Source organism: Polypterus senegalus, chromosome 1 (assembly GCF_016835505.1).
Source record: "Polypterus senegalus isolate Bchr_013 chromosome 1, ASM1683550v1, whole genome shotgun sequence".
In the NCBI taxonomy this organism is placed as follows: Eukaryota; Metazoa; Chordata; class Cladistia; order Polypteriformes; family Polypteridae; genus Polypterus; species Polypterus senegalus.
The window spans coordinates 67,912,964-67,985,052 of record NC_053154.1 but is presented as its reverse complement, the minus strand read 5'-3'; the positions used below and the strand labels follow the sequence as shown (position 1 = coordinate 67,985,052).

Sequence of the window (72,089 nt, the reverse complement as noted above, 5' to 3'; positions counted from 1 at the left end):
GTGATGATGTCACTTCCGGTCTCCCTTTGATGACGTCACCTCCCATTTGATCATTTCCTGCTGCCATTTTGTCTCATATATATAAAGCCACCATTACCCATCATTGTCTCTCTAATATTTGATTTATTCATTTACTTTGACCAGCAATATTGCATCGAAAGCAATATATGGGGCTATTCCCCAACTCTTTAAAGTTGTCTTGCAACGTTTCTTTATCACACCTGGTAGAAATAAACAAGTAAACATTTTAATAAATCAAGTGTACAGTTCATTTTTTATATATAAACGTTTTCACATAATTGTTTCCTCCGCAATCTAGTATCATGTGTCTGAATCGGTGCCTTCTCCCTGTGTCTGTGGGTAGTTCTGTTAGTTCTCCATGTGACAGTCCAGGATGGCTCCTGATGCCACAAATGTCTTTGAAACCGGAACTGTTGAAAACATGAGCAGGATAAGCCTGGGCAAATGAGAATGTATACAGTATAGCATAAGGTGCAAAACTGCTAATGCTTTTATTAGAAACAAATCAGATTTTCAAAACCCCAAAATGCAAAAGTGCAGCACTTTCATAAATAGTTCAACAAATATTTCATCCATCCATTATCCAACCTTCTATATCCTAACAACAGGATCACGGGGGTCTGCTGGAGCCAGCCAACACACGGCTCAAGGCAGGAAACAAACCCTGGGTAGGCCATCAGCCCACCGCAGTCAATAAATATTCTATAATAAAAATAAGTACTGTAGTGGAGGTTAAAAGTCAAATAAACAAACAAATCCAAAACAGGTTAAAACAGAGTTAGGACCTTTTCTTTAAAATTCATTAAGAGCCTTGGTGCTTCATCGTAAAACCCCTTCGGGTCTTCTCAGTCCAAAGAGATGACCACCGACAAATGCAGTCAAACATTTCATCGGCTTGCACCCCAACTACCTCAACTGGTCACTGCCAGGTTGTCCGTAGCCCAACTCATGTCCCTCACCACCATCCCTCAGCATCTGCAGTGACCCACGAGGCCTGCTCTATCTCCCATCCACCTCCAACACACGACCTTCAGGCAGAAATGCACTCAGAGAGACTGGCTGCTCCTGCTCTCTGATCGCTCAACAGAAGCAACCCTGCCCCTCAAACACCAGCTCCTCACTACTTTTGAGACCTCTTCCCGACCAATTGCTTCCATACTCTTGTACCTGCTCTCCACATCCTTTCTCTCCAGTTACTTTCGTTCTTGTTAAACTCCATTCTTTGCTTTCTTTTCCCATTAGTTTCTTTCAGTCTTTTCCTTTGTACTTCCATGGACGCGGTGTTCTAATTACCTGTTATCTGAGGAGTGCCGATGTGGAACACCTGAGAAATTAGGAGATCAGCTCGCCATTCACACCACACACACACCACAGCCACCCAACTCCACACAGTGCATGCACCCATGGATCCTAAGTGCACTGTTTTTATTTTAAAACTCCCAACACCATGGACCCCTCTCATGACACTCCCACATACAAAACATAAGTGTATTACTGGACGACACCTGGAGCTGAGAAACAGAGACACTAATCCCTGCAACACTATGCCACCCACGGGCTAAACCTGACACCAGTTATGCCTAGAAAATAGCCGCATCTGATTAGAGCAATTATAATTCTGAGAAATCGGTGAAATTGAGTCACTGATCCTGCGTAATAATTCATGTCAATTTGCTTGCTCTGCAATGACCCAAAACAGCCTGACTTAAAGAATACTGTAATATTCTCTGATCCACTTAGTTCGGTTCAGGGCTATATGGAGCTGGAAGCTACACCAGTTGCACTGGGTGCAACAAAAGAACAAAACCTGACCAAGCAGCCTTTCGATGACAGACTTACAGAATATTCATCTTGAAGACTGACTCTTCTGACACCCATCAATTTCACAAAAATGGAACAAGAGAATGAGCTCCAGTCGGAGGCGTGACTACGGGGGGCTGGGGTGGGCACTGCCCATACCCACCATCCAGAGACAAGCCGTGCTCACCCTGCAGGTGTCCAATGAAAACTCTGGAGAAGAATAACATTTGATTTTCACAGTTCACTTCGCCGCACATTTTGCAGCACGTTTTGCAGCACGTTTTGAACCTGTTGACCACATTCTTTAATTAAAACAGCATATACGTTCCATTCTTATTTTATTTTCTGGTTGGTAACACCAAAGGCTATGCATAGGTGGCTTATTAAAAAGCAGACATCTTCAACCTCTGTCCTTCCGTGACCTGCTGGCTCCACGGTTGAGCCCAGCACCGCTGCTACCAACACGGAGCACAGCGCACCCACGTCGGGAACTGAAACTCCAAAAGATGTAGATAAGCCTACACAATCCTCTACCTCTGCGCCCATGTCGGGTACTCCAAACCTCTGCCTTCAACAAAAAATACAGTCCGGTCTGCCTGACTTAAATAGGGATAACCCATCCCAGCCCATTTTAATTAATTATCCTAAGGGCGCATTCGGAAAGACACTCAGATGGTTTAGTGCAAGCTGGTATCAGTCTCGACCATGGCTTTAATATCCTGTTGTCCGTGATGCCAGCCTTTGCTTTGCCTGCCGCAAATCTAGTTTCCAATTCGGACCGCGAAGACATATTCACAAAACACGGCTACACTAATTGGAAAAAGCTCTAGAAAAAGACGGTGGCGGCTTCCACAAACACGCATCTAGTATTCCGCACGTCAGAGCCATGTCTGCATGGCAAGAGTATCGGCGCCGGGCAGAGACGGGTGAAAGCATAGTTCAACTACTGGGTCCAACCCAGATAGAAAAGAATAGATATTATGTGAAAAGCATTGGGGAGGCCGCTCAGTTCCTTGCAGTCAATGAACTGGCTTTGCGTGGTCACAATCACGAAGGTGGGGAGGAGGGAATTTTCCTTAAGTTTTTTGATTACACAATCAAAAAAGATGCCAAACTTGCAGAAATTGTAAAATACAACCCAGACAACGCAAAATACACATCCAATGTAATTCAAAATGAAATAATTGAGACTCTTGACAAAATGGTGGTAAAAGAACTTAGGACCAAATATGAAAAAGCTGACTCTCCTGGATTTTGCATTAAAAGTGATGGTACCAGGGATCGCTGTAACATTGAGAATTTGTCTGTAGTGATTAGATTTGTCCAGAACTCCATCCCTGAAGTACACCTGATTGGCTTAATTCAACTGAATCAGCTTGATGCTGAATATATTTGTAACCAAATTCTGTCACATCTCTCTGAGTTAGGTTACAGCCCAGACAATTTAGTGTGTCAGTGTTTTGATGGTACTTCTGTCATGTCTGGGGCAAGGGGTGGTGTCCAGGCTTTGTTACAAAACAAAGTTGGTAAGTACATTCCATATGTACACTGCTACAACCACCACATCCATTTACCAGTGATACATGCAATGGAATCAGAACCTCTGGCTAAGAAGTTCTTTGTCTGGTCAAATTCATTGAACACATTTTGTCACAGACATTATGTTTCACACACATACAATATACCCACACTGGCAAGACTTCTAGAAATATGATGGACCAGTCATTATGATGTCACAAAGTCCATTGTCAACAATGAGGAAGCTATAAGGGGGCTTCTCTCATACGTAGCAGAGGGTGACACTGCCCCTTTTGACATTTGCATAGAGGCATGTGGTCTTTTGACCCAATTAAAAAAGCAGAATTTCTTCAATACAGGAAAATTCCTCCTTCATGTGCTTGGTGTGCTGAAACGAGCCAATGCAATTCTACAGGCACATGCAGTGGATTTGTGCACTGCTGGGGAGGTGGTGACAGCTTCACTGGCCACACTGAAGGAGATGAGATGCGTCTCTTTCTGGGAGGAGCAACTCTCTCAGTGTGAAAGTAGGCCCACCAATTCACTCAAAAGGAAACAGAAAGTTAATTCACAGCTTGATGATAGTATTGTCGTGTCTACGCTTGGGCATGGTGACTCTGATGAATAAATTGCTCCTAATCAGACTTTTAAAAGGGATATGTTCAGCATTCTTGATAGAGCTATTGTGGAAATGGAGACAAGATTCTCTCAAAAAAATGATGAATTATTGAGGGCCACATCGCTTCTCCTGCCAAATCAGAATTATTTCTTCATCATTCTCTCCTGAAACCACTTCAGGCACTTGCAGGCATAGAGCAAAACAGCATGAGCTTGCAAAATGAAATTGCTGTGGCAAAAGCAATGTAGATTAATAAACTGCCATCTGATGCTAATCTCTCTGAAGCATGCAAATGCATTCAGCAGTACAAAGAGGCCTTCCCTGTGTTGCATTTGCTATATGTCACAGCACTCATCATTGGTGTGTCTTCAACTGCATGCGAAAGCTCTTTCTCTACTTTGAACTGCATTCTCACTCCACTCTGCCGAACAATGCTGCATTCAAGGAAAAGAAATTTAGTCATTCTGGCACATGAGAAAAACATCACAGAAAATCTAGACATGAATGAATTTATTTCAGAATTTGCCAAGAGTAACTGCAGACCGGTCCTGTAGATAATATCCAGGTTAAACACTGGAAACTGATATCCTATAGCCATCCTAATGACTACAATGAGCCACGTTTCTGTTCTTGCTCTCATATGTTGTATACATTTGACTTTATTGATATTTACCTTGTATATGTAATTCTATATTTGTTCACAAAAAATAATACAAGTTCCATTGCCTCTGTTAATTTTATTGAACAATAGGTTATGATTTATGCCACAATTTTTGCTTTTATATGTTATATAAAACTATGTTGTTATTATTATTTGAACACCCTACAAAAATGGGGATGGATGGATGGATATTTTTTGCCCCTCAAGACAAGCCAAATGCCCACCCACATATGATGTTCTGGTTACACCTCTGGCTCCAGTGCTTCTTAGCTTGGATATCTTGCTTAGAGTCTGAATGCTTTTAACACATACAGAATTTTAGTTATTTGTTGTTTAACCAAAGAGATTTAAAAACCAATCCTAATGAGGACTGAAATGTGGCCTTACAGCTAAGGCTTTGTAGTATAAAGTGTAAAGAAGCCAATTCAATCCTGTTCTCTAACTCACTGTGCTCCAGCAGGATTAATATGGAAATAATTGGGCTATTAATGTTCAGGAAATTTGTAAATCCATTTATCTATCCTTCATCAGGCTCGCTTAATCCAGATTAGAGTTATTCCTGTCTCAGAAGCATCAGGTGCCAACTTTGGGTAGGGTACTAGTCCATTGTGGAGATCACTCAGGCACATACAGGATCAGATTAGAGACAGTATATCTAACTTGCACAAACCTGGCTTAAGACCCCCAGTGGCTCCCGGGTGATGTATTCTTTAAAGCTTCTTAACACCCAGTCGCTTAATGGACTACAGCAATTCCCACTCTTGCTTTTGCCATGCGGATACTCCATTGTTTTATTGCACATGTGGTCCCCTTGGTGATTTCGTCATGCACCCAGAATGCCCTGATGGCAGCTATGCCCATGAACTTGCTTATCTTTGGGTTATGGGATGAAAGGAGGAGTCCCCAGAGAAAAAAAAACAACAAAGTCACCAAAAGAAAATTTCACATAGGCAGCGCCCAGGTCAAGGTTTCAGTCTAATAGTGCAAAATTAACTTCTTCATTATTATGTTACACCTTGAATTAAAGGATTCATGTAGTAAAGAAATAATTTCACATCAGTGACAAAGACAACAATCCACTTTTCTGATTCAGCTCCGACCAGCTGTTTATTGTTAAGCTGTTTATCAGATTTCTTATGTCGCTATCATAAATCATTTTCGAAGCATCCACAGTTAAATAGGTGACAATGGGAGGCAGTTCTACGTCAGCAAGTCTACCCTGCTGTCTCTGTGTATTTAATTCTTAGTGTTACAAAATTATAACTTTAGTGTTACAAAATTATAACTTGAAATTCTGAGGTCAAAAGCAAACGCAGCACGTTTTTCTAAAGAAATTACGTTATGGACATGTCCCTCACAGGAAACGTAATGGGTCTGAAGTTTAGCAACAACTAATTGAGTTTAATACTCTAATCTCTATTATCGCAGATCAGCTTTCAAGTCTGTGTCTTTTGGCAATTTTTATCAAACAGGGAGCTGAAAATGTATTATAAAGCAATTTCAAAAGCAACAAGATCACAAGTCACAATAAAACCAAAGTCCTCTAAAGGCAATGAATTATACATGAGCCTTTAAAACGGAGCTGGGCTGGCTGTTTTTCTTGCATGACTACACAAAAGGCATTACTTTTATGTATGCACAAAGGTGACAGACGTGTGTTAGAAAATTGTTCACTCTAATGGTTAAGGACATTTTAGTACCACTGCCACGTTTTCTCTGAAGGATTAAAAGACTGCCTCGCCAATTATTAAAAGTAGCAGTAAAATTGTCAGCATTGGGTATTTGTTTAGGACCTACAAAAACTTACATCAAAAGACATTCTGTATCTACAAGGAAGGAGCTTTTTCTTTGTGATCATTATCTTTTCATTCTTTCTCCCTTGTTTTGTTGATCCTCTTATAATGTCTGATAGCCTGAAAATGATGTGAAGCTCAGCAGATCCACAGGTGCTGAGAGCAAAGAATTTGAAGGCCTTAGTCACCAAAACTACTAAATGTCTACAAATGAAACCTTACTTTGCACATGATGCATATTGCTCTGTTAAGAGTCAAAGAATGTTCTGTCCTGTTTCTATAATTCAGACTAGGATTATTGCATATTTTTCAAACTATATACACAATATATGTAGGTCATTATCATAACGTTACTGGCAATGCAGTTTTTGAATTTGCCATCTCAGGTAGGGAGTGATGACTTTTTAAACTTATCATGTCAGTAACCAAAAGTTACAAACTTTGAGGATGCACCGCTAACAACTCAGGATGTTGTCCTAACAATGGAGAAGACAAAATGGCCCGTGATGTAAATAAACAAAATGGCATCAAATATTGCCCAAATAAATTAACAAAACCAAAATTAAGAAAATCAAGAAAAACTGATGTCAGATCAAGAATCTGGGGTTAAAAAAACACGAGTGCTCAAACTCACGAAAAGACATAACAAATCACACAAAAATTAAATAAAGAACCTATTAATGACATTAATGTAAGTTCAATACACCACAGCCATAAACATAAAAAGGCATCATTATGATGTTATTGAAACTACAATTAATAGTCATACCAAAAAGTAAATAATTGACCAAATCAAAACAAGCACAAAAAAATCCATGTATTCCAATCGTAATGCACAACAACAAGTGGTTATCAGGCGACAGTCCAGCATATCCTTTTCCCAAAGTGTTCAGGGCATACTGGCTTAAATTAGATGACAAAGCTATAAGGCTATCCATTGAATTTTAGTTCAAGATTCTGTGATACCAGTTACAGCAATAACCAGTTTGAGTGTGATGTTAATGTGGATGCTGTGGATATTCAGTGGCAAAGACAACGATCCACTATTCGGATTCAGCTTAGACAAGCTGTTTATTGCTAAGCTGGTTCTTATGTTTCTTCTGTTGCTATCATGGCCCTCTCAATTCACACATGTGCACCTCTATCTCCCAACAGAACTACGGACTTGGTGGGTAGGATTATTTTGAGTACAACACATAAAGCTTCTCTATAAATTCTGGATATTATTAAGTACACACAAGTAAACAGTGATTTTTTTCCTTGTTACCACTCAGATAAATGAATATCTCCATATCATAACTGGGTCCCTCTTACAGTTTCAGAGTGATACAGATTCCGGTGTCCATGAACACATCTGGTTCACAGTCAGCACCAAGTGAGTCTAACATATCTTTGTGACTATGAGTTCCAAGATAAGCGTATCCACACCAGTTTCAGTTGTCAATATATATATATATATATATATATATATATATACTAGGGGGTTCATCCCCAGCGTGCTTTGCTCGCCAACCCCCCCTCCCCCAGCCTGCACTACGCGCCAGCTACTTCGCGTCTCTGCCGCTCGTGTTGTAAAGAGGGGGGCTGAATACACTCCAAGGAGATGCAGTCGCTCCTCCAAAACCCCCTCTTAAACGGTGATACAATGGGAAACAAATACAAGTGTTTTTTACCTCCTCGTTGCTCGATCAGCTGCTGGGTTGCTGCTGCTAACATGCCATGTGATCTGCATCTTGTGCGGCACTTCGAACATTTAAAAGCCTGTACAGCAGCTGTCCTACTCTTTGTCATTGATTTCTAGCGCCGGGCGTGATTAAATCTTTTGGCACAAAGTCTCATCTCGTGGGACGTGAGTTTTTCATATTTTTTAGTTTATAATTTATAAACAGAATAAGAATCTGAAAATCTAACAACATCACATTAAAGTTCGATAAATTCTGAAAAGAATGATACCAAACATATATATGTAGGTTTTAAAATAAGCGTGACAAAAAAACGTGACATAAAAACATCACATACAATCATTGCAGTTTTTGGCTTAGGGTTTTATATATATATACAGTAGAGTAGATATGTATTTTTTTTAACATTTTATTGAATTTATTAAAAGCAAGTAACAATCCATACAAGCAAATCAAACTTGACTTTTAGTAGTCAATATTAACTGGTTTTGGATTTGTCCTGTATATAGCTGTTTACCATGCTAACATACTTGTCACCTCATTGGTTAGCTTTATATAATATACAACTTTTAAATAAAAGACATTGCCTGGATTGATATGGAAACTCTGACTTTGGTATCAAAAATGTCAGTACCGGTAGCAAAATGGTTCCAAAGTAAATAATGGATAACTCCTAAACCCCTTGTCTTGCTCAAGCTCTCTGGTGGGCCACAGCATCACACCACACTATGCATCACTTCCCTCTTGATAACCAGGAAGTAGTTTTTCCCCCGTGAAATCCAGAAGTCCAGTGTGAAGTCCAGATTGCACTGAAGCAATTTCACTGTGAAGGACTGAGCAAGTCAAACGATGTAGTTTCTTTTTGTGAAGTCGATGAATCAGAGGTTTTTTCACATCTGCAAAAGTAAATTTGGAGGTAAGGTGGGGGATAGAGAGTGCTGGCACTGAACTGTTTTAATATTTGTTTTTTTTTTCTGTACTTTTCTAGTAATGGCACACCACACAACTCCTTATGATCTACATTTACATTTGATGCATCCCATTCAGGAATGTGAGACCACCTACGTTTACCATTTCAGAGTTACAGGAAAACTCTGACTTGATTGATCTGTGGGAAGGACTTCACCAATCATACTTGTTACCAATGTGAGAAGTGGCCTTGGCCTAAAGCCATTTCCTGCAGGTGTGATGGATGGAATAAAGATTCAACAATTACTAAATGGATCTAACAATGTGACCAAGAATAGAAGCTTGTAATTAATAACCGCTCTGAGGTGTTTATGATCTAAATCTTTCCTGTCACTTCATTTAAATTCAAATTGAATTATCTCTCTCTAAAAATGTCTGTTGAATTTTCAAGACTGGAAATATTAGAACAGACGATTTTAATTTTACCTAAAGTATAGATGTAAATCCTGCTTAATCGAGAAAAACAGATTAAATGTCTTGAAAGTAAAATGAAAGTTATAAATCTCCTCAGAACATCAAACACAGAAGCAGTTGCCTTTCTGATATATCACGAATCTGAGCCGGTATACAGTTTTATTAAAATTTTATTAAAACTCCTGTATCTGCTCTGGATTTGTGACTGCTTTAGGCAACTCGGCAAAGGGAATTTTTGATGCCTCTGCACATTATGTGAAATTATGAGGTGCAGGCCTGCAAGTATAATGAAGGTAAACCTTAAATTATTGTTACAATGGGTGAGTTAATAATTTAATAACATTTTCTTACTCTATTCTGAAAATTTTACAGTCTGAAGACACACAGAAACTACAATGCGTCCACAACAAATCAAAATAAAAAAGATATAAAAAATAAAATCATTTAATATTTAAGCAAGAGAATAATATCAGAATTGAAATTACCGTATAAGATCATAAATATTTCAGCTAATGCTCAGGTTTTCAGTTTAAACCCTGCCTGTTTAGGTTTATTCCTTCTCTACCATAATAGTCAACTATTTGACTAATGACTTATTACACCTAAAAACATATCAGCTAACAAAAATAAATGAAGTGTTTTAATTTATGTTTTATGAAAATGACACTTATCCATGCTTGTCATGCCTAGAAGAACAGCAGTAGAAGATGTCAACACTCGTAACTTGATCACAGTAGTGTTCAGTGCATGTACAGCTTGTACTGCATGTAGAATCATTTTGTCTGATTTGTAACTTTATAAATAGTCTGGATTATTAGTTTTTATTTCTGATCTCAATCAAGCCTGAAGTAATCTAATGCGCACTTACAAGTCTGCATTCTAGACAAAATATGTCAGAAGAGCAGATTGTTTGAATTTCTGGGAATTCATGTCATTTTGTGATAATTTAAGTGTATTTCATACTGTGATATACAGTAAACCGTGTACAGTATGTCTGTATCTTATTTTAGAAGAATATCATATCACTTCAGGGATACTTATGGCAAGAAAAGAATTTAAAGAATTGCAATAATTTTCACACAGTTTATTGTCAAATACTCTTGCACTCCTGGCCATTTTCAGTTTGTCCCCCAAAGCATCTGAGTGACATTGAGGAAGATTGATGTGGCAATCCGTCCAGGGAGTTTTAAAGAAACAAATGATGCACAGAGAAGACACTGAGGGCCGTGCATAGGAGAGACTGCAAAAACACAATCAAAGGAAACTCAGTGAGCATTAGAAGAATCAAAAGGGCAGGCCATCGTCCTATTGCTAAAATTTAGTTACATAGTGAATATATAATAAAGGTGATAGCAATTCTTTTGAATTTATCATTGTAAAGGTATATGTTCAGTGCATTATACACTAGTTACAAATACATTCATCCACCCATTAACTCACTTCAGAGCCCCAGGCAGGAAACAACCCCTGACAGGATGCCAGACCATTGTAGGACACATAAATCCACACCATCACAGTGAGCCAATTAAGAGCCACCTATTAGACTGGCACAACTTCTTTTGGGATTTTAAAGGAAAAACTGAGTAAAAACTACAAAGACGCAAAGAGACCAGGAAAATGTTATACAGACAGCAAAGTGGCAGAACATTGAACCTAGGATTCTGCAGCTGTGAGGCAGCAACCTGACCACTGAGCCCTTTGTAAATGCAGAAGGGTTGAACTATAGTGTAAAATTACAAATAAACAAAGCACACAAAGCATTATGTTGCAACAGTGTAAAAGTACACTGTACTGTTGGTGTGGTTCCTACTTTTCACCAAGGCTTTCTAGATAGAGCAGGTTTGAAAATGGATGAATAGCATAGAAATGAAGCTCAATGCAAACAATTGATGCCCCCTGTTCATCTTTTTTTTCTTCAGGCCTCCTCAATAAGACATTTTACGCTGGCCCTCCCTATGGATCATTTCTGCTTCTGCTCTCTATGAGCACTGACCACACCTCACTCTCTCAGCAATCCATGCTTTGAAAAATGGTGATTCTATTTCTCGGTGTATCGATTAGTCCGGCAACAGTGATGAAGCCAGCTGTCCAGTTTATGCTTCATGTGCTTCCTGTTGTAGAAGAGGTAGCCTTAACCCTGCATTCATTCAGGGTTTTATTTTGGCATTTTCTTTGTAGGAATGTATTAGTCCTTCAGTTTGCAATTTGTGAATGCATTCTCTTTCATTACAACGCATCAACAATACCTCAGTGACTAAGTCGTTAGTTATGGGAACAATTCAGTAATTATATGAGCCAAATTGTTGATATTAGTTAGGCTGAGTGATGCCAATTGGAAGTGAGAGTAGGATGATTATGCCATTGATGGCTGCCAGAAGGCCCTCATGCTTATGCGAGAGGCTGATTATTGGACCAGTAGATCATGCAACAGGCTATAACATCATCTATGCAATGCTGTCCACTGATAGATGCACAGCTATGGCAGCAACTACAAGAACAGGCTTCAGCAGCTTAGATCTGCAAAATGCAGGTTTTAAAAAAGGCTCAACATCAATAAGTAAGGTACATTTTAAATGCAGATGATTATTCTTCAATGCTTAATATGATTTTTAATCACTTAGAATGGTGACCTTAAATATTTATAAGGATTCCACTTCACATTAGGGTGAGGGGTTATCTTTAAATGCACATGCATCCCGTATGACTTCTCTGGTATTCTTTTTTATCCTTGGTAGAGAAACTGATTAAAAAGGAAAATGGGTTCCCAGCTTTCTTTTTAAATTTCATATCTCCTCCAGATTTTCAATAACAAAACTCATAGCAGAATAAGCTGAACATCTGTGCTATACCCATGAATTTATGAGTGAGTCATTCAATGAGAATCTCCTCCAATATTTCAACAAAATAGAGATATAAAAGTAGAAATTCTGTGTGTAAGTATTAAAGGGCACTGTCTTCTAAAGAAACCTGGGGCTGGAGTGGTAATTGTGTGTAATAGTTACTTTTTTCCTATCTATCTATGCATTCAATATTATACCCATTTAAATGAAGGCCACAGCACTGAAGCCCACCCTGGCAGCACTGGGATGGGATGCCTAGCCACAAAAGCACACCATTACACACACACAAACAGTCCAATGTAGAGACTACTATTCATCTAACCAGCTTGTTATAGATAGATAGATAGATAGATAGATAGATAGATAGATAGATAGATAGATAGATAGATAGATAGATAGATAGATAGATAGATAGATAGTGTGGCAAGTGGCTGGGGTGGTACCCAGCTGGGACCCCCAGGAGAACCAGACGAGGGCTTACGCCTCCTCCAGACCACGAAGGGGCGACCACCCTGGTGGCTGTGAGGACCACGGGAACTGAGCATGGAAGCTCAACCCTATAGAGGCCCGTGGTCACCATCAGGGGGCATCCCAATGCCTGAGGAGCCCTGGCCCTCAGCACTTCCGCCACACCCAGAAGTGCTGGGGGAAGGAAGACCAGGGACACCCGGATTGCATCTGGGTGTGCAGCCAGTACCTTCGCCACACTGGGGAGTGCCGGGGGAAGATTATCGGAAGGCACCTGGAGCAAAAGGGGCTGCCTCCCTACATTTATTGGCTGGAGTCGAGAGAGGAGAAGGACAGAGCTCGGGAGAAGAGGAAAAGAGGTGGCCTGAAGAGAGTGAGGCATATTGTAGAGGCCTGGACTTTGGAGGAGTTTGGGGTTGTGTGTGCATTTGTAAATATTAGCAACAGGAAATAAACGTGTGTGGGTGAATTAAAACCATGTCTACCTGTCTGTAGATAGATAGATAGATAGATAGATAGATAGATAGATAGATAGATAGATAGATAGATAGATAGATAGATAGATAGATAGATAGATAGATAGATAGATAGATAGATATTTTATTAATCCCAAGGAGAAATTCACATACTCCAGCAGCAGCATACTAATAAAAAAAATATATATTAATTTAAAGAGTGATAAAAATGCAGGTATAACAGACAATAACTTTGTATAATATTAATGTTTACTCCCCCCGGGTGGAATTGAAGAGTCACATAGTGTGGAGGAGGAACGATCTCCTCAGTCTCTCAGTGGAGCAGGACTTGACAGTAGTCTGTCGCTGAAGCTGCTTCTCTGCCTGGAGATGATACTGTTTAGTGGATGCAGTGGACTTTCCATAAATGACAGGAGCCTGCTCAGTGCCCATTGCTCTGCCACGGATGTCAAACTGTCCAGCTCCGTGTCTACAATAGGGCCTGCCTTCCTCACCAGTTTCTCCAGGCGTGAGACGTCCTTCTTCTTTATGCTGCCTCCCCAGCACATCGCCGTGTAGAAGAGGGCGCTCGCCACAACTGTCTGATAGAACATCTGCAGCATCTTAATGGCAGAGGAAGAAGAGAAAATGACATCACCACAGGCAGACAGAAATGATGTCATCAGAGCTTGATGGAAGTGATGTCATCCCTGTTGGACCGAAAATGATGTTATAGTGCTGGGATGAAAGTTATCTTCGGGGGTCGGAAGTGACATCGTCAAGGCTGCATCGGGAGTTGCGTCATCGGGAGAAGCCAGATATGACAAAGGTAGGGAAAAAACATGATCGTTAATCTTCCACAGGTCTGTTGAAAGAAGGAGAGAAGCGTCAATCCTTTGTTCCAACCCCATATCTCACAATACTTCACTCACCTCTGACCCTGTTAGCTGCCTCCTAAGCGGTCATGTGACACAATAGATACATAAGTACAGTATATATACAGTTAAGAAGAAATTTAATTTTAAGAAAGAAAAAAAAAATATATAGTTAAGGCAGCTTAGTAATCCCAAATCAAATTTTAATAATGAGGCCAGTGCAATGCAAGTCCTGTTGGATGTTGGACTTTTTAGATGATGGTTTGGAAGAGCCAGTTGTCTATGAGGGCTACATCTGCAAGAGATGCCAGCTGATCCAGCACCTCGAGCTCAGGGTCGCTGAACTGGAGGAGGAGTTGGCTGACCTGCGTTGTAATAGAGAATTGGCGGACTTGGCCCAGGTGTCCTTTAGAGAGATAGTGTGCACCCCTAAGGTGGCGCGGGAAGGAGATTCCAGACCAGACAGGTAGGAATAGGTGGGTCACGGTCGCAAGGCGTAAGGTAAAGGGTGCACACTGTCCGGGGGCATCAACCCCAGAATTAGAAGTGTCTAACCGTTATCATGTCCTGGCGGAGCTGGACGGTGACTCTGATAATTCTGAGGTGGTAGGCAGGGTTGAGGAGCCCCAACGGGCCACCTCAAAACCAGTTCCCAAAAAGAGAGAGGTAGTGATAGTTGGGGACTCAATCATTAGGGGGATTGAAGCGCAGGTGTGCTCCAGAGAGAGAGAGTCTCAGACGGTGTGTTGCCTTCCGGGAGCACAGGTGGGAGACCTCCTGGAAGGGTGGATAGGCTCTTGGCCAGAGCGGGGGTGGATCCAGTTGTCATTGTCCACGTTGGAACAAATGACATACATAAGGGTAGTCTGTCAGTTCTGCAATCCAAATTCAAAGAGTTAGGTACCAAGCTGAGGAGCAGAACTGACAAGGTAGTCTTCTCCGAAGTTCTGCCTGTGCCAGCGCCAGTCCAGGTAAGATTGAGGAGATTAGAAGGCTTACGCGTGGCTCAAATCTTGGTGCAGGGTAGAAGGGTATAGGTTTATGGGGCATTGGGACTCCTTTTGGAACAGATGGGACCTGTTCGCCGTGACGGGTTACATCTGAACCGGAGGGGCACCAATGTATTGGGGAGGCGTATGTGTAGGCTAGTCGAGGATTGTTTAAACTAGGGAATGGGGGGGGGCAGGGAGTTTAGGACAGGCCAGATTTAGATCTATACATGGAAGAACAAACAATGGTGTAGAAATAAAAATGCATAGTAATGTAAATTTTAAGCAAACACGTAAAGATAGAAGGATTAACACATTAAAAATAGCTTGCCTTAATGCTAGAAGTATCAAAAATAAGGTAAGTGAGTTGGAGTTGTATGTAGCAGAGCACAATTATGATATTATAGCAATAACGGAAACCTGGCTAAATAACAAAGATGGGGATGAGTGTAACATAGAGGGAAACACATTTTTAGGAAGGATAGACAGAACAGAAAAGGAGGTGGGGTTGCTGTTTATGCCAAACAGGAATTAAATGTAAGTCATCTTCAGTTGGATGATGAGCCCCATCTTAGTGAGGACATGTGGCTTCGCCTGGAAAATATTAGGGAAAAGGTCTCATTTTAGGAGTGTGTTATAGACCACCCAATTCAGACAGTAATTTCAACACACATCTTTTAGTAATATCAAAAGGCAAGTTTACAGGGGATATTATAGTCATGGGGACTTTAATTATCCAAATATTAACTGGGATAACCTTACAGATGGAGGAGCACAAGAGCAGGAGTTTTAGAAGTAATCGCGACTGTTTTTAACACAGCATGTTAAAGCACCAACAAGGGGTGAAGCCTATCTGGATTTAGTATTCTGTAATAATCAGGATAGAATTGAGGGTGTAGAGGTGATTGAACCACTAGGGTCAAGTGACCATAATGTAATACAATTCTCAGTATTTTGTAAGAGTACAGATGCAAAGACTAAAATTGTTAAGTTGAACTTTAGTAGGGCTAATTTTGAGCAGATGCGACAAAGTCTAAGTAGGATAGACTGGGATAAGCTTTTAAATGTGGAGACAGTCGAGGAGCAGTGGAACAGGTTTAAAATGTTTTACATGTAATGCAGGACAGATACATACCTAAATTTGGAAGTAATAGGAAACTAAAAAATCTCCACGATGGATTAATAAAGATTTAAAAAGAAGTTGCAAAGGAAAAACTGCTGTATAAGGCATATAAGACTAATGACTGCAAAGAGAACCGTAGCGTATGAGAAAATGAGGGCAACCATTAAGAAGGATATCAGAGAGGCTAAAAGACAGTTGGAGAGGAATATAGCAGATAAGGCGAAAGAAGACCCCAAGAGATTCTTTCAGTATTTTAGTAGTAAAAGAACAGTTAAGGAGGAGGTCAAGTTCATCAGGAATAGTAAAGGGAATTAAAAGATACAGACAATGAAATAGCAGATGCCCTAAACTTACATTTTTCTGAGGTGTTTACAAGTGAGCAAGTGGATAACCTGCCAGAGGTAAACACAACTACTAAGGAGGTACTGAGGGATTTGGAAATTGTAGAGGGAGAAGTGCTGCTCAGATTAAATAAGATGAAATCAAACAAATCACCAGGCCCAGATAATATTTATCCTCGTGTTCTTAAGGAGGCTAGTGAGTACATATATAAACCCTTGACACATATTTTTAGGAAGTCACTGTGCACTGGAGAGATTCCAAAGGACTGGAAAATGGCAAATATCATCCCATTATATAAAAAGGGTGACAGGGCAGATCCAAGCAACTATAGGCCAGTAAGCTTAACAAGCATCACAGGAAAATTAATGGAAGGAATTATTAAGGATAAGATTGAGCAACACATGACAAGGACAGGAGTTATTCTGAACAGTCAGCATGGGTTCAGAAGGGGAGGTCGTGTTTTACTAACATGTTGGAATTCTATGAGGAGGCAACAAAAGGATACGATCAAAGTGGAGCTTATGATATTATTTATCTGGACTTTCAGAAAGCATTTGATAAGGTGCCACATGAGAGGTTGGGCATCAAGTTAAAAGAAGTGGGAATTCAGGGTGATGTTTTTAGATGGGTGCAGAATTGGCTCAGACACAGGAAGCAGAGGGTGATGGTGCGAGGAACCTCATCAGAACTGGCGATGTTAAGAGTGGTGTTCCACAGGGGTCAGTGCTAGGGCCGCTGCTATTTTTAATATATATAAATGATTTAGATAGGAATATAAGTAACAAGCTGGTTAAGTTTGCAGATGATACCAAGATAGGTGGATTAGCAGATAATTTGGAATCCGTTATATCATTACAGAAGGACTTGGATAGCATACAGGCTTGGGCAGATTTGTGGCAGATGAAATTTAATGTCAGTAAATGTAAAGTATTACACATAGGAAGTAAAAATATTAGGTTTGAATACACAATGGGCGGTCGAAAAATCGAGAGTACACCTTATGAGAAGGATTTAGGAGTCATAGTGGACTCCAAGCTATCAACTTCCAAACAGTGTTCAGAAGCCATTAAGAAGGCTAACAGAATGTTAGGTTATATAGCACGATCTGTGGAGTACAAGTCCAAGGAGGTTATGCTCAACCTTTATAATGCACTGGTGAGGCCTCATCTTGAGTACTGTGTGCAGTTTTGGTCTCCAGGCTACAAAAAGGACATAGCAGCACTAGAAAAGGTCCAGAGAAGAGCGACTAGGCTGATTCCAGGTCTACAGGGGTTGAATTATGAGGAAAGATTAAAAGAGCTGGGCCTTTACAGTTTAAGCAAAAGAAGATTAAGAGGTGACATGATTGAAGTGTTTAAAATTATGAAGGGAATTAGTACAGTGGATCGAGACTTGTATTTTAAAATGAGCTCATCAAGAACACGGGGACACAGTTGGAAACTTGTTAAGGGTAAATTTCGCACAAACATTAGGAAGTTTTTCTTTACACAAAGAACGATAGACACTTGGAATAAGTTACCAAGTAGTGTGGTAGACAGTAAGACGTTAGGGACTTTCAAAACTCGACTTGATGTTTTCTTGGAGGAAGCAAGTGGATAGGACTGGCGAGCTTTGTTGGGCTGAATGGCCTGTTCTCGTCTAGATTGTTCTAATTCTAATTCTAATTCTAATACATGCTATGGTCGAAATACACACCAGAATAACTAAAAAGGAAGAAACCTTCTGACTTGGCTGTCACAGTCACAGTCACAGTGAGACATTACGCAGACATATTGCTGTTGGTATAAAGGAGCCCCAGTAGTGTTTCTTGATACACTTCTGCTGAATGATTTGTTGTCTGAAACTCATTGTTAGTGTGTCAGAGAGAGGGTGTGCAGCATTGTTCATAATGACACACTGTTTTAATTCTCTCCTTTGCTACGACCAGAGTGTGTCCTAAAATTGAGCCTGCCCTTATATTTAACTTATTTATTTGGTAGGCCTCTTTTGAAATGATTTTATCAACCCAGTGCACGACAGCATAGAAAAATCACACTGCCCATCACATAGTTGTAGAAGATGTGAAGGATGTTATTTCTCACATTAAAGGAACAGTCTCCTAAGGACGAAGAGCATGGTAGATAGTAGTCACTGCTATTTTGTGGAGGTGAATCACCATATGCAGCGTGTAAAGCAGTTTGCGAGGGGTATCCCATGGGATCCTTATAACAATCCTTTACAACTGAAGTTAAAACACAATGAAGTAAGTAGTCTTTAAAAACCGAGTTTTCGGTTACGACGCATGACCGCGTACACCATAGCAAACTGTTTTACACACTACATACAGCAATTCGCATCTGCGACAAAATGCGTCTTCTTAGATGCTCCTGCAGGAAGACAGAAAGTCTACGTGAGTCACAGGTGCATCTGGACTGTGCAAAGACGGCAACGACTCAAGTGACAAGTTGGAGGTGGGCACATGAGCGATGGCGATCCGTCAGTTTTCAGTCACGGACGATTGTTTGTTGGTTCGATCTGTGCATGGTTACAATGTTGCTTTTCTTGCTGATTTATTACATGTTAATTTTCTCCATTCTCAATGTATTTTTGTTGTCCCGTTTACAATTATGAGCACCTCCAATACAAGATCTATGATGTTTAAGGTTGCTATGGTTTACAGTCCCTCAGATGACGAGAGTCTTGCATGTGATATTATAAAAGTTTAAAAGGTTTAAAAGGTCAGTGCAATGTACTTCCAGGTCAATCAAGATTGGATATTTACTTAAGACTTAAGTGTTTTTCTCAGTTTTTTCTTTCTGATAACTGACCTTTTGATTTTTTGTCTTCAAACTTCATTTGACTTAAACTACATCCCATGCCCTGGTCATATTATTTCTACTTCCTACTTTTTGTTTGGCAGAATAGAGTGTGGTCACTGAGATATTTGTCTTTCTGGGACAGTCCTCTATTTTGTTTTTTGGTTACTGCACTCATCTGGTCTTGTGGCCTGCCAACTTTCTACCTTTTAGGGGAACACTAGGTTTGTGACCTACAGTATTACATGAAATTCACCAAATTTTGTTAAACAAAATGAATGGGCATGAGGATTAAGTGATACTTAAGGAACTTCACATGCCAGATGGATTTTCTCAATGTGCTTTCTATCCAAGTTTATGACTCTAGACCAGTTGTTAGTACTAGAGGGAGAAGTGGCAGATTCTAGATGGTTGGCATTGCAGACCTGATTCACTTCTACTTGCCCTGACCAAAAAAGGTAATTTTATTGACAATCCCAATACATTTTGGCAGTGTAAACACTTGTTTAGATAAGATCTGGCCCACCTTAATACCGTGGAGGGATTCACGTTCTCATCTAACCTGTTATAAATTGTTGCTCATCCAGATGTGGTTGCTTTGATACACAGAATGAATATGTACAGTAATGGCAGGTAGGAAACCATTCATTACCCTCTAAAATGGCTTGGCAACTCACAAAGAAATAAGGTGGCAGAATTGGATTGATTCATGTAGACGATGTGAGCCTTCAAATGAGCCTTTTTTAATATGTCACCATTCGACCTTTAATATACCAGTGATCCGCGATAGTCTGCAGCATGACTGTCATAGCAAAAAAATTGTAACATCTTGATTACTACAAAATGTACTAGGCTGTCGGCTGAGAAAATATAAATTGAGCAATCCCGTGAACTCACTTTATTAAATGTCTGTTCACTGGCAAACAAACCTTTTTCAGTTGATAAGTTTATTGAAGATTCTGAACCGGACAAAACTCAATAAAGTCTCACTCCCAATTTTAAATCCTTTAATACTTCCAAGATGAAAGAGTGGTAGCTTTGCTTACTTCTATCAATACTGTCTACTGCAAATGTATCTTTCTGCTGGTCATATTCTGTACTTTTTAATAACTTGCTTTGTTCTATTCGTTTTCTCAATCTGTTATTTTATTGGTAGCCTATCATCCACTATACAAACTTTCTTGGACAGATTGGTGAATTGCTGTCTAGTGTTGAAACTGATTCTGATTGCATTTTACATATGTGTGATTTTTAACATTCATATGGATGTGCCTTCTAAACCATTAACTTAACATTTTGCTCATTTTTTTAAACAAATGTAATCTTATGTAGCTCATATCAGGGCCAGCGTCTAAACAGTGTCACCCACATTTGCATAGGGGAGAGCTGATGGGCTCTAGTGACTGTAACTCTACCACCATTTCAGGGGTTGGCGCTGTGTCCAATGCCTTCTTTTCTTCCTGTGTCTGCAAACTGGAAGATCGGTAGCTATAACATCTATGACATCCCTCCTGGCATCCATCCACTGGCCCCTGCTCTTCTAGTTGGAAGAATTTAAGTCTTTGTCAGTTCTGTTGTGCCTCCACAATTTTTGCATGTTTTTCTTTATTTTCTGCAATTCAATTATATGGGATGATCTGGCTGGTACCCCAACTCTTTATCATTGTTGTCTCATTCTCTTACAACAGCAAACTTCCAAATCAACCAGAACGCAACACTAAACACTCCGTGGGTGTATCCTGGACTTCTTTCATTGAGCAGAAGCAATTTTTCCCAAGAATAATCATCATGGAGTGTCAGTAACAGCTGTGTTTGTGCTCCGTTGCATTTGCCATAAGTAAGTGGTTTGTTTTTTTTACAGTTCTGTGAGCGGAAAGTCTATTATTTTGATAACTAGAAAAGTACATGAAAATGATGTGCTATTTTGATTGCCACAAGAAGGTGTCACAAAACAGACCATAGACATAAAAAGGTCAGGGGCAGCCACCCGTATATTGTGCCTTGGCTGCAAATGGGTTTTAAATTGATCAAGATGATCACAGGTTCAAGTCCACAACAGAAATTAATAAAACAGGAAAAGATGGCGGCTTAAAGCCCGGAACTGGAAGTGACGTCCTCTGGACCGGAAGTGACATCATATATGCCACCGGGGACCGGAAGTGACATCATCACTCACTTTGGAAACGTGCGTGACGTCATCATTGGCACCGGGACCTGGCGAGATTTCCCATGGATGGTCTGCAGAAGATTGAGAAAGAGAGTTATTCCACCCCTTGGTCTGGCATGGTAGTACTATTCTTAAGGCCTTTCAGATGTTTCCCAATCGCACGTGTGTGACAAAGGATTTGTTTCATCTACAGGGGCCAATTGTACAGAAGATGGCAAATGCTTACTTAGGGCATAAAGTTATGTCATTCACTTTCATTTGGATAGCAGATGGATCACGTGAGTTTCATTTTACTGCATACTATTGTGTATTTACTGCACAATAGCCTACTACATGAACATAAGGTCTACTGTCTTTAAGGCCTGTGTCTCATGTGTGCGTTTGATAGGCAGTTTAAGGGCTCTAGTGATGAAGGTTACTCGCCGAACCAGGGGCTGATGCTGCAGTCTAACGTCTTCTCTCTACCTTTCTCTGCAGAATGGAAGACTGATGGTTGTTCCACGGCTGATGTCACTTCCATTGTTCATAAAGTAAAAGAAGATCTGAAGGAAAGGGGCAGGAGAAGGTTGATCAAGCACATTGACTCCACATAGAAGTGGGAAAAGATGAAGAGGGAGGACAAGAAGATTTACTACATAGTACAACATATATAAGTTAATGTGTCGTCAATGTCTGCATCACACCGAAGAGCGATCACATTTAGAGGATTGTGCTAAGGTGCAAATTTTAAAATAAAAACAGTGCAGCTTAGCCTCTGGTTGTGGGTGCACACTGTCGTGAAGTTGTGAGGTTGTGGGATGTTTGGTTTGGAGGTGAGCTGATTGTTTTTTAACAAACAGACACAATCACCTTAGCTGTTCCACGCTGGCAATCTATTGGTTGTAATTAAGTCACCTAGGAGTATCTTGTGTGAGGGAAAGAGGGGGGAAGAAAGTTAAAAGTGGAGAGATCAAGAAGGTCGATATCAGAATAACAGAATCAGAATGAGAGAAAAGATAATCAGGCAAGTAGGTTGATTCAATGGGCAGGAGGCTTGGTGGTCGGGAGCAGGCCCTGCAGTGAAGTGAGAGGAACGGCACTCATGAGGTGGGGTCACTCCTCCTCAGCATCTGGGCGCAGGAGCAACTGAAGAGCTTTGAAGGATTGCCCTGTGCCAGTGAGTGATGGTGGTTGGGTGATGGAGCCGGGCTTGGAACACCTCAGCAGTGAGCAGCTATGGTGGCTGGGGCGCAAGACAGTTTTAAAAAATTGAACCCATGCTGAGTACATACTAACCAGTACTTGAAGTGGAATCAAATGACTGGTAGTACTCCATTTATGAAGGCAGACTAGCATTCGATCAAACAGCAGCTTGGGATTAGTCAGGGGGAGACCTCATGACACCACTGGTACTAAGAGTGTTGCCGGTACTCTAAGCAGAAATTAGAAGAGGCGCTGGTACTGCATGCAGGTGAGTACCTGATCACTTCAAGAGCTGTTGCAAACACTCCTGTTCCAGATGTGTGCTGCTCAATCTTTCATTAATAATTGCTTCTATTCATTTACATGTGAAGCACATTAAGGTTACTGGCCCACCATTACTTGGCTCAGCGTGGTCATTCTTTATATACTTCTTCTTCTTTTGGCTGCTCCTGTTAGGGGTTGCCACAGTGGATCATCTCTTTCTATATCTTTCTGTCCACTACGTCTTGTTCTGTTACACCCATCACCTGCATGCCCTCTCTCACCACATCCATAAACCTTCTCATAGGCCTTCCTTATGGAAATTTGTATTGTTGTCCGCATATTGATTTAGCAAAATTTTACACCAGATGCCACTTCTGACTTAACCCTCCCCGTTTATCCGGGCTTGATACCGGCACGAAGAAACACTGGCTTGTACATTCCCTGTGGCTGGGTTAGTCATTCTTCATATACAATGGGATAATATTTTCTAGCCTCCAGTCTTTAGGAATTGCACCAAGATTTTTGAAAAATGTGTGCCAAGGGTTTATACTGTACATGTACTCACTAACTTCCATAAGCACTCAAGGATACATGTTATTTAATCCTGGTGATTCATTAGATTTCAGCCTATTTAATCTCAGCAGTAGCCTACTTCTCCCTCTACAATTTCCAAATCTTTTTTTTTTCTTTTTTTGTTATTTATCAGTAAGACACTGGATAACAGCGCAGTGAGCATCAGAGTTTTAAAATAAGTACAAGTGGTTACAGGTCTCTACTAGGATGAAATTCAAGATTCAGGAGCCTTTAATACTGGCAGATGAAAAACCTTATTATGCCACTTGCCAAATTCGCGCAAATTCAGTTAAAGTAAATACGTGAGTAAATGGCACTTGAATGTGGACTTACGAAGAGATGCACCTGAAAATGCACCGCAGTCTCGGCTTGGCTCGTTTCCTGCCTTGAAATAAAAGCGGAGGCACAGCAAGGAAAAAAGTAGGTCCAGAAAATGGTGGATGAACAGACACAAAATGCACGCAATGCATACACTAATTTATGGAGTTCTACTGCCACCTTCTGACAAGATGTTGTCATTGCGCTCAGTTAACCCTCTTATAGGACAGACTGGCTAGACGAGCGCTTCTCCAAATTGAACTTGCACAAATCGTTAACGAGACAGTTACTTGCACTGGCGGATCTCCGAATGTAATCAATATGCAATACGCCCAATATTATGACATAAATATAGCATGCATCGAATAAACATTTAAGTTAGAATTAGAAAAATTATAAAGACATCGGTGCCCGGTGCATTGAAGTCATGCCCATTTGGATTAAAGCCTATCTTAAGAAACTCTGTGGTGATTTTACTTGTTACAGGATTTTGTATTTTTTTAACGTTTGCAATTTATATTCTAATCAAGAACGATCAGTTTCCTGTATTAATGTTTTAGTCGGTATTTTAATATTTAGTATGACTTTCTATCCAGTGCATTTATTTGATCTTTTTCTGTGTTTTTATTCCTGTTGCTCTCTTTTTAATGCTAGTGAGGTGCCATGGAAGGCACTATATAGTATTAGTATTTTATTATTGCATCAGTGTCCCATGGAATTCGATGCACCCTTTGATAAAGAGCCTGGGCATTGATAGGCAATTGTACATTATCACCTCGTGCACTGATCGGGAAACTTGAGGCTGAATGAGGAGTCTGAGTGTCTGGGCTTAGGAGTGTCCTGGATAAAAAAACAACATCCAAGCCTTTAATGACCTCTTGGGCACAGCCATCAGCAATATGTCTGTCAGCGGAGAGAGTGTTGACCTAGTCAAGAGGTTTACTTACCATGGCAGTGACATTCATGTCTCTGGTGACTCTTCCTGTGAAGTCAGTAGAAGGATTGGGAGAGCATGGGGGGGTCATGAGGTCACTGGAAAGGGGTGTGTGGCGCTCCTGATATCTATGCAAAAGGACAAAGGTCCAAGTCTTTAGAGTTCTGGTTCTTCCTGTCTTGCTATATGGTTGTGAGACATGGACGCTATCCAGTGACCTGAGACGAAGACTGGTCTCCTCCGGTACTGTGTCTTTTCAGAGAATACAATACAATACAATACAATACAATTTATTGCTGTATAGCCCAAAATCACACAAGAAGTGTTGCAATGAGTTTTAAAAGGCCCTGCCTTTAGAAAGCTCCCCAGTCTTGAGTCTCTAAAAGGACAATGAAAATCTCCCAAAAAAAAATGGAAGAAACCTTGGGAAAGGCAGTTCAAAGAGAGGCTTTTTTCCAGGTAGGTTGGGCGTGCAGTGGGTGCCAATAAAAGGGGGTCAATACAATTCAATCACAGAACAAAACACAACTAATACTCAATACAATATAATAGTTCAACCAAAATATTACAAGTACAGAGTAGAATTTAACAGTAGATGATATTACATAATATGATTTGGATTTGTTTAGAGTCCTGGAGACCTCGGCCATCAAGCTGCCTCCCCCTATTGGCCATTCCACAGCTGAGTCAGTGTGGAGCCAGCCAATCTGAGTAAAGGACCCCTCTACCTGATAATTCCTGCGATCCTCTGTCAGAGATGACTTTACCTTAGGTATGCAAAACAACTTGGCAGGTGGGCAGTGGCACCAAGTGCCATATTTGAGTACCGAAAACAGAAAGAATAGATGATGGTTAGTAACAAATTATAACTATCATGTTACTTATGTTTTAGTGCTAATGACTAACGACAGAGATGCAGTCTGTACAGTTAATCAGCAGCTCTAGTCAGGATATGCTAAACTGAAGTAGTGAGTCTTCAGCCGGGAGTTGAAATCTGAGACAGAAGGGACATCTCTTATAGTAACAGGCAGACCATTCCACGGTTTAGGGGACCTGTAACTAAAACCTCAACCTCCCACTGTTATTTTATTAATCTTTGGAATAATAAGCAGACCAGAATTTTGAGATCTTAATGTGCGCTCTGGTTTGTAAGCCATGGTAAGGTCATTGGCCATTTAAGGCTTTATATGTTAAAAGAAGGATTTTGAAATCTGCCCTAAACTTAACTGGGAACCAATGTAAGGATTTAAGAACTGGAGTTATGTGTTCTTATTCTCTTTTTTTTGTAATAAGTCTTGCAACAGCATTTTGGATCAACTGGAAGCTGTTTAAAGAACAATTTGAACAACCAGTGAATACCGCATTCCAGTAGTCAATCCTACTAGAAATAAATGCATGAATTAATTTCTCAGAGTCCCGCTTATTTAAAAAACTGCTTAACTTCCCAAGATGGAAGAAACATGATTTAGACAACTTTGTAATGTGCACTTTAAATGACATGCTAGAGTCAAAGATAACTCCTAGATTGTGGGCTTATTCAGTAAAATTAATGGTGATTCCAACTGAGTTAAATGATGACAAAATATTGTTGCGATCAGCATCATTCCCTCCAATAATTAACATCTCTGTTTTATCTGTGTTTAAAGACAAGTACAGTAATCCCTCCTCGATCACGGGGGGTACGTTCCAAAACTCCATGCGATAGATGAAAATCTGCGAAGTAGAAATCATATGTTTGTAGGGTTATTTTTATATATTTTAAGCCCTTATAAACTCTCCCACACTGTTAACATTATTAGAGCCCTCTAGACATGAAATAACACCCTTTAGTCAAAAGTTTAAATTGTGCTCCATGACAAGACAGAGATGACAGTTCTTTCTCACAATTAAAAGAATGCACACATATCTTCCTCTTCAAAGAATGTGTGTCAGGAGCAGAGAATGTCAGAGAGAGTGAGAGAGACAGAGAAAAGCAAACAATCAAGCGCCGCGCGGGAAGCATATCATATATCACTGAGGAGTTCTAGTAAATACGTAATACATGCTCTGATTGGGTAGCTTCTAAGCCATCCGCCAATAGCGTCCCTTGTATGAAATCAACTGAGCAAACAAACTGAGGAAGCATGTACCATAAATTAAAAGACCCATTGTCCGCAGAAATCCACAAAATCCGTGATATATATTTAGATATGCTTACATTTAAAATCCGCGATGGAGTGAAGCCGCGAAAGTCGAAGCGCAATATAGAGAGGGATCACTGTAGTTCTCATCCATTCACTCCTTTAATTCACTAACAGAACTAATTAAAGACAACATCAGAGCAGCTTCATTTGATCTAAATGAAAGGTATAACTGGGTGTCATCTGCAAACAAGTGAAAATTAACATTGTTTTCCAATGACAGATCCCAATGGAAGCATGTAAAGTGAAAACAGTAAAGGTCCCAGTACTGAGCCCTGCGGGACACCATATCTCAGTTCTGTGTATACTGATTGGAGTACTGTCAGCACATTTCTGTACATACTGGAAACGATTTGATAAATAAGAACTAAACCAAGCAAGCACGGTGCCTGCAAGCCCAACATCATTTTCTAGCCTGTGCAGTGAAATTGAATGGTCAATGGTGTCAAATGCTGCGTTTAAGTCTAACAATATAATTACAGTGGAGTTTCCTTCATCAGAGGATATCAGAATATCATTTACAACCCGCATTAGTGCTGTTTCTGTACTATGACCAGTGTGAAAACCAGACTGGAATTTCTCAAATAAATTGTGATGCGTAAGGTGTGACCGAAGCTGATTGGTGACTACATTTTCTAATATTTTAGAGAGAAAGGGTAAATTTGAAATAGGCCTATAATTATTAAGTATGTGTGGGTCTAGGTCTGACTTTTTAAGTAATGATTTAATGACTGACACTTTTAGTACATCAGGTACTGTACCATGTAATAATGAACTATTAATAATGTTAAAAATAGGCGCTGCAAGAGCATCCATTGCACTTTTTACTAGTTTTGTTAGCACTGGATCTAGGGAACAAGTAGTAGGTTTCATTTTAGAAATTAAAGTCAAGAATTCCTGCTCAGTTACAGGATTAAAATTTCTAAAGTGTTCAATGCAATTTGAGACAGGGTCTGCCAAGCCAGTATGTGGTTTGCACTGAGATACTGAGATCTGGGATCTTATATTTTTAATTTTCTCATTAAAGAAGTACATAAAGTTTGTACTGCTAATGTCTCTTGGTATTTTGCATTGTAGATCAGAATTCCCATTTGTTAAATTAGCCACTGTTCTAAACAGTACCCAAGGATTTTTATTATTGCTATATATTATTTTTAGAATAGTACTCTAAGCTAGCTTTAAAGAGAGCTTTTTTATATTTTTTAACACTCTCTGTCCATGAAATTTGAAAGACCTGCAGCTTTGTTGTTCTTCATCTGCTCTCCAGTCTTCGACACACTAATTTAAGAACTTGAGTGTTTTCATTAAACCAGGGAGAGTTTCTATGTGCTTTGATCACTTCTGTCTTAAGGGGAGCCACTGTGTTCAGAGCATCACTCAAGGTCATATTATAATGTGATGTTTGCTGATCTAAACAGGTTTCCAAGCTTTACATTTGATATTAACTGATCTAAATGGTTTTCAAAAATCACACTTGATTTACTCAAAGTATCTATAAATTTTTAAACAGAATTACAATCTAGATGTTGCACTGTCTTTGTTTTAATCTGTGAATGTACTGGTAAGGGCAGAACCAAAATAAGTAGTGATTGGAAATAACTTCATTTAATGGCGTAATATTTAAATTTTGAATTTCAACTTTGTAAGTTATAATTAAATCTAATGTGTGGTTATGATTATGAGTTGGACCTTTGACAATCTGATAAAATCCTAATAAATTTAACAAAATAAGTAAAACATTTGCTAAAAGTGTCAGTTTCCACATTGATGCGTATATTAAAATCCTCAGTCAACACTACATGATCATAATTTATCGCCAAATCAGGTAAACAGTTGTCAAATTCAGCCATGAACAATGAATATGGCCCTGGTGGTCTGTAGACTAGCACTACAATTGTGTTTGAATCTGTTTTAATATTTAAAATGAGTGCCTCAAAGGATGTGAAGTCGCCTAAATTTTTAGAAGTCATTTGCATTTTGTTACAATGAATAATTCCAAGGCCTCCTCCTCGACCAGAATCTCTAGACTTACGAAGGAACGAGTATCCATCTGGTGACACTTCAGCTAGGGGAACAATGACAGATTTACTGAGCCAGGTTTCAGTGAGAAGACACAGATCAGATTTTGTACTTAATATAATATCATTTACCAAAATAGCTTTACTTCCATGAGAGCAAATGTTCAATAAGCAGCATTTAAAACTGCATACTACTTTCTAAACTGGTGATATATTTTTTGTTTTAATCTGAATTAAGTTTCTTTTACAGGTGCCCCTGGTGGAGTGTCTGGTTTTATCTCTTGGTCTAATTATACACCTTATTTTTTGGTTATCAAGTAATTTAAGGTCTGCATCATGACTAAATTTACTGGATGCCCCACAAAGGGGATTAAGGGTAACAGCTTCAGGAAAGTAACAGGTGGGATAAAGAACAGCCTGTGATTTAAGATCACACCTCTGCGGCCTGGATGGTGCTCTAATCTGTCAATCAGGAAGTTACGCTACCATATTTTGAGATAATACAAAAAACCCCCTCCAGTTAGGATGAAGACCATCACTTTTGAAAAATCCAGGCCTTTCCCAAAAATCATCCCAAACCACTGATTTGACTTTGTGTCAAACAAGTGGTTGCCCATGGAGTCCCAAATGAGGCATATTACCTGAATTGTGAGGGATTGTCAGTTATGGCACTATGGCCATATAGCACGCTGTGGCAAGTAGATGGTCATTTCTGGAGGGTGGAACTGGACTGCATGTCTGCCTTGGTGATGGGGGTTGCCTTGCCAACAGGGATTCCAAGCAGTTTCGCCATGTGGTGGGTGTGGCAACCTGCTGTACCAGTGCGTGTTCCCCAATTTCACCCTGACCTACTTACGCACCATTCCTTTTGATTCCACGCATGCTCCATGCCAGTCTTGCCAGTCACTATTGTTCACACGTATCCGCTTGCTTTGCTTAGCGCTCTTTCACAGCACCATGGTGAAGTGTACATTGTCACCTTACAGCTGTATTACATGTTACCTGTCGATTTAGCGGACTACCCTGTCCTAGAAAGCTAACAAGGAGTATCGAAAATTTAATTGGTGAGAAAGTGTTCCGTTTTAACTTCAGTCAATGTACTATTACAACTCAAAAGTCACTACAGAGACATTTAAAAGACAAACCATTAAAACGAATGTACTCATACACAGATCCTATAATTCATAAATCACTCAGATTGTTTCTGTGTTCTACTGGAAATTACACATTATTGATTTTTCATTATTTTATACATTTTAAACAATTATCATTATTGTGTTTGCTTTGAACTCTGTATTTTCTATTTTGGGAAAAAAGTGTTTCTACGTGTAAGGTCATGTTATTGAACTCAGTTCCCCTATTTGCTATATGAGAAACTAAAACTTAATTAATGAAATACTTTAAATTCTATTTAGCATAATGTTTTTTTTTATACTTATCTGTCATCCTCACCACTTGAAAACTGACATGGAGATCATTTTCACAGCTAGAGTTATGTTATGCAATTTCATTGTACTGGTATATTACATGTACAGCTAAATCTGCATGCTCATCAATATGTATTTTAAAAGCTTTTCAGCTGTCTTCTATAATACTTTGTTCTCTACTGTGGCCCCCTGTTCCATTCGCTGGGGGGTTGGGGTGGGCACCCATTTCCACAGCAGATGCTATGACATGGAAATGCATTTACACTGTCTGGTACCAAAAAATGCTTGTTCGTATTCATATGTTAATAAAAATAAAGCATATTCAAACGTGTCATAAAATGTACACAAGCGTAACATTCGGCTGCATTTTGGAGACTTAGTTAACTAATTTTAAAAATTTTTAACTGATTTAAAATTTTTTAGTTACATTGTCAGTCAGTTATCTAACATTTAATTCAATATTGTATAACAGTGAGACTTATTGTAAAATAACTATAACAGAATAAAATGACGTGTTATTAAATTAAATGAAATTAAATACCTTCGTTTTAGCAGCACCTTACAGCATCAATTGATGGCTGAGGGAATTCTATCGCAAACTGTACTACACACTTCCTAAATAATAACATTTTTTAAAGAAGTGCCCATTGAAGAAATCAAATCTTTGTTGAAATCTTAAGGAAAAATTGTTGGCTGTTTCAGACCATGATGGAGAAGAAGTCTGTAGCTTTGTGAATTAATTATAGCTTTAAAAAAACTGGATCATTATAAACTGCCAAATAACATGAATACTGAGTACATATTTATTATATGCCTCTCTAGTGATCTACTTTAACGTTATTAGTGGCTGTTGGACAAGTAAAACAATAAAATATACAAAATATATGTTATGTATTAACGTGTGTTTATGTGTTTTATTGTTAGTTTTGAGATTTTTGTATGTTTTATGTATTTTATGTGATGTTTTTAATTATGTACCATTTATTTAAATGCCCTAACACTCGTTGAGCTTTGTGGGTGGAGCACCAGGAGGCAGGACCACCCTGACATCACCACTCCTCAGACTATTTAACCACAGCAGGAGACTCAGAAGCAGGAGAACATTGTCAGTATAGAGTTTGTGAGTACTGGTATTTTCTTTGGATTTTCTGGTTTTCTTGAATTATTTTGCTTCTGTCTCTGGTTTTCACTTCTGGATTGTGAAGTTGAACTTGTCTCCTTAGGGTTTTTTTTTCTTTTGCTCTTTTGTGCATTTTGCTGGTATTTTTTTAAAAATATATACATTTGTAAATATTATTTGGTTGCATTTTTGTACACAAACTGTAGATTTATGGTTACCCTTCCTTGTGTGGTGTTTTTTGTATATTTGTGACTTTTCTTGTTATTTTGCTAGCTTGTCTCATTTGGGGTTAGCACTTGTGAGGCTAACTGTATTTGGAGTGAATCTCCTTGGGAAGGCTGGTTAGATTGGTCCTGTTTTTATGGTCCATTTAGGAGGCCTCAGACTCACATTGCTATGTTTGGGACACCTAATCATTACAATATAATTTAGAGTGACCTCTTTAAATGAATATTGGAAACAGTAAACATGTCCATAATTGAAGCCACATAAAATGCTTCTCAAGAACTTCCTGTTCCACAATGAGAAGCAGCATGTCCATGTAGCTCATATCACTACTAGTTAAAGAGCTAGTAAAATGGTTTAAATGAAGGATCGTCTAGCTTCTTGTATAGATGGTAAAAATCCCTGAATTTTCCTGAGAGGATCTGTGTCATATTTAAGCAAAATCATTCCACCAACAGCCAGACTGTTTCATGCAGACAGACAGACAATCACAGTAGGTGTTGTTTGCATTATATGTGAATGTGCCTAAATAGACTAACACTCATTTTTTCATATCCAAAACAGCAACAAATGATCAATCAATTAATCAATAAAAGGGGCCAACTTGCAAAAGCCGATTTGCCTTACATTCATATCTTTAGTCATGTAGGAGTAACCCCCACAAAGACATAGGGAGAACTTTATATGGATGATAGCCAGAAATGGCATTTGAAGTCAAAACGCTGGATCCATGAAGCAGCAGCATTCTTATTGTTAATAACGCTAATAGAGTTGGCATACGTCGTTAGAATTTACCGTACGCAGGTGACAGAACTATTACTTGTGCTATTGCTGATTAGCTTCTAGTGACAGCTAACTATTATGCTACCATGTCACTACGTGATATTTGCATTTTACCCACAAAATTAAAAAAAAATACCTTTATTAATCCAGCGGTTTAAATTACATATTCAGAAAAACACATTTCCATCGCATAGTCTTCACTGTAGCAGACGGAGACGTGCATGTCCACAGCATAAACCCTGCTAAAACCCAAATAACACGTAATATTCGTTCGCTCGATCACAATGCAGACTTCTCGACCGCGCTGTGCTGGAACGAAAAACGAAGCAGACAGCTGCGCCTGCACATTACCGCCGGCCAAAAAAAGCATTTGGGACGGAGCATGCGTGAAATCAAATGAAGAAACGGCGCACAGTTCTGCGACGTGATCAGAAACCATTTGTTCCCATTGCACCTGCACTAAATCAAATGATGTTGGGTCGTTATGTGACAGACCCCACAGGTACTGCAGTCTGCAGTTACACTCTTATTAAAACATTCGGTTTCAGACCTCCGCTTATATGGGATTCAGGAGCTCCACTGTAAGGCCAATCGGATTGCTTGTTTAGTTTGAAGTGGCTACTGCCGTCAGTAGGTGGCACTCGGAGTACAGCAAAACCAGCTGTGTGAGGTGGGGAGCAACGTGAAGTATTCATTAGCCAGGGTCACCCCCCACCATCCGTTCGTTCTGTTAAAGTATAATAATAAATATAGCACATTTAAGTTTATTAGGTACATTTTAAGTTTCATTTTAAAATTATTAACAAAAGATGTATTGTGGTAATGTGTCCCAGATCTTTGGAGCATAAAAAAGACTGCTTCACCACATTTGTAGGTGTATTTAACTCTGGGAATAATCAGAAGACTAGAACTTGATGATCATAAAACTCTATATAGGACATACTTGGTTAAGGATTCCAAAATGTGTGACGGTGCTAAACCATTAAGTATCTTAAAAATAAGTAATATCTTTTTAAAATTAACTCCTAGTGAAGCTGGCAACCCGTGAAAAGATGCCAAAACAGGTGTAATATTTTCCCTCTTTCTGGTAGGTGTTACTCAGGCTCAGACTGGCCAACAGGAGGCTCAGGGGCAATCCTGATGGCTTGGCCTGTCTTCTGATTTGGCCTGCGCCACACACAATGCTTTTTTATTTTCTCAAACTGAACACAGCACTGAATATTACCAGAAACAGAAGGAGATGAATGAAAGGCTGGCTGATCGAGAAAAAATGGCCAGATGGAGGCGAAAGACAGGGGAAAGAAAAGAGAAAAGCCCTGTGACAGTGTCAGGTGCAGGTAACAGCAACACATCACAGCTCATGTTTGCTTCATCATGTGTATAGCCTAACAGCAGTTTCACTTGCTAGCTAGCAAAACTGGTTTTATAATTGACATTATTATGCAACAAAACTTGTTTTGACACAATGTGTTCTGCACGTCAACGAATGATAATCACTGAGAATTTTATAAACTGTAGTATGCCAAGCTTAAATATCGTTAACATATGGGACGACAAACTCACTACACCTAACAATGTTTTACAGCTTTTATATTTAAGCATCTCATTTATGTGTTTAATTTATGGACACAGTGCTACTATACATTTTTACTTTATTTGTGTTGGGTTTATTCATTTAAAATTTGTGCTCTGTTTTTATTCCTGTCATACAAGTGGGATAGCTTGCATGGGATTGTATGGATGTCTGATTTTATTATCTTGTAATAATCTGTATCCTGGAAAGCAATTTGTGCTTGTGTTTGAAATGTACTATATAATGTTTCTTTTTTGATCTTTTTTTTTTTTTGTTGAAATACAAAACAAACACTTTAGAGAGAAACAAAAGCCGTTCGGACTGAGATTACAATAAAATATTACCCCATGCTCAGTAAACATACCCAACCCCACCACCCAATCCAAATCAACTGAACCCTGCTATGTATATAAATAAAGGAGTGAGGGGACAGCACCGCATTGACCCCTTTAAAGAGAAGAAGAGCTATAGATTAGGGATGCAGTCAGGACCTGGCTACATCCATTCATAGACCAGCTATACCATATCTGTCCATTTGTCAATATAAGAGCCAGATACCACATTGAGCCTCACTGCTGACAACTCTGTAAAGATCAGATTAAGAAAGGAAGACTTCCATACAGAAAAAGAAACATGGGATTTCCAAAAGTAGGCAAGGCAAGCAATTGTCCCTAAAGCAATTTGCCTCTGTTGGATAACAGATAAATGACGTGAGGAAAAGTCTAGAATTAGGAAAATGCAGGGGAAACGGGGCGTTCGAATCAAGAGAATGAAAGCAAGAAAATCAACCACACAAGACAAAAAACTAAACCCAAGGACAGTCTCAAAGCATATGCATAAATGAACCTGATCAAGGAGCAAAAGTGGGATTAAAAAACTTGGATCCCAAAAATTCTGCTGGTACAGCAACAATAATTTGAGATCCTAAAATATGGTATCAGGTGGAACTCCGAAAAATAATCACGTCTCTGGGAATAATGTTCGCCCGATTCAACCATAAATTCTCTTCCGTCAGATTGCGGGAGGTGTCCGCAGAGCACGGGTGCTGTTCACGATGGGAAGATGACGGCACCAACAGAAGGAGACCTTGTTCGGATAGCCCAGCACCGGTAGAACGCCCACAGCCTCGTCACACTAGAAGTGTCCACTCGGACTAAAGGCAATCCTCTTATTAGAGCACGGCTGTGGTCGCTTAAAAGGGACACCAGTTTAGGAGCCCCACCGCGGAGCTGAAATACGGACTAAACGAGTCGTGGGTGAGCTCTTCTCACCACTTGCAGAAAATGTACTCGATTTAAGAATTTTACACACTTCTCGGGCCATATTCCAAAATTATTTATGTTATATCGGGGATATTTTTCATCATATATAGTTCAGATTGGTTACTCCCACGTACAGTATTATCTAAGTGTGCAGATTCTCTGTTAAATTATAGAGGGCTGCTCATTATCAGCATCCCCATACAGGTATATGCATTCAAAAGGAACTGTTCCCTCACAGCACTGTTGCATTAGGGATTTCGGCACTGAAACACATGGACGTGTAACCCGGATGTAAACTAAAGGGCTTTCTTCAAAGGATTTGTTTTTTCTAGTTGACCATTATGTTTCGTAATGTCTGTAGGCAGTTTCCAGTAACGCCGTTAATAAACAAGAGGATTCCAGTCCGCACTCTAAGGGTATCAGAAATCCGTTTTAATGACAAGAGCGAGCAAAGTAGCACGTACAGTTTTGACAAGAGTCTATTAAAGTACTTGGTGTGTCCTCTTTCAAAGAAGCCATTGCGGTAAGATTTCACTCTCCTTAATTAACGTGTTGTGTCAGTTACAGTATACAGTGGCGACTGAGAGCAACAAGTCGAGTATGTTATTGTTTTAACGTTCGATTACGTCAAAAACAAAGAAGCTCACCGGACTTGTTCCTTGATCACGCAGAAGTAGGTCTGCGTGTTTGTCGAAGGGTTATGACTTCCGTTATAACTGGATTTTTAAAATACATTTTAGACCTGGAATTTGTTCACATACACTAGTTTAAACAGTATTATGTTATAATCTCGTTCCAATATGAAAAAATGTACATTAGCGGCATGCAGATATTACGTATGTATACCCCATACACAAACTGTCAAACGTTTACGGTCACCCAAAAATGTTCATGTTTTTGATAGAAATTGATGCTCTCTTTTTTAATAAAGATTCAATTAAATTGAATGGAAGTTATAGCCAAGGCATTAATAGCGTTTATAGTAGTTATTACTGCTTCAAATGACTGATTTTTGAAGTGTATTATTCACATATGATTGCAAAGCCCCATTTTTAGCAGCCGCTCTTTCAGTGTCCTAATGGTCATCTATCTCCCTCATCTTATTTAGTCATGTACAAATGCTAATTTGCTTGTTACAGGATCTTTTGCAATTGCATTATTAACGTTGAAACTGGTTATTGTGTTTACTTGGGTTGCAAGGTACTGCCATTCCTAAATTTCAGTTCGGGGGTAAAAAATGGCCAAAGTAAAGCCGCTGCTGAGATAGGCCCTGGCCCTAGAACCTTGTTGACTCTGACCTGGTTAAACTGCTTTGAGAATATTGTTACTTTTAGTTAACATTTGATTTTATAAAATGTTTAAGTTAACGTTACAAATGTAGAGGTTGGGAGCGTGCACTGATACAGCACATTGCTGCACCCACCACACAACGACCCTCCTCAGGATCCCAAATTAAGATCCGAGCACAGCCATTCAATGGATGACACCTCAGCGCCACACTAAGTTTGAATGGAATGGAGTAGTCTGGATACAGGTTAACATCATACCCAGGGAGGAGCATTTGCAGGTTTAGGGCATTGCTCAAGAGCCCAACAGAGTGGAATCACTTCTGGGATTTCCAGGATTCGAACTGGTAACCTTATGGTTGCCAGTGCAGATCCGTAGCCTCAGAGCCACCACTTTGCCTACATTACAACTGTAAAGTAGAAAAGTTATGCTAAGTTTCAAAAAAATTCCTCAATCCTGTATTTCAAAGGCACCCTGTGATTTATTTATTCCATCCATCCATCCATTTTCTAACCCGCTGAATCCGAACATAGGGTCACGGGGGTCTGCTGGAGCCAATCCCAGCCAACACAGGGCACAAGGCAGGAATCCAATCCCGGGCAGCGTGCCAACCTACCACAGGATTTATTTATTTATGTTTTTAATTCACAAAGGACAGGCAAATCATCAGTAAAAATGAACAAATGGCTGCATTTATAAACTGTTGAAAGTGAATTGAATAGTAAAAATTGTCCAACAGTGTGAAAAATTGGGTTTGACATCCTTATATAATTACATAGACACATACTGAACAAACATTTCCTTCACATAGTTGCCTTTAATATAGGGTATTGTATACATGTTATGTTTTGTATTAATCACCAATTTATTTTATACTGCTATCACTTGTCAGGAGAACACGACAATCTGAGTTTGAGTTTTATTAAATGCACTTTATGGCCAACTGTACTGTCTTGTTTAATGAATGTTTTCAAAAATGAACAATAAAATAAAAGAGTCCAAAAAACATGAGGTGTTAAGAGAAGACTGCAAATATAGAGAAGCTGTCATCCTTTCCTGGTAGAGACTCCAACCAAATGTCCATTCTCCTAATAATTAGCTGGATAAAATAATGGTAAGTGTAGAGTATGAAGAACAGTTTGGAGGAACTGAGACAAAGTAATCATGCTTCACTGACACTGGCTTTTGCAGGGTGACATGTGCTTGTTGATTTTTATCCGTCTCTTTCTGTCACCACTGTCACTAAGCAAGTGCCAAGTGCCATGGAAACAGAGAAGAGTTTAAAAGCAGCATGCAGACAGTCATTTGGAAAACTGTCCCATAACATGATCCATTTCTTCACAAAATGCAGGCAGTGAATTAACAGTGAGATGCATGTGTTTAAACCAATTCAGGTATGGAAAGCAAGTGGGGGTCTAATGGACAGGTTTGATATCAGTTTGGCCAAATGCATGGACAGCATGTTTTGAAATTATGACTTTGAACTGTGATTGTGAAATATCAACCCTTTACTAATAGAAAATGAATGAGTATTGAAAATGTAGCTCTCTTTGAAATTTAGTAGACAGCAACAATCACAATTTATTAATGTTAGTTCAGCTTTTAATACAATTTGCCTCCACGTACAGCTGAAACAACATTTGGGTCTTAGTAAGTGTGAACCCTACTAGAGTTGGAGTTGATCTTCAGAAAAAATGGTTCATTTGGGCTGGCAAGACTGCAACAATGTTCAGAGTACATTAGCCGCACCTGTGCTGCAGATAGACAACCATAATGCTAACAGCTTAGGCTTCAGTTCTTTGGTTCAGCCACTCAGGTGACTTCTGTGGCCCATTGACAACATGCCCACAAGTATAAGGGCTGGTGTGGAATGAGCCATAGTTGATGCTAATAGAGAACTGTATTGTTGTACTCATTTATATATAATGTATCTACATCTTAAAGTTTACAATCATATTAGTTCTGGTTTAATACTAATATCAGATTTGGTTTAGCTATTTTGCATCATGTGAATTAGGTTAGTTTAAACATACAATGACGTTAGATAATTTAAAAAAAAAAAAAGCTTATACCTGAAAATGGTTAAAATGAATATTTATAAAATCTTTTTTTTTTTCCTTTTAACAGATATGAAGAACAAACCAATGAACTTATAAATGATGAGCTGGGAATAGCCTATCCTGTTGTTGATGGCATACCGAATCTGATCCCTCAAGACGCCAGAAAGATTCACAGAAATGAGATGCACAAGAATGACAGCAAGTTAGAGTAAACTGTCATTTAGAAATTGTGACCAGAGAGGCTGACTAATACTTTTTGCTAAAGATAGAAACAATAACATGGGGTGGTCATTATCAACTCTGACAGTTTTAGTTCCAATTATTTCTTTAACAGGACTGCTTTTTTCAGCAGCAGTGGATAAAAACTTTCCTGAGGAATGTACAAGCACTAGCAGCCTGTGCTTCTACAGTCTCCTCCTCCCTATAACCATACCGGTGTACGTGTTCTTTCATTTGTGGAAATGGATGGGAATCAAGCTCTTCAGACATAACTAGAGTATATTCTGCATCACATGTTTTGCAAGATTAACATCATTAAATAAACTTTTTTTTTTGGCCATTGCTGCACTTGTTGTCTGTATTGCCGATAGTTTAAGTAGCTATTATAAATTTCAGTAAATGAATTAATTTCCAAAGCATTTTATTTACAACAAAACTCGTAAAGTGTCATTTTTTTTTAAAACAAATAAATCTACTGTAATCCTTTTGCATTATGTTTTCACCCATTTCTTACTTGCTTTGGATTTCTTAATATTAACGTTTTGTATTTGTAATAATGTATTAAAGATGTGTATAGTGTGAATTTATTGGCCAATTTCAAAGAATTTTTTTATTTATGTCCTTGTGTCTAAAAACTAGTTAATTGATTAGTATTATACTTGATAACTGTAAATGAAAATAGCAAAAGTCTTGAGTTACTTAGTAATTCAGAGTTCTTTGGTTTTACGTTTTTTCCCCTTTTCTGTATTGCAGATGGTAACATTATAATTCATGGCATACAGGGCAAAGTAATAAATACAAATAATATAATTTAGGGACAATATAACCGTAACAGTACTCCTGCCTTAAAGCTCCAAGACCTGGGATTTTAATCCTTACCTGGAAACTGCCTTTGTAGAGTTTGTACACTGTCCTCTGCATGCTGGCTATCCAGAAGCATTTTAAAGACATTTAATTTGATGAATGGGTAATGATAAACGGGCTGCAGTGAATGGTGCCTGTCAGTGGACTGGCCACTGGCTCCGGAATGGTTCCTACCTGATAGCCCCTTGACACTATAATTGTATGAAGTGGATTTGATGATGGGTGGCTAACAAGCAGGTATCAGTACATTTCATTCACAAGTGATGATTAATCATTCCTAAAGCACTGCCTGCTACATACAACAAACATCAATGTTTGTTTCTTATAAAGAATTGTTACATTTAAGTAAAATTCAAACCAATAATAAAAATAATTTAAAGAATACCTTAAAACAGTGATGGGAGTCTAATGGTATTTTTTTGCGTTTTGCTCAGTATAAGTATACCAAACAATTCTCTAACATGCTTAATTCAATTCAGAGTTGAAGGGTGCAAAGAAAGAAACCACCCTGGACCAGGCGTCAGTCTTTTAGTGGGTCTATACAGATGTGAACTCAATGTCTTCAATTCACCTAACCTGCACACCATTGGGGATGTGGAAAGAAAACTCGCATGAGCAATGACTGGTGCCACAATTTGTGAAACAGTAGCTCTAACCAATGTGCTGCCATATCATCTTGCTCAATAAAACAGTAACATTAAAATACAAATGTTACTGGCAGACCAGAAGCTGCCAGGAAAGGCAAAACTTATAATTTAAGTAATCACTTATGAATTTGGATGAAATGATAGAAACAGTACTCTGTTACTGATTATTAAGTAATGTCATAGGAAGCAGGAATGAAAAGATGAACCATTAGTCATCCTTTAAATATTTCACCTCATTTAATTTCCACAGCACACAACTACAGACGGTAGGAACTTCTTCTGAAAGACGTCAACAGTATACTGTACCTAAATATACACCAATAAAAGACAGCAATAGGGGTAATTTAAAAGAACACCACTGAAGATTTCTAGTGTAACACCATTAAGAACAGAAGTGAATACCCATTCCTCAGCACATACAGTAGACTAGTGTCTCAGATAGTGCAATATGCAGTGAAAGTACTTTTTCCCTCAAAAGTACATAATATTAAGTAACTTCTGAATATTCAAACTATTAGTAATAAATACTTTATGAAGGCAGAAAAGAAACAAACAGGATGGAAATCTGTAAGAATGCACAAACACTCCCAGCATTAACTAAGTTATGTTCCAAACATTGTAGTTGTGACTGATAAGAAAAGCAAAGCGTAAGAGTTATGGGGAAAATAGTCTTGTACTCTTAGCATTATCTGACCTCTCCTTTTACAGACATGACCCATATTGTTAGAAAAATAACTATGTTGTCACCACATGTCATGGCAGTGAATTTTTTTATTGGTGACCTCTGTAAAGCTATTTCACTGTTTCTTTGTCCAGATACCCCCAACTAGAAAGACACACCAAATATATAAACCAAGTGGGCAAAGTATAATGTCCTTTTTAAAACAAGAGGTTCTAGTATGTAGACTGAGGTATAGTAAGCTTTAAATGTTAAAATAACCTTGGAAACATTAAAACAAACATGTCTTTTTTTTTTTTTGCTGCTTAGTCCATTATAAGGTTATAAGAAAAACCTGTGCCAAGCACAATGCAGGAGCCCATCCTTAACAATCCCTGTGCATCTCAGTTCTAAAAAAGGAATATCCCACATTCATTTTAAAGAATACATCTGTACTGTTGGATATTCCTTCCAAAATGCTGCTCCTGTTCGATACACCCAATATGGATGCAAGTTTGATTTACTTTCACCAATGATCCTTGTGTTTAATTGTCATTAAATGATTTGTATTCATCAGATTATTTGTTAAAATATTACTCTTATTTCTTTCAGTTGTCCCTTGATGATGACCATACATGTGTGAATCGGTGCATCTATTGTTTTGTTAAATCTTTATAAAGTAAATTAAAATAATTCAGGAGCTACTTTTATTTATACAGCGCCTGTTGGTGTTAGAGAACTTTACTCATGCAGTAAATAACATACACTGTAAGTTGAAAAGAGGGAAAATGTATTGTTAACTTGGGTCTCCTTTATCTGATATCACAATTTAATTAAAAATCTGAAAAGATTTTCAGTAACAGAGGAAATTAAGGAAGGGGACAAATACTTTTTCATGGCACAGTAATTAAGCAGGTAATGTTATGTGAGATATATATCTATCTATAAATAATTTTTTCTAATGTTTATTAATGATTTATGATCTGCAGAGCACAGAGAAGTGTACAAAGTTAATTGTGTTCAGAGAAGAATGAACTAAATCTACTTGCCTCACTATCAACTTGATATTTTGAGTAAGGGGAGTTAAGAGTAAGCATTGAGTTCATTTACAGGAACCCCAAACATTTTTAACAAGAATTGGAGTAGACACCATGCATTGATTCACAAAAGTGTGTTGCTAAGTATTTATTATTTAAAATACAAAATCAACACAATTTCCAAAGTGATATACCAGAAACATAAAAATAAATGGTTACAAATGCATAATCTCTAAACAATATCAAGTAGATTTATATAAAAAGACATAATTAAAATTATTGTTGACATTTGTAACAAAATTACTCAAACCTACTGAGTTTTTTGTATCTTAAAATATATCAGTTGCTGTGTACGTTATTGTAACTTTATAACCATTTAAGGTAATAATTATATGTACCAAAACAAACTAGATAACAGAACATCAACAATGATATCTACAAGTATATTGAATGAAAACATATGAAATGACATGTGAACTGTTATATACTGAATAAGTGAATATAATGAATGCAGTTATTGGTAGATAATGTGTACACAGAACATACAAAGTATGTATTATTAACAACGTGCAAAAATCTTCCTTAATAACTCAAACTGGTTTTCAACAATTTTCTAGTTTATAAAATGCTTTTCAGTGAAGGCTGCCTTTGTGTTAACGTTATAATTTAGCCTTAAATTATTTCATGTTAAGTAGTTTTTCTGTTGTTTACTCTTTTATCAGGCAGCATCATCAACCTTCTTAGTGGAGAGTTTGGGTCTACACACTCCGTTTCATTTTTCACTTTAAAAAAATAAGATTTATTTAAATGCATTTGTTTATATTTTCCTTCTTCAGATTTTTTTAACTGTGTACCACCATAAGTGCTTTGGGAAAAAGTTTTATTTCCACCCTCAGATGTCAACCCACTGATTTTATCTGATTCAGTATACTGGCTTTCAGGACCTGATACAGAAGGAGAAGCCCTGAAATTTCTGCACATTTCCTTGGTAGAAAAGAATTCATCTGTATTGGGGATATTTGCTCTTACTCGTGATGGCAAACTAAAATCAACTGGAATCTCCTTACATTTAGCCTTTGATAAATACTTGCAAAGTTTGGAAGACATAGTCATTGAACTCAAGTCAATAGATATATCAGTTTGTGTAGCTTTATCAGCATGTGTCTTCATTTCATTATTGCAGATGTGATGACAATTTTTAAATCTCTGTATATAAGGTGACATCGGTGTACTTAATACTGATGCCATACTTTGCTTTTCAGGTTCTTCTCTTTCCATGTACCGTTGATGGTCTCTTTTTACACGTAAAGCAAAGTCACTCTCCCCACTAGACACAATTACAGGCTGAAAATTCTTTTGTGTAATAAAGAGGTCTTGGCTGTTAAACATGTCTTCATTAATTTCATGTATTATTTCTGTTTCAGATTTTGTTTCCTTTAAGCTCTTCTCGTCATTAGTGTTGAATGATTTAGTCCGTATCTCTGGAGTCGAGCATGGCAGAGGTTTATTATACGAACAGCAGTCTTCGTGCACTGTACACCCTTTTCTAGATAATTTTATTTTATTTCTAGAGTGCAACATATATTTATCAATACAAGAATCTGACCTGTCAAATACAGCTGTTGTTTTGTTTGGATTTATTTTGCACACTGGTGATACCTGATTGTTATTTTTCTGGTCTGTCTCTTTGTCACTGTGGTCTTTCTTTGACAGTGAATGATGTGGGAGCTTGTGTTTTTTCTGCTGTTCACAAATAATGTTTTCAAAATCTTCAAAGGATCTGATTTGCCTTTTTCTACTTATATGTTCAAAAGTCGTGTTATCAAACTTCACAGATGGTGTGATGCACCAGTCAAAGGAGCTGTTCTTCTTCTTTGTCTTTTTATAGGGCTGATGCTCATTTGATGCTTTATTGTGATCCAGTTCTGCTTTCTCTGTCTGTTTAGGTTTACTCATTGGAACTTTGTGTTTGTTTTTCTTACTTTTTTTATGTTTTCTTTGTCTACTTTTTTCATTCTCATAAGAATATCTTAAATATTGAAACAAGGAATTATCGAATTCATTATCTCCTTCACCTGAACAGTCAGGTATTTGTGTGTTCTGTTCTATTACATTAGAGCTATTTTGTTGGCTTTTACATTTTTTGAATATTTTTTTCCTTTTCTTCACTTTTGTAGACTCCATAATTTCTTGAAGATAATTCAAGGAAATCTAAAAATAAATATAAAGAACACAGACTTAATATGTTAAATAACTGGCATTATCTCCTGTGATGACTAAGCAGGTGCTAAATATTATTTAATCAAAACTGATTTAGGTAACCTTTAAGGAAAAGAAGTCCAAGTGTACAGTAAAAAACTTTATAAAATGTGAACGGCCAATGTAAAAAAAACACTATTAACATATATTTAAAAAAGTCAAAAGAAACTCCTTAAGGCCTGCAGATTATACCATGGGCATTTCATAGCAGTGAAAAGGCAGACAGTATAGCCATGAATTTAAGAAAGACAGCAGACTGCATTTAACCTATTTAATATTTTAAAGAGAAATCTACAATTTATTTCACTTAAATTTTATTAACTAAAATTGTATTGCAACTGCATAAATTGTCATTTACACATACTACATACAGTAGTAACTGTCCAGCCAAGCTACTGCAATTTTACCCCCTACTAAAGAAAACATATTTGTAGACAGGTGTACTGTATATTCTCATAAATATGTTGCTGATATTAAATGCTTGTTTGGTACTAAAACATTGGACACAATGGCAGCATATAATAATTAAATACACTGCAGGACTGGAAGGCCAAATTGATTACAATTGGATTGTATTTGTCATAGAACTTGCATTTACCTTCAGATAAAGCAAATACCAGAAGATTTAAGCAAGAGGTGATTAAAAGGAGACATCGTTAAGTGTTTAAAACTATGAAAAGAATTAGCACAGTGGATCGAGAGTGTTACTTTAAAATGAGTTCATGAACAACACGGTTATGCAGTTGAAAACTTGTTAAAGAGTAAATTTCACACACACATTAGGAAACTTTTCTTCACACAGAGAAACGCAGATGCAGGAATAAGTTACTAAGCAGTGTGGTAAACAGTAGGACTTTAGGAACCTTTAAAATAAGACAATGTTATTTTGGAAGGATTAATTGGATAGGACTGGGGAGGTTTGTTGGTCTGAATGACCTGTTTTTGTCTAAATATTTCTAATGTTCTACGATAAACTGGTTAATTTGCTCATTTGGTTGTCAGCTGTCCTGTGTACACAGCCTGCCCCTCCAACTAAAGAGAAAAATCAAACCCTTTTAATTTTATCCTAACCAGTCACAGACTAGTCGGTCTCAGTCGTTAGACCTGTTATGCTACATGATAGGCTTCACAGGAGCACACCAATGACTGCCTCCAACTGGCCAAGATTATGTAAATGAAGGCTAGGACTAAAAAGAAGTGGAAAAGTTATCTAATGTGTCACAGGTTTAAGGTGTTTAACAGAAGAAATGACGCACATCCAAAGAAAATTCAATATAAAAAAAAAATTGCCCCTTGTCCCCTGTACACATTGATGCAAAAAAAAACTTTTATTAACAATAAATCTCAAAGATGACAACTGTCTGCTGTACTTGGCCAAATTGATGTTCTTCTGTCTCATACAACTCACAGGATATAGTCATTACCAATAATATGGAATATTAGCTTGCTGATAAATTTGGTCATTTCTGATCAAGTATTTAATAAACCTCTTTGTGGTATATACATACCACATATATATATATATATATATATATATATATATATATATATATATATATATATATATATACACAGTACATACACATATACGTATATATATATATATATTCACATTAATGTATATTAAAATGTACAAAGCAATATTTTCATCTTGATTTTCATTCTACTTTTCTAGGTGTTCTAATTGTTTAATTAATCCATTATTTAGTAATTAACGGGTCTGATGCTAAAGTAGTTGCAGCCTTTGATTATTCAGTGTTGTTTGCCAGCTGTATGCTCTGCTCATTGTCATTAATAAGATACAACGTACAATGAAGGGGGAAAACTGCACAGAGAAAGGGCAAAATATACTGAAATCAACAAAAGAGAATTCAGCATTTAAATCTATAACAAAAGCAGAAGTATTTCTAAATAAAAATCAAGGTTGGGAAACACTGAACTAAGCATTTAATTACTTAACTTTTTTTTAAATGACCTCCAGAACTAACAATACAGTACATGAGAGTCTAAATCCATCCATCCCGCTATATCCTAACTACAGGGTCACGCCCGCCCAGCCAACACAGGGCAAAAGGCAGGAAACAAACCCCGGGCAGGGCACGCACACACTAAGGGACTGTGGGAGGAAACCCACGCAAACATGGGGAGAACATGTAAACTCCACGCTGGGAGGACTCGGGAAGCGAACCCAGATCTCCTAACTGCGAGGCAGCAGCGCCACCGATGCTGCCCATGAGTCTAAATGAATTGGCAAATAGTTCAACAACTGCTTTTGAAGCTTCCACTCTCTAATCATTCTTGTATCTATTACAACTTTGTAAGTCGCCGTGGATACGGGTGTTTGCTAAATAATAACATACACCAGTTTTCATTTAACAATTCAGTAAACCGAGAAAAACACGAGCTAAATTATTCCTAAAAAATACATGTGCTGTTTGTATTTTATACAGTGACAGGATAAATCTTGATGAATAAGTTGGTTAACCGTCCAGTATGAAATGTTTAATTCTACTGACTGACATCGTTCTGAATGTTTACAGTTCATCTCAAACTTTTAATATTTTCTCCCATCCTTACGGTTCTCAATTATTCAACAATCATGTTCTTCACCAGTGGATTGACATTTATCGAACCTCTTTAAAATAGTGTTATGAGAATTCTTACCCCACACTCGCGTTGCGACCAAACCCATTGTTTATTAAACGCTCGTCCAACTGTTTGAAACCCGACGCTTTCAAATTGATCGTCGCAATCCTGATTACAATCGACTACTGCATGGATCTGTAACCGTGAAACGGTAGGAATTTTCGGAATACTGTAAACGAAAGCGCTTAGGGTCACCACTGACTCGGGGCCCGTGGGATTTCTCGCCTACTTTATGCGGTTGCGACTGCGTTTCATTTGGGCTATTTCTCGTACCAGTGAGTCAGGAGGCGCCAAACAAGCAAATAAATGAATAGAAAGTTTAGTTATTTCAAAGCGCTCATTAGTAAATCTTATAGACACAAAAAATGAAAACTGCGAAATTATCCATAACTCGTCATCAAGTGTTTTATAATCTGGGTAGCTAATTTTCAAAATTAAAACAAGTAAAAAGTGATTGTTTTTTGACTAAACATACACAGTCGTCAACATTCAGAAACGTTTATTCTTTATTTTGTAATATGTTTGGTTTATAAACGTCTCCAGCTTTAGGCAGGATTACAAAATCAGTAATTTATAACATCGTTCACCATAGATAAAAAAAAAAACTCATGGTTTTGGAAAAATTGCCTAAATCGTATCAAATAATTTCACGGGTGTAAACCAATGCGTACTTTCGACACACAGCACGTGTAAAAGAAGCGCCAGTCACTGCAGTAAAGCCAATTACTTACCGACCTATGTGCTCTACCCAATAAGAGAGGTTTGTCCTGCATTAGCTTTAGGTTTCCTTCCGAACAGACTGAAAATATTATGAAGACGCGACTTTCAGCACATATCCGACATTCTCCCACAAAATAAAAACTACAAAAACATGCCGACAGCGTGCAGCAGACGATAAAAAGTACAAACCATTCTCGCAAGAACACACGTTTCCCCTTAATAGTAAGTAATGCATATGTAAATTATGTACAATGATACAGCATCTAGTCTAAATAATGCTTCGAAGACAGTTTGAACTTAAAAATGTTTCAAAGACAGCTTGCACTTATTACAGCAACGTTAAATTACAAAAAACGCGGGCTTTTTTTTAGTTCAGGCAACTTACCAAATGCTTCGTTTCTCTGAAAATTTTTGAATAGTGAATGCTCCTTTCTATATTACCTCCCGTGCAGGACCAGTCCAGTATCGCTACTTAACGGTACTGTTAGTGTTTGAAATTAAGTTCAATTACTGGTTTTGCACACACAGCCCGCGCACTGTATTTCACCGCCCCCATATGGCGCTCGGCCAATCAGCTTTGTCTTAAGTTTATGCACAGGCGCCAATTAAGGTTTACAGAACAGGAAGGAAGGAGAGTCGTTGCATAACGTTATCGATTTTTCTGCAGTTTGGTGGATGAAGTGTACTAGGAGACAGGAGATTCGCGTCCAATTCCCAGATAGTAGTATCTGTATATCGTAAGAATATAATGTTTCCCGTGTTATGATTGGTCACTGTTTTCCAGATGTTGATATAATTGCAAATTCCAACTTCTTTTATTTGTATAGTTTATATAGTAAAGGAGTACTAGCGTATGAACGCTCCCCACCCCTCAAGTCCTACGCGTTGTCCAAGACAGATGGTACTTAAGGTAATAGATACATTTGGCAAGCCTCGCTTTATCAAACTAACGAGCTCTGTAACGACATTTCCTACGTGCAGTGAAAAAAAAATACCTTTAAACCTCAGATTTGAATAGTCGCCTCCAGGAGTTAACTTACATTCACATTAACCGAAATAAATCAGTAGTGGAGAGCTGCCTAAGGACAAAGGTGAAGCCTCGTTTCAACTTTCTTACCACCTCTGTGGACAGTAGTGAGGGTGCAGAGTACTGTTTGGCTGTAGAAGTCCCCAACACTACGTGTTGCCCATTTTCCCTTCCCAGCTGTAAGATTTAGCACATTGTTGAACCATACACGTGTCAAAAATTTGTAATTATTTTAAAATATTAAGAATACATTTGAACTTTGTGAAAACTGAAACCCTTTTAAAATTATTGCAATGCCACTTTCTTTTTTCTTTGGAATGCTTTCTAAAATAATGGCAAATATGTGAAAAAAGCAGGTTAGTTGTGACAAAACAATTCTAAGCATTTGCAAATGTTCAAAAGTGCAGAATTGCAGTCTACGTATAACAGACAACTCTGTTCCCTATGAACTAACTGATAACCAAGGACACCTGTAATTTACTGTACCTGGTCATGACCAGAAATCCTGTAATCATACAAGTGAAAACCGGCACATCTGATTCTTTTTGATGTTTATGTGCGAAAAAAGTGGTATTTTGTTCTCACACATCTTCTGTATATAGTTTTGTTAAAATTGAAACACTTCCTTTATGTTTTCTTTTAAGCAATCCTATCCTCTTTTTTAATTTAAGATTGTGTAACTAAATAACGTACCAGTATTCTTATCTAGAAGGACACAGCAGGCTGGCTTGTTCATTATGAAAAAAATAACCTTACAATGAAACAAAGGTAAAGGCAGCATTTAATTCTGGACAGAAGGAATGAGTAACAGAGTCCAGTGTTGGCTCCAGCAGACCCCCGTGACCCTGTAGTTAGGATATTTGGATAATGGATGGATGGATGTATATAATGTATAGATGTGTTTAAAATCATTTAAAAATATCTACAAATGATAACTTGGTTTTGTCTTTAAAAAGTTGTTTGTCAGATTGTTTGTAAATTGGACGACATAAATATACCTGGTAAAACGCCCTCCCTATGTTATCCACAGAAAAAGAGAACGATGAATCATGAATACAACTCCAGGCAGTTGCACGGAATAGAAATTGGCATAGAAAGTGTTAACTTCATCCTGGAGGGAAAAAGAGGATGTGATTGGGTTACGTTTTTGTTTGGAATCAATGAGTATCTGTAAACCATGCCACCGTTTACCTACATCATCACTATTTCAGCCTCCAGGTTATTCCTATGCTGACATTTAGCAACCTTGACTGCTTTTCTGAGCTCACACATACATTTTTTGAATGTTTCCATATCAGCAACCTGAAATAATATTGTTAATAGTATTATGAATGGATGTTGCAAGTAACTAAGGGATAGGCAGTTAGTTTAATTTAGAGAAATCAATGGTATAATTTTATTTTCTGTTGTTAACTGAAAATTTGGGGAGTGAATGCTATGGATATGTGGAAAATGTATAAGGTACTTATGTAGGGCTTCAAGTTTTTTTTAACAAACCTGTTCAATGATAATGAAAATAAGAAACACCTATTCCTGTGATTGCAGGTAAACAATAATTCCTAGATTCATATATCATGCATTAGTCAGTCATCAGCATCCCTTGTGCAGAGCCTTCCTGAAGGACAACATGCAGAGTTATCGTAGGATTTTGTGAAAGCAAACATGAAACAATTAGTAAATGTTTAGCGAGTTGCCACTATGTGCCCTTGCTCATCACACATATTGAGCTCATTGAGGGAAAACACCAAGTTCCACAAATATAAAACAATCATAATATACTGTATAGTACGCGGAATATCATAACTGGCATTTACATATTAAGCAGACAGTGAACAGATATTGTGCTGGCATTGAAAATTTGTCAATCATGGGATAAAGTGGCAACACCTGCTTTGTCAATGAGGATGAATAATCAGTGTATTGGTATCATTTTCAGATTGTACCCCTTGATTAGCATTTCTGCTTGAATCTTTTCCATCTTGAATACTTCTGTGTTTTGCTATCCGTCCACCACATATAAACACATTGCATGTGAAATCATTGCACCCACTGTTGCATATCTAAAGCTTTTCTGTAGGAGTGAGAGTGTGTGTCTCATGAAATAAACTGGTTTCTCCTCCAAGGGTAATTGTTACCTTGTGCCCTGTACTGCTTTAGCAGTCTCTGTGACCAAGTACTAAAAAAAGCTAATTTGGAAAATTGGTAATGTCTTTTAGAGTATACCTTTTTTAGTAGTATTCTTTGTTTTTAATTTTATTGCAGTTTTATGCATGTATGTATATTTCTTAAACAATGATCCCCTGTAAACATTGTTGCCTTCCTGATTTGTTCTGGGTATTCTGAGAATCATGGCCACCTTTTGATATGCTGCACACAGCCAGAACAGAGATTCACAAAATGACATTCTTTTAATACTTTTAAAAGATCTTACACGAAGGAAATACCTGATTCATTGTCTTTTTGAAAATATTAAACCTGTAATTTTTCAGTGCTGGAGTCATTGAAATGGCACCAGCTTCCAGTTACCGTCTGAGACTGGAAGGGTAGGGATTTGAAGTATAGAGGAAGTGGTGTTGGTGGTCATCTTCTAGCTGCAGACCTTCAGAACTCAACTCCATTGAGCCCTGTTGCATAGTGATGACATCCAATGTCCTTTTATGTTGGTGATGTTATGTGTTTTCCCCTGCCCTTCGCATCTTTCCCAACATACCCATTTTGAAAGCATGCCATGTGCTATGTTTTCAAAGAACATCCTTACGCTATGGTTAAGATTAGAGTTGTGTGAGGGTTTATCAGACTCATGAATAAAGACAGTAAAGTAAGTGTGTCTTGCAGTCTATTGTGTCATGTAGTATGCCTGATTCGTGTAAACCATGTGACGTAAACGTGCAGTTCGATTGGCTGTTTACCAAAACTCCTGAATTGCAGAGTTTTGTAGGTCTGCAGCTAGACTGTTTCTTTTACTTCTGAAAATAGGTCATTGACTGTGACAGATCTGTTCTTTTCCCCTCAGAATAAGCCCACACATATGTTTCCTGAAAAGTCATTTTGTACAAACTCTTGATTTAAATGAAAATTAATATTTCAGTTGATCATCTCACAGACACTCATCTTGGTTAAATAAAGAAAATTAAATACAAATGCATAATGTAACTCTTTAAAATACATCAATCCCATTGCAAAACCTTAACCCAAAGTAAATGTGTCAAGTTGCCATCTCAGTTTCATGTGGAAACCTTGTGGAGATATTCATATTTCTGTTTGAGAATTTGGACTCATTAATAAAAGTTTGCTTCTCAGATGTGTCCAAAAGTCAATATTCTGGTTGCATTGATTGCAGAGATATTTTCTTCTCAAAATCTCCTGTTTTATGTTATATTAATATTTTCATGTTGTGAAACTGAGACATCTCCTAGCCTGTAAAACATATGCATGAAAAAGGTTTTGGGCAGGTTTCAAGTATTTGTTAAATCTGTAAAGTGGAAACCAACAGATGCAGTGTATAAATTCATTTCTATAAAGGAATTTTTTAAAAAAATAATCTCTTAAGCATAAATATTGACAACTCAGAATAGAATGCTGTATATGGTCTCTGGAAAACATTAGTTCAAATACAGTGAGTGTTCAGGTGACTCTGGAATTGTATTTTGTGGTTTCAGAGTTGTGACTTAAGTTTTATGACTAACAGCTGACAGAACTGTGTTTCTGAGTTCAGCTAACTTCTTGGAAACATCTTAATGTTTGCCAAATGAGGTAGACCCTAAGAACCAAGTTCTTCTTTACAGTTTTGGATGGTGAATCACAAAGACACACAAATAACTGCCTTTATTGCATTACGTAAAATGTGGTTAACAGAAAGTCTTGTGTCATGTCTTTTGTCTGTAAAGGAATTTGCCTTTTTTACATGTAAAGGTTAAAATAGCTTTTCAAGGTTTTAATGCTTTCTTTAATCTGGTATAGCATGAGAAAGACTGAATGAGGCAGTGTGGCTAAGTACACACCAGTTAAATCACAAGAGTGACTGAATAATTCAATTTAGGGCTACACCTATAAAACAAGAGAGTCACAGCTTTGTGTGTCAACAATGGCTTAGGGGTCATCTTTTCTGTGAATGATGCAAGTAGGAGAGTCGCTGTTTTGGCTTAATATTTTTTTTTCAGCACACAAAGCTTGTTGGAAAACAGACTCAAAATTAATTAAAAGTCAGTCTGTCATCATTAGCTTTATATAGGTAGGTTTAAGATATGCACTTAATGCATTTGTGAATTTGTTCAAGGCACTTCATTGAATGTGTTCAGAAGTTTATGTTACTTTTATATTGCTTTACATTATTGCTCTTGGTCTCTTTATTTCTAATAGTTAAAATGCCAAGAAATGTGGAAATAAAAAAATATTATTAGTTTAGTATTTCCATAATATTTTGGCAAAGGTTTCACCTGTGATGAGGCCACTACTTTGTCAGTAATTATGGGGAACAGTATAGATATTTGGAGAGCATATAATCTGAGGACTTAAAAAAGCTGTAAGATACATTTCGGGGACTAGAATATATGCATAGATAGTATGATCCATGAAGGAGATCATGGATTTGCATTCCAGGTCCTCCCTGTGTGGTAGCACTTTGAGTAGTGAGAAAAGTACTATATAAATGTAAAGAATTGATTATTATTAATTTTGTAAAGATTGGAAGCTAGCCAGACAGGAAAAAAAGAATATGTTTTCTCATTTGCCACTAATAATAATAATACATTTTATTTATATAGCACCTTTCCCTGCTCAAAATGCTTTAGGTTTTGTACTACCCATATCACCCAGAAGTTTAGACCTGTATTGGGATCAGAATATGAAACACTGGTGTTATAATGAACCAAGTTTGAAAACCAGAAAGTCATATACACCATATAAGCAAGGCAAAACACTAAACCAAAATTGTTGTCAAAAGGAAGGAAGCAAAATAATCTTTTACCAGGAAGCTAACACACTATTTTTAGGGGAATTCATGATCTTTGATGACCAGAAGGTACACAGCACTGAAATCTTAATGCTGTGATGTGCCATGCACTCTAGGCAATCCCTGCATAGAAATGCCTTGACAGCAGTTTACAAAGCTATCCCATAATGAAGGTTCATCAATAAAAAGAATAATGGAGTCACATTAAATATGTTTAAAATGAAATTTAATCTTGAAACAAATTCCACGAACAAACTTAGAAGCACAAAATAACCTATAAACGGAAATAAAGTAACTTAAATCATAAAAAGTTGTTCATTATCTTTAGACAATCAAACACTAGAGAAAAAAATCTAATTGCAATACAAAAATAGGTGTTAGTTATAGTACATTCTTCTGAACAAAAAGACAGTAAGGCCATAACCAAAATCTTTAATTATGACATTCCAAGTCAGAACCAATTAATCTTTCCTAATCTGTGTGTTTCTGTAAGGTGAGAACAAACACTCTTTAAATGGGATAGATTCAGAATAAAACCCAAGTCAAGTTCCCTTTAACTCAGATCCTTTGTGCTAGACTTCATTGATGCAACACACAAGAAAATCTTTGCCACTTTTTAAGGACCTTCTGCAAGTTAGGAAATTGGACGGATGAATGGGTGAGAGATGTAATTCCAAAGATGCATTTGCCAGTGTTATTTAATCAGTGCTTCATAACAAACCACTTGGCAGAAATTCACAAAAAAACATTAAAGAAGTTACTAAGTGAAACTATTGAAAACTGAAGCTTGTGCACCTTCAAATGATGAATATTCTATAAGCATTAGGTAAACAAAACATGACAGTCTCTTTTGAGCTTATTGATTTGTTTTACAAGGCTTTTATGTTTTTACTTGGTCAAAATATTGTAGATGTTAAATGTGACAGGGAAACCATGATAGTTTTTTATAAAGGACTTTCTTATAAAATTAGAAATGGTTATTTTCAATATTAAAGTATGTCCCACCATTATAAGCACGCCATACCACATGCACGTCAGAAACGGAAATCCACCTGAAGCTAAATATTTTCAGGCCTATCTAGTACTTCAATGGGAGACCAACCAGGAAAAGTTTGGGTTGCCACTGGAACAGGTGTTGAAGAGGCCAGCAGGTGGCGCTTATGCTGTGGTCTGAATGTGGATCCCAATGCCCCAGTGCATTGATGATGACTGTGCATCTTTTCTAAACAGCATGGTGAATCCCGAATTCCTGACTAAATTGCCCACTACAGCCTAGTAATTCTGGCCCCCTAATCATCCCCTGCCTCTAATAGGCTTACTATCTCTCACCCCAACATCCAATGTGTAGTGAGCATACTAGTGCAAAATGGCTGCCATTCTGCCATCCATTAATGATGATTGAAATGACTCCCCAATCACTATGTAAAGTGCTTTGAGCAGTGAGAAAAAGTGCTATGTAAATGTAAAGAATTATCGTTATTATTATTATTAATAGTAATATGAATATAATTAAGATATAATTTTTACAATGTCTAAGATGGACGGGTCTGGAAAATGAAATTTAATATAAATAAACGCAAATTCCTGGAGATGGAATTTACAACAAAGTCTATGGGGTGATAGTATCCTTATCAGTTTCTTCAAGCAGAAAGTGCATGTAAACACAAACACAATAAGGAAGTCTAATGGGATGTTGGGCTATACAGTATAGCGTGGTGTTGCTGTATAGAGTACAAGGCGAAAGCAACTATGCTTAGAGTATACAATTCACTTGTAGGGTGTATATGCAATACTTTGGTCTGCTTTAAGAGATGCAGTATCCTGAGTTTTAATTTCTTACCTGGGCAGTGTAGTTTGCACGTTCTAACTATGTCTACAACTGGGCTCATATTACATTAATTTGAGCTTCCAAGCTAATCTTGTGTGGGTGTGTGTGGTCTTTATAATGGACAGACACCCTACCCAGAGCTGTAACCTGCTTTGTACATTCTGCTGCTAAGGCAGGCTCTGTTCACTGCGACCCTGGATTGGATTAACCAGAGTTGATACTACTAAAATGATTGTTATATTTTCTGAAAAAAATGTGCCTGGAAATGATTATAGGCAATAAGAAGCACTGGCTTTTGTTATAATTATTTTAGCCCTTTTCTTCTGTCACAGTTAGATGTCATTCCCCTTGGCACTTATTTTGAAACAGTGATACCAGGATGTATAACACATAATATAATACATTTTACCTAAAAATAGACCAACATCTATCTATCTATTTATCCATCTATTTATTGCTGAAGAGTATGTACATTAAAAAGGAGATAAAAGAATGAGAATCTTTCATGTTAGACAGCAGGCTATGAGGTTTTAATGTCAGAGATGACTATGCTCATTTTTACTAGCAAGTATAGGATTTTTACAATATGACAGGATTTGAACATTGTTTTTGAAAAAAAAAAACATTTTATCAATTTCAAGAAGACAAAAACAACTTTAAACTTTGCATTTAAATTTATACCTATCTTGAATTAAATATGTAAAAAACTCAAACGCTATTTTGTTCAGAACCCCATACTATGTCATTGCTAGTTATGGCAAGAGTAGAGTTGAATATTATTACACCTGTCTGGACTCATTATACCTTCAGAGTATGGCATTTTGAAGTTCAAGCAAGAGACATAAAAAAATAATCTTGTCTCACCATAGTAACATATTAGACATAAGCTTTTTGAGGTAAGGCAGTTGTACTCAACTAATCATGGTAGAGTGGAGATGTATAGCAAGTTGATTAGCACGTGCAAGTAAGAAGTTCACTGTGCCCAATATATGTGACAATGCTGACCCTGTAACCTATAGCCTGTACTGTTCCCACAATCCCTTAGTGTGTACAGCAGAGTACACCTATTACATTAGTTTTTAAAGGAGTTTTGTTAGTCTAATATAAGTACTGTAGTTGGTTGTGAGGGACATCAAAGGTTAAGATTGTAAGTATTATATTTCCAAGTCATTAAGAGACTGGTGATTTAATTATAGCCAGGATCTTATCCACTATTTTATTTTCATTTCTTGCCTCTTTGAAAAGCACAAGGAGTATGACAGCATTACCATGCATAGGACTTATAAATTAAATGTTTAATGCTATATTGAGGCATGTCATACACCTTACACTGTACATGGCATGAAATGTATAATTTGGTTTAAGTTTTAAAAATAAGTATTCACAGAGTAAGTTGATCACACACTAGAATGACTAAAATGTAAGAAAATATTAAAAAGAAAGAAAAGAAGACTTCTGACCTGGCAGTCACACTCATAGTAAGGCATTATGCAGGCTCTTGGTGTAAAGGAGTCCCTGTATTGTTTCTTGACATACTTTTGCTGAATGGTTCATAAGCTGAAAGAACTCAATGTTAGTGTGTCAGAGAGGGGTTTACAGGATTGTTTATAATGGCACTCAGTTTTGTTTTAATCCTCTCCTTTGCTACTGTCTTCAGGGTGTTGGAGATTGTGTCCCATAACTGAGCTTGCCCTTTTAATTAGCTTGTTAGAGGTTGGCTCTCTTGAAGTGATCTTACCAGCACAATGCTCGCGGTGTAGAAAATTGCACTGTCCATCATAGAGTTGTAGAAGATGTGAAGGATGTCACTACCCACATTTAAGGAACTTAGTGTCTTAAGACAAAAGAGCCAACTTTGTCCTTTCATATATAGTTTCTCTGTGTTTAGAGAACAGTTCAATCAGTCATTGATGTGGACCGCCATCTACATGTAGGGGTGGACCACCTCTGCATTTGCTCCTTGAATAGTGACTGGACATAGAGGCCCCATTGGTGCAGTGAAAGTCAATAACCATTGCCTTGGTTTTACTGATGTTAAATTGCAGACAATTCTTTTGCACCAAGAAACAAAGTTCTCCTCCTGACTCCTATACCTTGTCTCACCCCCCTGATCAATTTATATGCAGGGTAAGAGATTGCTTCTGTTCCATTCTGTTGAAATCATCCCTTTTCTGCACAACTGAGTTACCAAAGTATGTCTATCACTTACGTCTTTCCTCTTTCTTATTTACTTGAATTTCTCATTTAGAAACCTCTCCATGCACCTTTTCCACATGCTCCTCATCTATACCTCCTTAACAGCTCTTATTAAATTATTATTTCTTCTTATTCTGAAGCCTACTTGAAAACACCTACTGTTTGTCTTTTTGTTCTTTCACCACTTTTTTTTGCTAACATTTTATATTGCTTTCTTGTGGCCTAGTTTGTTGCAGCCTATCTGTTTTGAAACTACTTAAAGCATCACTTCCTTCTTTGAAGCTCTTCTTATGCTCTTAGGATATTTCAGCATTATACCATCACAATCCCAGTGTCTCAGAGGTCGTTTTGTTCAACCACGGGCTTTTTGTTATTTTATGACAGAAATGCCACAGACTTCTCATATAATTGTTATATTTCTCTCATTCAGCTTCTTGGCTTTCAGCCTCAAAAGATATCTAATGAGCACAATCCAGATATGCAACGCTGAGAATGTTTTTTCATGTTTCTATGATGTTTAAAAACACAAGGTCTTATTAGTCTGGTTTTCTTAAAAAGATACACATCTTTAAATGTACATATAAGACAGTAACATCCTTCGGTTTAATTCAGTTTATTCTATAGTATTCTTAATAACAGAGTGGTTGAGTTTGATAAAATGTAAATAATTGATTTTCTACATTGTATAGCTTATTTGATTGCAAGATAACAAAACATTCTCGGACCAGAAGTTTTCAGGTAAGGTAGGTATATTGACTAATCATGTTGTTGACGACTGGTGATATGTTGCTTGTTGATTAGAAGATACAAGCAAGTATTTCGCTGCAATCTGTGCAGGTCATTCTTTTCTGGTTACATGATTATTATAGTAAGTTATTGTATTAAAAATAATGGTAATTTTTGCTGAGAAATCAGGTGGTAAATACATGTGCTAAGGTAAATTCAACTGAAACAGGTGATTTTTGCTGTATATAATCCATGCAGGCTGATGGACAAGCATGAACACCCCTAATCAAAATGAATAATAAAGGTAAAAATTTAACATTCTGAATTTACTTCCTATGAACCATTTGAATCAGAGTAAAATCCCAGAAAAGAACGGGAAAGGATAGGATATGAGTTTACTAGTGTAACTAAAACTCTTTTAAAACCATTTCTTCAAAATTCTTTTGTCACAACTTCTGCTGTATCCTCCTCGTTAAACTTCAAAGAGCCGCAAGACAGGGCTACCCATTGTCCCCCCTTTCATTTTATTGAGCTATATATCTCCAATCTAAATTGGTATCTTCAGTTTATTTACTTGGTGTCTTACCATTCAATGGTAATGCCCCCTCAGATCATCTACATATTACTGATTTGTTCATGTCCTATGAAGCCATCTCATGTTACAAAATAAAATGGTCCAAATCTTCTTCCTCCTTTTAACTGCCTTTGCCAAAGTACCATTCTTTCTTTTTTGATTCATTTAACAAATGAAATCTAATACATTTCCTTCTCAATTCAAGATATAGTTACCTTGAACCGTAATGGTGTCAGTTATGTCTATGATTTGGTTCCCATTTGCCAATTTAAAAAATTAATATTGCTCTCCCCATAAATTTAAGTTGTTTTATGATTTCTCTTCCTTTTCCTGTCAAACCTTGGGCAAGTATTAAATCTCTCCACTTTCATGGCAGGAACCCTTATATTAAATATTTCACATTACTCCATTATAAACCTAATGAGTATTTATCACTGCCAAATTTTAAGTTATATCATAATGCTTACCTTTTCCATTAATTATAGGTCTACATTGCCTCTCCTGTGATTCCCCATTCCTGGTCCCCTATTGAATTGAATCTGGTAGCTCCTCATCATCATCATTTCTAATCTTCCTTTTACCCCTATGAAACTAAAGTCCTGTTTTCCTAAGTTAGGCCCATTTATTCCATATTTAAAACTCAGGTGTTATGTAACTGAGTTTTTGGGCTAAACTCTCCTAGGGCACAGTCATGTTCTGGTTTTCCATAATTTAACTCTATGAATTGGAAGACACTTTGCTATTTCCTGCTTGGGCTGGTAAACGAATGAAAACCCTTTGTGATGTTTTTGGCATGGGAGTTTCATTCCACTCATTAATTTCAGATTTCTCTCTTTCTTATTCTTATTTTTACTTTCGTCTTCATTGAGTTCTCTGGGCAAGTGGAGTGAATTTATCATTCCCTCTCTCCTGTCACATGCTCATAGTTTTTTCTTGTTTCTTCTGTCTTTTCACAAAAGTCTCCCCTGTTCCTCAAATTTTATGTTACCTTGGAACTGATTTTTTTTTATATATGTAACATCTTTTCCTAAAAATGTACTGTAAATGTTCAAAACATTCAATTTTAAGTGATATATCTGTTGCATAACACCCCCATGAGTTTGCTATGGGCACTTCAGATACTTTCTGTAAGTTGTGACCTTCCTGGCATGTTTCTCCACTTATTTTGTAGTTGTCATTCGATCACGTAGTACTGGTCTCATGTTTTCTGTTTCTTTTGTTTTGCTTACAAATATTAATTTCGCTCATATTTGTCCCTTATGGTTTTCTTCACTTTCTCTCACCTCTTTCCAACAAAAAAGTTTTTGTTTGGGCACTATAGCAACCAAACTGGCCCATGCTTCTCATTGAAGAGGATGATTCAATATCCTTGAACCTTTGGAAATCCTTCTTTTACAAGTTTTGTACTAGTTGAACTTCTTGCTATGAGAATCAATTGATCTTTTAAAATAAACATTAAGAACAGTTCATTTTCTGTATTTTAAATCAGAGATTGAATGTCTTCATTTTGTCATCTAGATTGCAATCTCACAGCACTCACAGATCTTGGGATAGTGTAGGCACCGTTAGAGGAGTTCTTGCTTTTTGTTTATCCTTTTTTCTTTCTTCTGGTTTTTCACCTTAGTGTTTCTTGAATTTTACATTTTGTTATACATAATCAAAATTTGTTTATATGATATGTTTGCCATAAATGTGTTATTTTTGTCTCTCTAATAAAAAGTTGGTGAGAGGCAACAGCATTAGCCACTGTGCTGCCCTTTCTTGTTATTGCTTAATACAAATAATAGATGAAAAATAGATGTAAAGTAGATGTAAGTAGATTGTATTCTTGACATGGTAAACATGTCATTAGATACGGGGGTCTTCCTAGACTGTCTTAAGACTGCTGTAGTTAAACCTCTGCTGAAGAAAAATAATCTTGACTCCTCTGCTTTTGAATATTTTAGACCTATTTCTATCCTGCCTTTCTTAAGTAAAATTCTAGAGAAGGCAGTCATTATGCAGCTTAATTATCAACTCAATAAATATGCCATTCTTGATAAGTTTCAGTCGGGTTTCAGAATAAATCACAGTACAGAAACTGCACTCATTAAAGTAGTAAATGACTTGCGGGTAAATGCTGACAGAGGCCGTTCATCTGTTCTCATCCTCTTAGATCTGAGTGCCGCATTTGATACCATTGATCACAATATTCTTAGAAATCACTTTAGTCAATGGCTGGGCCTCTCTGGCAGTGTTTTAAATTGGTTTGAATCCTACCTGGCAGGTAGAAACTTCTTTGTTAGTTGTGGTAATTATACTTCAAAGACACAGGATATTCTATATGGTGTCCCACAAGGCTCTATCCTGGGTCCGCTGCTCTTTTCGATTTACATGTTTCCGTTAGATCAGATTATCTCAGGGCATAACGTGAGTTACCACAGCTATGCTGATTCCACACAGCTGTATTTATCAATAGTGCCTGACGACCCTGCTACACTTTATTCACTGACACAATGTCTCACTTGTGTTTCCAAATAGATGAGTAGTAATTTTCTCAAATGAAATAAAGAGAAAACAGAAATTTTAGTGATTGTCAATAATGGATATAATGAGGTTATTAGAAATAAACTTGATGCATTAGGATTAAAAGTCAAGATGGAGGTAAAGACTTTAGGGGAAACTATTGACTCTGACCTGAATTTTAAATCACGTATTAATCAGATTGCAAGATGATGAAAAATTAGTTCATGCTTTTGTTTTCAGTTGGCTAGATTACTGTAATGCACTCCTCTCAGGACTACCCAAAAAAGACATCAATCGATTACAACTAGTGCAGAATGCAGCTGCTAGAATCTTAATTTGGAAAAGAAAATCCGAGCACATTACCCCAGTTTTGATGTCACCACACTGGTTACCTGTGTCATTTAGAATTGACTTTAAAATACTGCTTATGGTTTACAAAGCTATCTATCTATCTATCTATCTATCTATCTATCTATCTATCTATCTATCTATCTATCTATCTATCTATCTATCTATCTATCTATCTATCTATCTATCAAAGCCTTATATAATCTTGTTCCATCTTATATTTTGGAATGTCTTACACCTTACACTCCAAATCGTAACCTTAGGTTTTCAAATGAGTGTCTACTTAGAATTTCAAGAACTAAACTTAAAAGAAGTGGTGAGGCGGCCTTCTGCTGTTGTGCACTTAAAATCTGGAATAGCTTGCCAATAGGAATTCATCAGGCTAATACAGTGGAGCACTTTAAAACACTGCTGAAAACTCATTACTTTAACATGGCTTTATCTTAGTTAAATCCTGATGCCCTGTATATTCAATTAATTATTATTATTATTCATGGTGGCTTTAAAATCTGTACTAACTCCTACTGTATCTTCTGTTCTTTTTCTGGTATTCTATGGTGGCAACCTGTTCCACCACCACCTAATCAAAGCACCGTGATGTCCCTACATTGATGAATTAAAGGCCAGAAGTCCCCATGACCATCATCATCAAATTCTTCCATGAGAACCCTGAATACAGTGAGGACTGATTGAGGTCATGTATGTTAGGTAGAATGCCTAGAGGGGGCTGGGCAGTCTCATGGCCTGGAACCCCTGCAGATTTTATTTTTTTCTCCAGCTGTCTGGAGGTTTTTTTTCTGTCCTCCCTGGCCACCGGACCTTACTTTTATTCTATGTTAATTAGTGTTCCCTAATTTTAATTATTTATTTTGTCTTTTTTCTTATTCTTCATCATGTAAAGCACTTTGAGCTACATTGTTTGTATGAAAATGTGCTATAGGAATAAATGTTGTTGTAAAGCATGTTTTATTACAGAAAAATAATAATTATTTGGTAAAAATTATAAAGGACTGCTAAATGTGATCAAACCTTAAGCTATGTATCACTTTGCTTTCTGAATCTGTTTTAGTTAAGGAGTTGTGTTTCTGCTGTATTGGATGTAAAGCAGGAACTACAGTATACAGTAATAAGTCAGTGACAGAGCACAGCCACTTATAGCTGTCTGATTTACAGCCAACTGTTAATTGTAAAATCAAAGAATGATTTGATGGTAAGTGCTGCTGCTTCACAAATTCCGTATATTGAATTTAAATTGCAAATTACCAATGTGGAATTTGCACATTTTCTTTAGTGACTCTAGATTGGCCCAGATTAAGTGTGTTAGTATCTGAGTGTGTATGTGCATGTACAAAGTACACTGTATATAGTGGATTTAGAAAGTTTTCAGACACCTTCACTTTTTTCACATTTTGTTTTGGTGTAGCCTTGTGCTAAAACGGTTTAATTTTTTTCCACACTAAGCAACACTATACCCCAGAATGACAATGCAAAAACAGGATTTTAGATTTTTTTGCAAATGTAGGTCAAAGGAATTGCCTGCAGAGTTCTGAGGCAGGATTAGGTCAAGGCACAGATCTGGTGACAACTACACAAAATTCCTACAGCACTGAAGGTTCTCAAGAGCACAGTTTCCTTCATAATTTATAAATGAATGACATTTGGTGCAACAACTCTTTCTAGAGTCGGCCGCCCAGCCAAACTAAGCAATCAGGGTAGAAGGGCCATAGTAACAAATGTGACCAAGATCTCATGGGTCACTCTGGCTAAGCACAGAGAACCTGTGTGGAGACTGGAGAAATTCTAGAAAGAAAACAACCACAACACAGAATGTCCAGACAGAAGCCTCTCCTTATTTAAAGACACATGGAAATCCATTTGGAGTTTGAAAGAAGCACCTAAAGGACTCTCAGACTGTGAGAAACAAACATGCATATAACATGAAACCAAGATTAGCATCATGTCTGGAGGAAACCAGACACAGTTCATCACTTGTGCAGTTCCATTCCAAAGATGATACATTTTGTGATGATATTTTTCAGTGTCTGTTGCTTATTTCTTTAATGAAAAAAGCTTCAGAGTGTTTTGGACCTCAGACATGGTAGAAGGTTCACCTTGCAAAAGGACAATGACCTTAAGTACAAAGTATAGACAACATAGTAGTAGCTTAGGGATAATTCTGAGAATGTCCTTGAGTTGCTCAGTCAGTGCCCGAACTTGAACCCAATCGAGCATCTCTGAAGAGACTTGAAAATAGCTGTCCACTGGTGGTCTGCTTTCAACTTGACAGAGCTTGAAAGTATGTAAAGAGAAGAATGGCAGGAAATCACCAAATACAGGGGTGAAAAGCTTGTTGTGCCATACCAACGAAGACTACAGGTTGTAATCACTGCCAAAGCTGTTTGAACTAAGTAATGAATAAAGGATCTAAATACTTGTGTCAGAGTGAATTTTTAGTTTTTTATTTATAATAAATTTGCAAAATTTCAAAAATCCTGTTTTCACTTTGTCATTCTGGGGTATTGAGTGTTGTTTCATGTGAGAAAATTTAATTGAATTGATTTAGCACATGATTGCCACATAGGAAAATGTGAAAAAAGTGAAGGGTTCTGAATACTTTTTGGATCCACTGTATGTGTGCATCCTGTAATGAAGTGGCATTCCACACAGGTCGGGTTCCTACCTTGTGCTCAGTGCTGCTATAATAAGCTCACTTCTCATGACGTTGAACTGTATTACCTTAATAAGGCGGGTTTGGAAACAGCAACAATTACTTTTATAGCACATTTTCATACAAAGATTGTAACTCAAACTGCTTTACAAGATGTCAAATAAATAGTTAAAAGAAAAGAAAAAACATTAAAATTAGATAAGAATAATAATGAATAAATAGAATAGAAAAGTAAATAACGCACACTTACATAAAACAGATATATAATTAAAAGATGTATAGTCCTTAAATATAGAATTGTTTTTTAAGTCTCTAAATTTGAATCCAATGTAAAGGTCAGGTGGCTAGGGTGAATAGAAAAAAAAAAACTCCAGCTGGAGAAAAAAACAAAATCTGCAGGGGTTCCAGGCCACAAGTCCACCAGCCCCCTTTGTTCATTCTACTTAATATAAATGTACTTAAGTAGTTCTTTTTTTTTCAGGATTTGTTTCAAAGGGCTCAATGAAGTGGGCCTGAAAGGGTTATGAATTATGGTTAAATTCATTATGAGGAATAAATCTTGATCCAAAGATGCATAAGAATGTTATTTTGTGAAATGAGAACTGAAATTTATCTCAAACATAAAAGGAAACACTCCATTTTGCAAAGTTCATTTAGTAACAGCAATTTTTTTTAGATTACTATTAGATTACTTTTAGATTACTTTTTTTAGAAAAGTAATACAATTCAGACCATTCTAAGATTCTGTGATAAAACACAAATTTAATCTATCCATTTATTATTTGAAGTAGCTTTTTCCAGTACAGTGTTGGTCTTTGCTGGATGAAGGGTAGAAACCAACCTTGAAAGGGTGTAGTTCCATTGCAGAGCAAGATAATGTGTATACACACCATTCATTTATGTGAGTCCAAATTAGAGTTACCTGTCTAGTTAAAATACAGTATATATTTTTTGGGTTGTGGGAAGAAACCCATTGATTAACCCACATCAACAGGATGAGAGCATTCAGACTCCACATAGACAGCAGCTGAGCTGTTATTTGAACGTAATGCACTTAAGTTAGAAAGCAACAGTGCTGACTTCTGCCCCACAATGCTACCTGTAACGCAAAAGCTATATATAAATAAATGTATTTCATATTTTAAATTGTTTATATTAGAAAAGAGATTCTCTTATGGAATTCATTGAGCTATCTTCATATCTGTTTGTCTTGTTAAGAATTGCAGATATGGATTAAAAGAAGAAGGCAGCATGAATGTCTGCTGCTGCACTCACACAGACAAACATACATATACATGTATAACAGGTCAAATTAGATTTGACAGCCAACATAGCAAAATATGCAGAAGATGTTTTTGTATTTGTGTAATGCTTTGTGTATTTTTGATTATTTTATCTGGGTAACATCTTGCCAAGTGCTACAAATCCCAGAAAAATGGACTATGATTTAAAAGTCAAGCTGACAAGTGAGAGAGAGGGAGAGTTTGAAGATTTTTTTGGAAGAGGTACTTATGAACATGTTTACAAAGCCAAGTGGAAAGATGGGTAAGTTGCCAAGCCTGGGAGGGAACAAGATGAGAAATAATATTGAAGAAAAAAATATGCAATTATGTTTTTTAGCAGTTAAAAATAAACTCTGTGTAAATGCATTATGCATGAATCTAGTAATTGTTTTGATTCTTCATCCTTCATTCTTTATTCTAAAAATAAGGATGTGTTATACCATTTTTGTGTAAGTACAAGCTGTAATGTTTGTTTACACAGGTTATATTTGTCCAGGTGATCAAATTCTTTTTTGTCATGTGGATAATATTGAGTCTAAGCCTACCAGGGCTCCTTTTTGACCTTAGTGAACATGTTTATATATGAGAGAGTTATAACAAACAGCAGAATGCCGTACTGCAGAACTGTTCTGTCTGAAATCAGAACAAAAACAATTAAGTACAATAGTGGTTTGGGGAAGTAGAGGTTTGAAAAAGAAGGTATGACTGATACTTTTCATGTTAATTCATGTTTCGTTAGTCAAAAGCAAAAAATGTAATTTATTTATTAAATAAATTGAAAAGTATGAAGATGTGATATCAGTTCCTTTAATTCAGTTTTCATGGCCACAAAAGACTTTACATTGCAGTTAATATTATAGCTTAGAGAAATAAACCATGAAATATAATGTACAAGATGTTCATGTCTCACAGGCAAGATTAAAAGTGTGGCAGAATAAATACTGCTGCTTTAAAAATGTTTGTGTGTTAAGAAATACTTTGTACCTGCATGGGTAGTGTGGCATAGTTTCTAAGGCTCTGGACTTCGAACAAGGAGGTTATGGGTTCAAATCATGCTACTGACACTGTCTGAATGTGAAATATGTTACTTCACCTGCCTGTGGTCTAATTAGGAAAACAAAAGGAATGTAACCAAGTGTATCTAACATTTTGTGAGTTGCCTTGAATAAAGGCATCAGTCAAATAAGTAAATGCTAAATTGTTTGGACAATACAACAAAATTAAAAGGAAGCATAACTATGTGAATATAAAGGAATAAGTAACTCTACGTAAATAGATGTCCTAGGAGAGAACTTAAGCCCAAGTGATATGAGGCAGCAAGTCCTTTCAAATAAATTGAACATTTTAACACAGAAATGTTGATAAGCCAGTTTAATATTTGAAGTATCAAAATCAAGTAAAAATATACCCATTTAAAAATTAGTTGCAACTAGTCAATATACAGTATAATCCTACAGTATAGCTATATTTCAATGTTTTTTATTTATGATTATACTCTTATTATATTATGTACCTAGGTGAATTTTCCAATGTGACTTTCAAGCAGCTGTGTTTCACCATCATAAGGGAAGGACAATAGGGGAGAAATGTTATGGATAAAAAAGGCTTTATACTTCAAGGTAGAATACATAGTGGCATACCATTGGATGAAGTGTTTATTAGAATGGCTCAAAGAGATAATGGGGAATCATATATTATTTGTCTAATGGCAATGGTGTGACAGTGTTGTAGTCAGCCTGGATCACATGGAACATCCCGTCCCGAAAAGGTTATAAATGATTTTAAGGTTTGATTTACAATGTGTTTGCCGCTCCATGTTTGGAGTGTGTTGTAGCCTATTGCAGTGGAACTTGAGGAGGCACATAAATACAAATACCAAATAAAATCCCCGTAAATACCAGGGCAATATTGTATAAGACAGTGAGCTAGTGGTGGTTGAACTGATTATTGCACTCTTAATTTTAAACGTAGCACACATTTTTTTAAAAAAAAGAGTTGTCTAATTGGTCAAAAAACATTTTTAAGTAAATGTTTAAACAATGTGTTCTTGAGTTTAAAATGTCCATGAGAAATAATTTTCTAAAATAAGCACCATGTTTATAAAAAACAATAAACAATAGATACAATTTAGATAAATACCTACTATATGTAAATTATAAAGATTTACATTAATGGGACAAGGAGCTGAAAAATAAATTTGCATCCTCATGCAATGCAATTCATAGAGAAGAGACCTAATTATGATTGTGCAAAAATCTATTATTTTTACATTAGTGTTCATTTTGTAGCCCTGTTAAGACATACAAACTAAGAAGTAAATCAAAACCTGAAAAAAAATAAAATTCAAAAATCATATTTATTTCCTTTGAGGTTTTTCTTCTTTACCTTGCAAAGATTTCCTTTTTGCTCCAATAGAACTCAAATATACCTGTATACCTCACTCTCCAGCACTCTACATTTCCTTAGCAGCCCAATACACCATTCTCACGATCTCTTCAATAATATAAAATATTTATGTATGCTTTTACTTCCTTTTCACTACTTGTGAACTGTAGCTGCAAAAAAAGCACAACAGCAAGAATATGACTGTCACTTCAGTCAGAGTGCACCACTAGTCCTAAGTAGATGAGCCACTTTCCTTCTACTCACTCATTTTTTGCTTCAGTGATGAAACTGCACAGCCAAATTCCATTGTGAAAGTGATTACATTTCTTATTTATATGTTGTTAGAGATACTCATATGGAATTCAGGTGATTTTTTATTTTTGTGTTAAATGCTGATTACTGTAATGTTTTTCATATTTTAATAATATATTTATTGATACAAGGACTATTAATTCAGGTGTTTAGGTAAAAGTCTGTACTATGAAAAAGGACAAGTTTTTTTTTGTTTTACTGGAAAAAAATACCAAGTTTCATCAAGCATATGCTTCAAATCCCTTAAATAAGCAGATCCTATCTTGGGTCATAGCATGGGCATCTTGAGGTGGGTTTTGATGGGTGGCAGACACTTACCTGGTATCATCAGGTGGACACCCCCTTCTTGTTTTATTGATTTAAGCCCACTGCATTTCCAGTGGGCTCAATTGTGCACCCCACCTTCCTATTCCCCACCTACCCTCTTGGAAGGAGTAAACCACTCATATATACCCATAGATCATTTTGAAGGACAGTTGCTGTCACTCCCCTTCATCCATAGCGAGTGGCTACTTCACTCAGGTGTCTCTGTAAGCTGTTTTATAGCTTGCAACTGGTGCTTGCCTCATATTCCAACCTCACTAGCAGTCTGATCATGGAAATAGACACATATCCTAGCCACACATCTACTGGAATAATTTGCACCATTCATCCATGCTGCTTAATATCTGTGGCCAACTCAGTGTATCGTACATGTTTATGTTGATACACCTCACTCACTGCAACTTCCCAAAACGCTGTGAGCTCTGAAAATTATACAGCCTTCAGACTGCTGGACCACACAACCATGTCTGGTGTAAGGGTTGTACTGGTTGTCTGTGGTGGAAATATCAGCCTTTTAAAAAGGTCAACAATAATTTTCCTGTCATCACCAATTGTGTCACTGCAGGAGGCACTAACTGTCCTTGCCGGAACAAAGAAGATACTAGTTGTTCCAATCATGGGGGAATTGAGTTAATTCTTCAGCCTTTTCTTCTCTACAGTGGATATCAAAGATCTGAGGTCCTCCCTCCATTTGTATATTGCTTGAGTGAGGCTTACTTTGCAGGATGAGGTATGTGCTTCAGGTTTGGTATTATTTCCTGTTGATTTTTCTTTTCTCAGTGTTTTCCCACTTTCCATTTTCCATGTTTTTCCTGAGACACTGCTCTTGCATATCTTATTTGCTCCTCCTGTCACTGTGCTTCCTCCACCACCATAACTCATCTTTGCCTTTGTGCTGCCTTTTGCCACTTGGGCCTGTTATAGAATCATTTCCAAATGTATTACTTTTTTCTTGTAAGCTTAAGATTTTCTTTCCTCCTTAGAGTCAACATTTGTGCCTTTAATTTTGCCTGCAAGATGTTGATTCCCTCCCTTTCTCTCATTAGTGGATTTTCTTCATTGTTTCTGCAGTTGCTGCCTGTCTTTGATGAGGCCCTCTATCTTCATTTGTCTTCTTGATTTGGTCTGTATTGGCAGCTTTGTCTTAATTATTTTCACCAAATTCTTTGACATTGTAGTAGTATATAAGGTTACCCATCCTGTGTTTCTTCTCAATTACACGCTTTAGACCACCGAGAAGTTGGCGTAAATCATCATCGACCGTTGCCCACTCTTTATTTTTGTAGGCCTTCTACCATTTTACACATGGCTTTTTTGCCAGCAACTTATTTTCTGTTGGCTGACCTTGCCTTTCATGTGTGTCAGGGTGTTCAGTGCTGATGTGATCTTTTGAGACTGCGCCTGGGATACTGATGCTTTTGGGACTTTGTGTTTCATCCTTTGTAATTGATCCAACTTCACTTGACTGACTTTTCTAATTGAATATTTTCTCATAATTTTAAGGGTGATTTTATGAGTTCTCTCACATTCCAAATAAGTTTATGTTAGTTTGCAAGTTTAAATTGGTTTAGAATCAGTGTGATTTTATGCCCATTATACTCCAAAATATTGTGTCTCTTGCTGATGGAAGAAAAGCTAGAAATAAAAAAGCGATCAAGGAGGGACAAACAGGAGTATGCAGATCTCCAACAAAGAACTTACCATCCAGTCTGTTGCTGCAAGCAGAAGTTTAACAGATCAAACTTTAGATCTTGACTTATGTTTTTTAAACACAAGTTCTTGCCAGTTTGCCTTTATTTATTTATTTATTTATTTATTTTCTTGGTCTAGAACAGTGTCATGGGACGTTTGGATTTGGAGTTCATCCCTAAGCAGCTGAATCCTTAACAAGTTGATATTCCCATTATTTAAATGGTGATTTTATGAGTCCTCTGGTTTATGTTCTCTCACATTCCAAAGAAATGTATGTTAGTTTGCAAGTTTAAATTGGTTTAGAATCAGTGTGATTTCATGCCCATTACATTCCAAAATATTGTGTATCTTGCTGATGCTGTGTTGGAAAAGCAAAATATAAGAAAGTGATCGATAGAAGGAGAAACAGGAATATGCCGCTCTCCAACAAAGAGCTTACCAACCAGTCCTGCAAGCAGACATTTAACAGATTAGACTTTAGATCTTGATTTATGTTTTTTAAACACAAGTTTTTGACAGTTTGCCTTTATTTATTTGTTTGTTTGTTTGTTTGTTTGTTCATTTTCTTAGTCTGGAACAGTGTCATGGGAAGTTTGGATTGAAAGTTCATCCTCGAGCAGCCGAATCCTTAACAAGCTGATATTCTATTACAAGTTACGGCCAATTCATACACACACACTCTTGCACATCGATACCTAGTGATGGACCTAGGACCTTGGACCTAGGAGTGTTAGGAAAATAGATGAATGGATCGACAGATGAATTTTTATTTTGTTATTCAAGTATCTTTTTTTTCTTACAACTGTAACTTAATGTTTGATAGTTTAATCAGTTCCTCAAACACATATCTGTGAGCCAATTCTGTCATTTATCACATGTATATCTATACTAATAAAAGGCAAAGCCCTCACTGACTGACTGACTGACTGACTGACTGACTGACTGACTGACTGACTCACTCACTCACTCACTCACTCACTCATCACTAATTCTCCAACTTCCCATGTAGGTAGAAGGCTGAAATTTGGCAGGCTTATTCCTTACAGCTTACTTTCAAAAGTTAAGCAGGTTTCATTTCGAAATTCTACACATAACGGTCGATAACAGTCGACAAACGTCCGCCATGTTGAACTTTCTTATTTATGGCCCCATCTTCACGAAATTTGGTAGGCGGCTTCCCTGCGCTAACCGAAACCAATGTACGTACTTATTTCGGTGGTATGACGCCACTGTCAGCCGCCATATTGAACTATCCAACGTCACTAGTTCTCCAACTTCCCATGTAGGTAGAAGGCTGAAATTTGGTACTTATTTCGGTGATATGATGCCACTGTCGGCCGCCATATTGAACTTTTCTAGGTCTTTGTTACATATGGGCCCATCTTCAAGAAATTTGGTACACGGGTTCCCAACGCTAACTGAATCCTACTTACGTACTGTCACACACGTGCGAGTTGGAGGCAGTCAAAGAGCCCAAAGGTGA

General features: G+C 37.4%; 3 protein-coding genes across 5 annotated transcripts; 2 read left to right on the top strand and 1 right to left on the bottom strand.

Moving 5' to 3' along the window:
* The first annotated feature begins 35,637 nt into the window (after window positions 1-35,637).
* Window positions 35,638-39,058, top strand: LOC120527083 (protein preY, mitochondrial-like). The gene is made up of 2 exons (XM_039750149.1): window positions 35,638-35,913; window positions 38,805-39,058. The coding sequence occupies exons 1-2, from the start codon at window positions 35,732-35,734 to the stop codon at window positions 38,947-38,949; spliced, it is 327 nt and encodes a 108-aa protein (XP_039606083.1). The 5' UTR covers window positions 35,638-35,731; the 3' UTR covers window positions 38,950-39,058.
* Window positions 38,996-40,214, top strand: LOC120527091 (phosphatidylinositol N-acetylglucosaminyltransferase subunit Y-like). The gene has a single exon (XM_039750163.1). The coding sequence runs from the start codon at window positions 39,017-39,019 to the stop codon at window positions 39,230-39,232; it is 216 nt and encodes a 71-aa protein (XP_039606097.1). The 5' UTR covers window positions 38,996-39,016; the 3' UTR covers window positions 39,233-40,214.
* A 2,406-nt stretch (window positions 40,215-42,620) lies between these two features.
* Window positions 42,621-48,325, bottom strand: LOC120517922. 3 transcript variants are annotated; one of them, XM_039740452.1, is made up of 2 exons: window positions 48,173-48,325; window positions 42,621-44,373 (listed from the first exon to the last, which is right to left on the bottom strand). In XM_039740452.1, exon 2 carries the CDS (start codon window positions 44,344-44,346, stop codon window positions 42,850-42,852), a length of 1,497 nt encoding a protein of 498 aa, XP_039596386.1. In that variant the 5' UTR covers window positions 44,347-44,373; window positions 48,173-48,325; the 3' UTR covers window positions 42,621-42,849. The 3 variants fall into 3 exon arrangements, with proteins under 3 accessions (XP_039596386.1, XP_039596375.1, XP_039596392.1); XM_039740441.1 differs by lacking the exon at window positions 48,173-48,325 and adding an exon at window positions 47,799-47,944; XM_039740458.1 differs by lacking the exon at window positions 48,173-48,325 and adding an exon at window positions 47,086-47,305.
* Window positions 48,326-72,089: the final 23,764 nt, after the last annotated feature.

What these genes read in the sequence shown, in the direction of transcription:
- LOC120527091 (XM_039750163.1), top strand. Translation starts at nt 39,017, where the DNA reads ATGGGGTGGTCATTATCAACTCTGACAGTTTTAGTTCCAATTATTTCT.
- LOC120527083 (XM_039750149.1), top strand. Translation starts at nt 35,732, where the DNA reads ATGTTTCGTAATGTCTGTAGGCAGTTTCCAGTAACGCCGTTAATAAAC. An exon ending in CTTTCAAAGAAGCCATTGCG is followed by an intron (nt 35,914 to 38,804) that starts GTAAGATTTCAC and finishes TCCTTTTAACAG; the next exon opens with ATATGAAGAACAAACCAATG.
- LOC120517922 (XM_039740441.1), bottom strand. Translation starts at nt 47,840, where the DNA reads ATGCAGGACAAACCTCTCTTATTGGGTAGAGCACATAGGTCG. An exon ending in TGGGTAGAGCACATAGGTCG is followed by an intron (nt 44,374 to 47,798) that starts GTAAGTAATTGG and finishes ATTTATTTTTAG; the next exon opens with ATTTCCTTGAATTATCTTCA.